Below are 64,495 nucleotides of genomic sequence, written 5' to 3'. Positions count from 1 at the left end.
AGTACATGCTTGTCGTGTAGCAGCGATTTGAAGCGGCGCAGAGCAAGCCATACTGCTTGCAACTTGAGGCAGTTGATATGCCACTGTTGTCGGGGCCCTCCGACCAGAGCCCCGCAGCTGCATTCCCATTGCACATGGCACCCCAGCCCCTGGCAGAGGCATCTGTTGATTCAACAACATGCCTGGATACTTGCCCTAGGGACACCCCTGTCCGAAGAAAGGCAAGATCTGACCACGGGTTGAAGGTCTGATGGCAGGATGGGGTGACTGAGACCCGGTACAGGTCGCGTTGCCATGCCTATCTCGGGACCCGGTCATGAAGCCAACGCTGAAGCGGTCTCATATGAAGCAACCCGAGCGGCGTGACAGCTGCTGCGGATGCCATATGCCCCAGGAGCCTCTGAAACTGTTTCAGTGGAACCGCCCTCTTGCGCTGGAAAGACCCCAGGCAGTTCAGCATCGACTGCGCACGCTCTACTGAGAGACGTGCTGAGAGGTTGACCGAGTCCAGCTCCATGCTGAGAAAAGAGATCCTCTGCACCGGGGAGAGTTTGCTCTTTTCCCAGTTGACCTGAAGCCCCAACCGGCTAAGGTGACTGAGCACCGTGTCCCTGTGTTCATACAACTGCGCTTGAGACTGGGCCAGTATGAGCCAGTCATCGAGGTAGTTGAGAATGCGAATGCCAGCTTCCCTTAATGGAACAAGGGCTGCCTCCACGACCTTGGTGAAGACACGAGGCGACAGAGATAGCCCGAAGGGGAGTACCTTGTACTGATATGCTCCCCCTTCGGACGCAAAGCGGAGAAACTGTCTGTGTCGAGGGAGAATCGCTGAGGGGACTGACCACCGTGTTCCTGTGTTCGCACAGCTGCGCTTGAGATTGGGCCAGTATGAGCCAGTCGTCGAGGTAGTTGAGAACGCGAATGCCAGCTTCCCTCAATGGAACAAGGGCTGCCTCCACGACCTTGGTGAAGACACGAGGCGACAGGGATAGCCCGAAGGGGAGAACCTTGTACTGATATGTTCGCCCTTCGAACGCAAAGTGGAGAAACGGCCTGTGTCGAGGGAGAGTCGAGACATGAAAGTACGCATCCTTGAGGTCAATTGCTGCGAACCAATCGAAAGGACGGACACATTGAAAGATGCGTTTCTGCATCAACATCCGCGCAGGTCCAGGATTGGTCATAACCCACCGCCTTTCTTGGGTACGATGAAGTATGGGCTGTAAAACCCTGACCTCATCTCGGCTGGAGGGACTGGCTGTATCGCGACCTTCGCCAGCAGGACCGCGATCTCTGCACGCAAGACAGGAGCATCTCTGTCCAGCACAGAGGTGAACCGAATGCCCCTGAACTTGGGAGGGCGCCGGGCAAATTTAATCGCATAGCCGAGTCTGATGGTTCTCACGAGCCAGCGAGACGGCCTGGGGAGCGCTAGCCAGGCCCCCAGCGACCGAACAAGCAGGACTAGGGAAACCACCGACGTACTCACAGTGGGGCAGCGAAGTGGAACACAGGGACCCAACCCCAGAGGCAGTGCGTCCCAGAGTTGGGTCTGAGTGCGCGGTGCACCACTTACCTGGCTCCACGGCTGGGCAGTGGGCTCGTGAACAAAGGATTCTCCACTCGGCCCTCCTCCTGGGGAAGGAGTGGTGCGGTCACCACCTCCTGAAGAGCAGGATCCAAGGACTCCGGGTCGCCCGTCTCAGGGACGCCGCCTGCCCTGGCGCTTCACGGGCTTGGCAGAGGCGGAGGCGGAGGCGGGCTGCGCCACTTTCCTGCGGCCAGCTCCACGCTGCAGCCGTTGTGAAGGCTGCTGCTGTGGCCGAGGTGGAGCGGAGGTGGAGGCCGCAGGAGGGCGCCCTTGGCGACGAGCAGACAGAGGGGCTGCAGCCGACGGTGGGGTGGAGACAGCAGCAGACCGCCGGGGCAGGTCTCCGTCTGCTTCTTTGCGGCGGAGAACTGTTGGGCAAAGCCCTCCACCGCTTCGCCGAATAGGCCGGCCTGGGGGATCGGGGAGTCCAGGAAGCGATGCTTGTCGGCCTCCCTCATATCCGCCAAGGTCAGCCATAGGTGGCGCTCCTGGACCACCAGTGTGGACATCGCCTGACCCACGTCGCCCTAAGTGCGAGGTCCTGTAATCCGCCTGTGCTCCGCACGAGATGCTGGGCCCCGCCCTGTCCGAGGATCCAGCAAGCTCGTTCGGGAACACCAGGTGGTGCGATGTGCTGGAGGAATGAGAGGCCCGCGGAGACGCACAGAGAAGTAGCCCTCAGAGAACCGGAGGAGCTAGAACGGGGCATGGCAAGGGGGATACCCCCCCGTTTAATGAGGTGGTATCTGGACCGCAACATCGCGATGGTCATGTTCCCGCACTGAGAACCTGACTCATCCATGAGCGCTGCTTCAGCCTGCTGAAAGCCCAAGCACGAGATACAGCGATCATGACCGTCAGATGAAGCCAGGAAACGACCATATCCAGAAACGCACGAGCGGGAAGCCATCTTTAAAAAGATGCCCGTCGCTCGTGGAGCTCTTTTAGATATTGCTCTTTTAGGGTTTTTTTTTTTTTTTTTGGAAAACACTCTTTTAGAGAGAGTGCAGAAGCGCCCAGGGGAGGTCGCGGCGAGACCGCAGAATGGGAAGCTGCAACACGCCGACGAGAAGCAGCACTGGATGGCAACCCCCGCTGACGCGCCGTGACACCAACGCTAAGGCTGTCTCGTAGACACTCGCGGAGATTAAGTCTTGCTAGAAGGCTCGGCTCCGAAGCGAAAAGCTGATGTGCGTTTGCACGCACGCCAACTGTCATTGGCTTGTTTAGTTAACACTCGAAGGTGATTGGGCTCTCGGGCGAGATCCCAATTCGTCAGTCACGACTGATGTAACGTCGAACGTGACTGACTGAAAGGAACCACTGTTCTACATTAAATATTTAGCTAACAACAGTCTGTTACCTAGCAACAGTGTATGTTAAAGTTAGCTTAGTCAACGTAGGCTAACATCAACAGGTGTAGACAGAAAATATGATTATCCTGACCTGAGCTAATTTACTGAATCAACCAACTCACAAATCCTTTCTTTCTTTCTTTCTTTTCATCCATGATGACATTAAAGTCATCTGTTGCTGCTTCTGGTGTTTCATCGCTGACTGTGCCGCAACCAGAGTGTGCACGCGACTATGTTCCTGGACGCGGACGCGCGTGTCTGTGCCCTGCTCAGTTCTGCTCCTCCGTGGCAATGACGGCATGTGGTTAAAAAAATCATAACAAACGAATTTAAAAAGTGGGGGGGACACAAACGTGATTTTGAAAAGTGGGGGGGACATGTCCCCCCTGTCCCCAGTGGAAATTACGCCCCTGATTTCTAGACCACTAATCAAATTTCTGGCAATCAGCATGTGAGCTCTTTGAGCAAAAGGTCAGATTTCCTCGCTTGCACTGAGAAGCTTATGACTTCTGAAAGATCCTCAAATCATGCTGGAAAATATGATCATGAGATTTTTAAAGGGGTCATATGATGTTATTAAAAAGAACATTATTTTTGTGTTTTTGGTGTAATGAAATGTGTTTATGTGGTTTAAAGTTCAAAAAACACATTATTTTCCACATACTGTACATTATTGTTTCTCCTATATGCCCCGCCTTTCTGAAACGCGTCGATTTTTACAAAGTTCATCGGTCTGAAAAAGCGAGGTGTGCTCTGATTGGCCAGCTATCCAGTGCGTTGTGATTGGCCGAATACCTCAAGCGTGTGACTGAAATGTTACGCCCCTTACCATATTATGATGGAATATCTCTTTGGATTTGAGACTTCAGTCTTTGCAACTTTACAGATCTTCTTTATGCACCAAGAGCTTGTAACACTTCAAAGAGAAAGGAAAAATTGAAATCGCATCATATGACCCCTTAAAGCTTTAATTGGGGGAAAAGAAAATAAAGCCTCAACGTTAACCTTGTACCAGATAACTCGTCTTAGTCACATGACCTCATAGCCCACACATGCTCGTAATCTGTTTATGCAGCGCATGACCCGTCCTCCCCCGCTCTTCTGCCCTCCCATCCCATCTGCCTTTCAGCTGATGATACATGTGGTAGAATAGGCTTGGGGAGCATTGCTATAGCAACCGCAAACAGAAAGGCACTTCAGAGCAATCTCAAAGAGGAAATGTGACCTGGGCCATTACACATCTACAAGCCCTACAAGACAACCGGATCACTTCTAAAGGTAAGGAGATTGAGCAAATGAGGAAAGAATAAAGAGGAGATAGCAAAAGAGAATGGGGGAGGAGTGGGTGGATGGACAACAATATTGAGAAAAACACAAGACTAACAAATTCAGCACGTTTTGAGAAGTCAAACTTTGTATTTTGAGAATCACCGGCAGTGATTTAAACAGGTGGACATTGAGCATATTACTTTTAGTAATGTTTGTCAGTAGTGTTCAAGGCAAAATAGTCTCTTCTTGATGGATAAAATCATACATTTCCTTAATAACAATACTGCTTTGGTCAAATTTTAAGTAGTGAAATGGCTATTGTCTCTAAATGAATGTACCTAAAATATTGGACATATTCAGAAATTTTAAGTGTTGCACTTTAATTCTGATCTGGTCTTCCATTTGAGGCAGGTTTATGTATGGCATGTGTACAGCAAAAGCTTGACTTTCTTTGAATGGACAAACAATGAGACATTTCTCAAAATATCTTTTTTTTGTGTTCAAAAGAAAGTCAATCATACAGGTTTTGAAAAACATTTCATTTTTGGGTAAACTATCTATTTTAACTGCTCTTTATTCTGTATACTCATTATCACAGGACAGTGAACCCAAATGTGACATTCAAATTAGTAATTTAAGAAATTATGCTCTTTTCTTTTTCTTTTTTTTTAGCAAAAGTGGTTCTGGACTGGTGGACCATGACCCAAAAATGGTCTGATACAAAAATTTTTTAAATAAATTAGTAAATAAATAAATCTAATTTGTTAGTAAAACAATGGTTATTAAAGTACATTTTACAAGAAAATACATGTAAAGTCGTTCCACTGTAACAATATGTTACAGTGTTTCTTTGGAATTATTTGTGAAATTTACTAGAGACCGGTTTAGAGTAAAAATAATTGAAAACCTGAACCTGTGTGTGTGTGTAGTGGCATGGTTAAATGCAACTAATAAAATGCAACTAACTTGTCTGCAGGTAGAACAGAAACTAAATAGGCTTTTCAACTTTTAAAAGTGAGAAACACTTTTAGGTTGTCCGTCAGTATTTTGGCGTAAAATCACTTTGTGGAATCTAGCCAAATAGATACTATGGACAGGTTGTGTGACATGCCCTCATCCTTGAAAACCATAAACAAAATACGCAAAGTGAAAAAAATGACTCAGGCTATCTATATTATATTATATTATGCAGGCTCCCAAGAGCATGAAAATAATTAAAATTCAAGAGATACTTGTTCCAGTTTTCTTTATCATACTAACAATTTTGAATAGAGTTAGATCATAGATACATGGTAATATCAATGAATTTCAGTGTTTGAATTTAAGGATGTATGTTTACTTTTGTATGATAAGCAGTTATGGTTACCATGTTTGGTCAAAATATAGGTCAGCGTCCTTCACAAATTCACATCAGAACAGATTCCGTTTTGGAAATGAGCCGAGAGCTCAGTGCTGTGATGTCTGTCAGGTGTTAAAGAGCATCTGTGCTTTGAGGTTTAGGCTTGGTATCATTAATCCCCAACAACAATATGATGTTGCAAATGAGTAGGCTATAACCTTAAAGGGACACTCCCAAAATAGACAAAATTATTTTGTCGTTTACTCACCCCCATGTCATTCTAAACCATGACTTTATCTTTTTCGGAGCGTCTATTTACACTAAGTGCAAACAGCCCGCTTTGTTGGCAGAGGCTACTTACACTAGCTCCACCCACAAACGTGTGATAGGGATGGTCAACACTATAAAAGACGGCCAATAACCATCAGCTTCAATGGTGTAGATAGTAAAGCGCGTACCTTTAGTCTTGACACGATCGACCCGAGTTCACCTTTTACCGATTTTTTTTTCTCCCTTTTCAAATCTCAGATCACATCTGAAAGGCATTTATTTTCAATAAACATGAAGGAAATAATCAAAAAGTTGAAAATAAAGTATTGGGTAGGATTAGGGTAGGTGTAGGGAGGGCTTTATTGTCCCAATAAGGTGGCATCCATTTAATAATTTGAATTAAAATTATAATTTGCACTCAATACGTTATTACTGCATACTGTTTTATAGTAATAATGAGGTGCAGATAATTGCCACTATTTGTTAATAAGTAGTATAAATAGCAGAAAATCCTGCTATTTTAACTGTGTAAATAGAATCCATTGCTATTTGCACTTAATGAAAATAGCATCTATCACTAAGAAAATATGTTATTTTCACTTAGTGTAAATAGCCTCTATCGCTATTTACAATTAGTGCAAATAGCCACTGCCTTGGTTTTTTTTTTCTGTGAAACACAGTCTATAAGATATTTTAAAGAACACTTTTAAAAATAATTGGCATCTATATGGTACCACGAAGAACCTTCAACATCCATGGAACATTTTCATTGTACAGAAGGTTCTTTATAATCTTTAATCTATATAATCTTTAAACCTATAAAGGTTCATTAGATTAGGAAAATGTTCTTTACACTAAGTGGTTCTTTTAGGAAATGTTTGGTTCTTCTATGGCACTGCTGCAAGTGAATATATTCACCAAACCATTTCGGGTTCCATTGGATCCATAGTACTCAAATACCTTGGAAGTCAATAGGACCCAAAACTGTTGGCAGATGATCACAGAATTTTGTGCACAAGCACTTTATGCCAAATTTCAAGGTGAAATTAATAAGAAAAGGCATTCAATCTACAAAAACAAATCCCAAGATCCATCATCCATTGCACACCCAACATTTGTTTAAATTGCTTTTTGTTTTGCGCATCTATGATGGCTTTTACTGCATCTCTAACAGGTCAAATTCAAGGTGAGCAGCAGAGGGCCGGTGACAGCATCGAGCATGTCGTGGTTCAGCTGGAACGAGCCGTACTATCGGAGCCCAAGACGTGAGCCGTCTGAAGTGGTTACGGACACCCTGATGCTGGAGCTGAGCTGGCAGATGAAGGAGGTCGAGAGACAGCAGCGGGAGCGAGACGATGAGTATCGGAGGCTGAAGAGCGGCGTGGACTACAGCTGGCTCATGAGCACACCACACAGCTCATTTGACATCAGCCAAGGAGAGAGACTCGGCCTTGAGGACCTGTGTAGCAAAGTACCACCATCATACTGCGGATCTGTAATACAAAGGTAAGGCAGATGTGGTAAAGGAGACATTCGTTGGGTGCTCCTCATTGCACGTTTTGTTTTCAGCATGAGGATGTTCGTCACCACAGGTTCAGGAGAGGCCGATCTGGGTAATTAGTTTACTAAGCCGTCTTTGTGATGTCACTACTAAGAAACACACAAACACAGCCATGTTTTTTCTGTAGGTGAACTAAGCAGCTCTAACCTGCTGAAGTGATAATTGTAAATCGCACACATGCCTCACGGGATGCGCACCTGACAGATTCAGCCCAAACAGATGCTGTTCATTTTTGTTCAGGTAGCAACTGCAGAGCAACTGATTTGTTCAGCCCCCTCATGATAACCAACACCAGTTCACCCCAAATTTCCTATCATATACTCACCCTCATGTTGTTGCAAAACTATATATTTTTTTCTTCTGTGTAACATAAAACAAGATCATTTGATATTTTTTTCCCTTCCAATGGAATTCATTGGTAATGGTTTGGTTACCAACACACTTATATAAATACATTTGTTTTCTTCAGAAGAAAGATATGTATGTTTGTAATGACATGATGGTGAGTAAATAATCCCATAATTAAAATTTTTTGGGTGAACTATTATTACTTACTCATTATTTACTTATCTTCATGTCATTACAAACTGTATGCTGTTATTTTTTATCCTATGGAGAACACACACACACTCACACAAAATAAAGAAATTTCACACATATTTTTGCCCATTCAATAACAATTCTTAGGAATCATGGGCTGTCAAGCATTAAAAAGGAAAGAAAGATATTATGAAAGCACTGTATTCTGTGTTTTTTATTCCAAGTCTTCCAACAAAATACAGCATGTTTGCGTGAGGAACAGTCTGAAATATCTAGTCATTTCAGTCGGTTCCTCATCGGGTTAATTTAGTTAACTAAAACTAAAAAACGTTCATATATATACTAAAATAACTAAAACTAAAGAAAAAATAATACAACTATAGGCACATAAAACTACTTCTAAAAATGACAAAAACATACCAACATTGCTAAAATTTGAGCTAAAATTAAAATGAAAATATAAAAATAAAACCTGATTGAAAATATAAAACTATAACAGTATCTAAGTGATACGAAAATAGCACTGATTCCTCAGTAAAATTATTGTATGGCTTCAAACAACTTGGAATATACTGCACAAATTACATTAGCTACTTTTATGGTGCTTTTTTTGTACTTTGTGGTGTTTGTCTGCCTGTGGTCACTGAACTGAAGATTTTTGATGTGTGTGTTTCACAGAGAAAAAAAAATTGCACATGGCAGTGAATAAATACTGACAGAATTTTTGAGTGAAATTCTTACATCCTTGTCAGAGAGAATCTTTTTTTTTTGAAAGAAGAGAAGAAGGATGATCTAGTCCTTCCCACGGGGACTAGTTAAAAAAGTGAGAGTTTTAAGAGGATTGTATTGATTAAACAAAGAAGGAGAAGTAAGATTGAGACAACACTGATTTGTTGATTTAATTGGAAAGATAAGAACCTAGCTTGGTAACCTATTTTAAGACTCCCTAAGAACATCTTCGTCTGTGGAGCAAGAGCGCACGGGTCCTGAGAGGCTGCTTTTACTCTGATGAGTCAAGTGCTTATGTTTTGCTCTCATAGGGACCACAGGCCACAGTTCACCTGGGAAAGAGAGGCGGATGTTTTTGTGTTGTGTAAAATCTTTTTAAATGGGTTATTAAAACAGACACACGACCAAAAAAGCTGTCTGAAAATGGCTGTTGAATGCTGGTGTTATTAGTAATCATTAATTTTTCCTTGAGGTCCACTTAGCCTAAACATGACAGTTTTCCACTTTTTACAATAAATGATGCAGTGGTTAATATTTGACACTGTACGTATGTAAATAACCTCAGTTATGATTGGTTATTTTAATTGAGTAATAACATTTACTTAAAGGATTCTAACATTGGGAAGTTAATTGCAACTTTATCTAGTGTGACACTGTTTCTTGTCATTCTGACTTTATGTCTCACAATGTGCCTTAATATATTCCAGTTGTGACTTTATATTTCTCAGTGTGACTTTGTTTCTTGTAATTGCAACTTCATACCTCACACTTGAGAATTTATGATTCAATCTCACTATTTATATCTCTCAGTAACACTAAATATTGCAACTGTGACTCTATTTCTTGGAATTGCGACTTGCAGTTAGTATATCTTGCAGTTGCAACTTGATTTCCCTCAGTGTGACTTCAGCTCTTGCAAGGGTGACTTTATTTCTTGTAACTGTGGCTTAACATCTTACAATTGCAACTCTATTTTTCTCAATGTGACTTTAAATCTCACAGATGTAATTTCTTCTTTATATTTCACAATGTGCCTTTATAGCTTCCAATTGTGACTTTATATCTTTCAGTGCGACTTTAAAATCTCACAATTGTGACTTTGTTTCTTGTAATTGTGACTTTATCTTTCACTGTGACTTGAAATCTGGCAAGGGTGACTGTTTCTCGTAATTCCGTAATTCTATAGCGTACAGTGTGCCTTTATAGCTTCCAATTGTGACTTTATGTCTCTCAATGTGACTTTAAATCTCACAATTGTGATTGTTTCTTGCAATTATGACTTTGTATCTCACAATGTGCCTTTATATCTAACATTTGCGCCTTTATATTGTCAAGGTGTGATTTTTCTATCTCTAAATGTGAATTTAAAGTTTGCAGTTGTGACTTTGCGTCTTGTAAGTTTTAAATTCCAGTTGCGCAGATGGGGAACGTTGTAACAATGCGTTGTAAATAGTAAATAGTGTAAAGGACATCACTAATGTCATAGCACAGTTTAATAATAGCGGGCTATAAGATCATAGTGGTCATAAGATCATGTTACAACATGCCCCTCAGATTCTACAATGTACCCCACCTTTGTTTCCCATAACTGTGACTTTTTCATTTGTAATGGGAATTTATTTCTTGTTTTAAATACAATCACCCGAGTAGAAACAGTCTTCCATGTGATGCTTGTAGAGATGCAGGGCACATCATTTGGCACGTTTCTTCGTCATTTTGACCTATTACACTCACAAGAAAGCAGCTCATAAACAATAATATTATTTCAGCAGGTTACATTTTTAGAATGAGTCATTGTTGCAGCTTTGTTACAATAAATGCCTTGAATGGACGGGACGTTTTGCTTTCTGAAAGTTAGTAATAGGCCTAGTACAAGTAATGAATTAAACTTTGATTTAATCCGATACTCCTTTGACAAAAGTGTTATGCAAAACTCTCCACTCTCTCTCCTCTCTTCAAAGGTTTCGGCAGGTGCTGATGGAGAATGAGCCTGAGGTGCAGGAGGTTTCCGGACTCTTCCGCTCTGTGCTTGTGGAAACACTCGAGCGTGTTCATGAGGAGCAGGAGGCGCAGCGTCTGACCCACCAGTGGAACAACAGACGCTCCGTAAGCCTGTCGCTGATGGGCTTCAAGTCTCGCGTACGGATCAACCCTTTCGGCAGCACCTTGGGACTGAAATCAAACAGTTACGGCTCGGAGGAAGATGGAGTAGATGTCAAGACTGTGTGTGGGGATGTTGAGAAGGGTCTTGGTCAGACAACGGAGAAAGCGCAGCGTGTGTGGAGCATGCCGGAGTTTCGGCACAAGGGAATCAATGGGAATGCTTGAGTGTCTGGGAGTGGGATTCAGCAGGATCTGGTCCAGTCAATGACTGCCTGATATTCCCAGCATCACCTTCACTGTCAGTGTATTTATATTTCCAGAAATATGGAGGTAAGAGGTATGTTGATGTTGGGAAATAAAACTTAAGTCTTTGCAAAGCAAATAAATAAATTTGCTACAAGGACTAGGTCTACACTCCCAACTCGTCACATATTGACGCTTGGTCAGGACCCTTTGGCATCACTTTTTGACGCACAGGGTCCTCCATTGCTTTAAATAAGAAAACCTTGGCGTCAGTATGCCGACGCGAAAGGCACTGGGAATTTTATCATTGTGATTAAATTATATATTGGATAATAATATTGCCATTATTGCATATACAGTGGGCAAAATATTTATTTGATCCCCTGCTGATTTTGTAAGTTTGCCCACTTGCAAAGAAATGAAGGGTCTGTAATTTTTATGGTAGGTTTATTTTAACGTATAGAGACAGAATACCAACCAAAAAATCCAGAAAAAAAACATATTATATAAAGGTTAGAAATTGATTTGCATTTCAGTGAGTGGAATAAGTATTTGATCCCCAAGCAGAACATGACGTCGTACTTGGTGCAGAAACCCTTGTTGGCAAGCACAGAGGCAAGACGTTTTTTGTAGTTGGTCACCAGGTTTGCACACATCTCAGGAGGGATTTTGATCCACTCCTCTTTACAGATCCTCTCTAAATCCTTAAGGTTTCTTGGCTGTCATTTGACAACTCGAAGTTTCAGCTCCCTTCACAGATTTTCTACAGGATTGAGGTCTGGAGGCTGACTAGGCCACTCCATAACCTTAAATGTGACATATCATGAAAATCTGACTTTTCCAGGTTTTAAGTGCTATACTCAGGTCCCCGGTGCATCTACCAACCAAGGAAACGTGAAAAAGATTAACCCAGTAACTTTGTTTTGGTAAGCCTTTTTCTGCAAGCGTCTGAGAAAACGAGCGCGTCTGATTTCGCTCCATTGGTGACGTGGCAAAGGGATCTCATTACAATATTACCACCCCTTTATCTGTAAGAGTTTCCACCCACGGTGCCATCATTTTGATTTCGCAAGCAACAACGGTGTACTAGTTCTAATGCCATGGAGAAAGTTTGAGCAAAACATGCTAACTGTTCTGTCTTTGGCTGCACAGACGAGCACAGAACACTATTTAGAGTCCCAGCCTCAGAGGAGACAAGAGAGCAGTGGATTTATTGATTTATGTAGGCTACTGTATATTGCTGCTGCCACACAGATCTAAAATAAACATGCAATTTATTTCCCAGCTGTTTACCTTCACAGACATATATAACCGACTGTTTTTGTAACTCGTGTGTTTTAAACTTAGTACTCGCATGCTGTGACAGCAGCTTTCTGTCCATGTGCTTCGGATGTGTGCACTCAGAAAACCTTACATCTGAAGTTTAAACTCATATGGTTTAAAACGCATGATTTCAGCGTGATAAACATGATAATCAGAACCAAAACAGATGTTATGATACAAGCTGTAATGGCACAGCTCTATTCTGGAAAAGGTGGCGGGGAGCAGCAGCTCATTTGCATTTAAAGACACAGGCCCGTAGAACAGCGCGTTTCTGCTTCCACTTAAAATAGGCATTTTCAAAATGATATAATAAATGATCCGTGGAGTATTTTGAGCTGAAACTTCACAGACACATTCTGTGGACACCAGAGACTTATATTACATATTGTAAAAAGGGGCATAATAGGTCAATTTAATGTGCTTCTTCTTGAGCCACTCCTTTGTTGCCTTGGTGGTATGTTTTGGGTCATTGTCATGCTGGAAGACCCATCCATGACCCATCTTCAGTGTTCTGGCTGAGGGAAGGAGGTTCTCGTCCAAGATTTTACAGCACATGGCCCCGTCCATTTGCCCCTCAATGCGGTGAAGTCGTCCTGTACCCTTAGCAGAAAAACAGTGCCAAAGCATGTTTCCACTAGGGCTGGGTTTTGACACAAATTTCACGATTCGATTCGATTCTCATTCATAAGCTTGCGATTCGATATCGATTATTTTAGATAAATATCAGGTACAGTGCATACCAAATTTTCTCAAGGAAAAAAATCTCTCAATTAATGCTGTAAAATATACACGAGAGTTAGTTGGTACTACATTACAATAATATTGAAGGTTAAAATTGACTGATTTGTTAAAATTACACTAATTATAAAGTTACAATGACATAATAATATTTCTACTTCAATTCGTTGTTTATTTAAAATATAAACATAATGGTGGCTTTTTATATGGTCCTGACCAAGCATCAATATGTGACGAGTCGGGAGTGAGAACATGTTGGATCCACGCCTTTCATTTTTGACAATGTGCATATATGCAGAAAATTCCTAAAACAGGAAACCAGATATTTGCCTGATCACTCATCATCAGATTCAATTTGTATGACAAACTGTATTTGTCAAATATATGACAAATACAGTTGCCTAATTTAACCTGTGGACTTTGGGAAAATAGGGCTTTTAATGGCCCTTCTGTTTTACAATTGATATAAAATGTAATAATAATAATAAAATATTCCAGTGCAGGTCAACTTTTGTAATATTGCCCCATTTTTTTGCTTGTTGTCAATGTATGTGCAAGTGTGTAAGTGATGAGCTGTTTGCAAAACATTTAAAGTAACTTTATTGATTTCCTTTGTCAGTTGAGTTACAATCAAATGTATAAAATCAATAAACGTTTTAATTTCATTGAGCTAAAAAATAAAAAAATGATGAACGTTTGCTTCTAGAGTTTGTGATTCTGAGACAGTGACATGGTATCCTGCATTTTATAACAAATGCCTCATCTCTGTCCGATACCCATTTCTGATTATTGTAAAAGTCATTTTAGCTCTCATGTTCTTTCTAAAGAATAAAAGACCAACCTTTCCTTGCTCATAGGAATGTTCCTTATAAAACTGCATCTGCAGTTTTGTAGCTTTCGGTTAAGGTTTATTAGTTATGAGGCCATTCTAGTGTACTCCAAAAAGTTTTCACCATTTTTTCTCTTTCCACAAAAATATTGAATACACATAGGCATTTCCAAATTTTTGGATGTCATAGGGTTTTAAATTGCATTGTTACAGGAGCTGTCAAAGTATAGCCAAAGCGTTCACAAATATTTTCAAGAATTTATCCTCAGAACACGAATGTAGTTAAAAGATATAGCAAAAACTGTATGCTATTTTGCAGAGGTACTGAAATTGTATAGGGCTAGGCTGCAGATTAATATTTATTATTCATGAAGTAATAAACCCTGTGGAAAATAAGTATAGGCCTACCTTAAAAAAAAACTTCCCCAACTCTATAAAGGATTTTGTGTTTTCTGTTAGAAACCATGCCACTCTAACCAATTTCTAACAAATGTTTATGATGTATGTGGTATCAAAGCCTTTTTGAGCTACCCAGGCTCATTGGAAATGCGTGTCTCTATATAAATTTCTGCAAAACTGAAAAACAATGTACCTGTAGGCTATATGTACGAATCACTGCAGTTTCCAGTTGAAATGAACACTAGAGGCAGTAAGGCCCTGTCCACACAAACACGGTTATTTTTTAAACCACAGCTTTTTCTACGCGGTTAGGCCGTTCGTCCACACGCAAACGCAGCACCGGTTCACTGAAACCGAACATTTTTGAAAACGCCTGCCAGGGTGAAGATTTTCAAAAACTCCGGTTGCAGTGTTACGTGTAGACAGCGAAACCAGAGTTTTTGGCTTGTGACGTCGGAGCCTGCGCTGTTATCTCCGCCTACTGGAAACTTTTTCAGGCTTCTGATTGGCCAACATGGCTTTACGGTTGAGATTATATCACCACCTGTTGGTTTGGCATGCTCTTGACAGTGCTTCACAGCATGCGTTTTCATGTGGATGGAGATTTTTTTTTAAAACCGGAAGGAAAAACCTAAAATTCTGACCTCTTTTATTCCTTTTCACACAAAGTACGATTTACAGGTCCACAGTTTCAATCAATAAAGCCTAATTTTCACACAAGAATATTATGTTATGACTTCAAAACTATTTTAACATGCTGCGAGATTTGAAAACTGATACTTTTGACCATTAGCATCACATATCCAGCTTCATACATGGGTTTACATATTCGGTAGGTTTGTTCGGTATAGCTCACGCAGTATGGCGTCGCACTTGAGAGGTAAAGAGCTCAGGTACGAATCTCAATTCTCAAAGAAAAAAAAAAAAGGTTCAAACCTGCATAAAAAGAAGTTCAGATGGCACGATTGCATCAACAAATGCGTTTTTATATCAGTTTTGCATTTGTTAATACTATCGGGTATGTTTAGGGTTGGGTTTGGTGTACTGTAGAGGATAACACAACAGAGCATTAACATTTAGCGACACTCCCCGGATATTTTAATAATTGCACTACGCACCTGAAGCAACATGATAAAAACACAGCAACACATGCCTATATCAATGTAATAAAAACGTGCCAGGGTCACGTGTTGAACCCGTGTTTTAGCCCCACTTACTGGACACTTCACTTTCAAACGTTCAGTAAGGTACGTAAAAACGATGTTGCAGAAATGTATCTAGAGGCATGCATTTCCATGAGCCTGGGTTGTTTTTAAAACACTAAAAAAAATAAAGGACACAAACTGGAAATTTATTTAAAAGTATTGTTATCAGTACGGTCAGATGGACGTGTCTCACAAAGGCAGATCATAAGCTTTCAACTACAAGCTAGTGGTGCTTCTGCATTTGGCTCAACACAATAAATACACGGATTATCATGGGATAACAAGAAACACACCACTGGAACCAACATGACTACAATGTTGTTTCAAATTTGAATTGTTTTTTTTAGATATACAACCTTCATGTCCCCGGTGACAAACTGTACAAACTGTTTAACTGTTAATATGAACTTGAGGTTTGCATTAAAAAAAAAAAAATTCTGACAATTTCAGTAACATGTAACAATGTTACATCCAAGCTACAATTCTCATAGGATCAGACATAAAATAAGTATTTCAGGACACAGTCTGGAATAAAAAAAAAAAAAGAGGGCAACCATCCACATAGTTTATGGTAAGGAACTGTCAATGTATAACATCAGGCAAACCCATTATTAGTTGAAGATGGTCTTTCCCTGAGTGGCGGCCAGGTGAATGATGAACTGAATCAGAAAGTGGAGTTTAAGAACTCCAGCAGTTCTGCTCTGTTTTTGTCCCTCTGTAAAAAAAAAAAAAAAAAAAAAAAAGGTAAGTCAATAAAAGATCTGTGCAAAACCTGACTATAGTTAATCTGATTTAACACTATTTTCACCAGCAGCCATCATAAAAAAATAAATAAAAGCAGCAGAGGGAAATTCCATGCTTTTATTATAAAATCAAATGGTTAATTTGTTGTTTTTCTCCAGTGTATTTATGTGCAATCTGCACAATGAAAAACTCACCTGCTTGTCCTTCTTTGATTTTTTCACTTTCATTTTAATCTTTTTCCCTGAAATCATACTGTACTTGCCAGTTTTCTTCTTTTCCTTAAGATACTGGGGAAGACAGACATTCTGTTATATCACTAAACTTCGCAATAATAATGCATTTAATCGAAATAAAAATAAAAGCGACTACTATGAAGCCAGCTATGAAGTTTCGAGTTGAGTTGAAAAAAGTACCTTTGAAATTTGAACAGGTCCAGAGCTGTCTTCCTGCCCTTTGTGTCCCTTTTCCTTCTTCCGCTTACGCGTCTTCTCTTTTTTTCCTTTCTATAATAACAATAGTTAAAACAGATAAGTGCAAATGTATTCCAAACCAACAGTTAATGAATTTACATGTAACAGTTTTTTTTTGTTTTTTTTTAAAGGCACAATAAACAAGCTTCTTATTGGAATAGTTCAGTCAAAAATGAATATTTGTATTTTTGAGTTTGACGCCCTTGGTCACCTCAGTGTCAAGAGCTGCGTAAAAATGATTTAAAACTTCTTGATTTTGTGTTCTACATAAACAATGTCAACTGGAATTTTAAAAAGAGCCAGGTACCTTTTTGCCATGTGTATCTTTCCTTTTCTTCGAAGACTTTCTTTGTTTTTTGCAAGAATCTAGCAGTGAAAGCACAAAGCACATTGATCTGCTGCATCACTAATCTTTTTTATTTCAATTTCTTCTTTCCTGTTAATAAGGCACGTGATGTTTTACACCTGCAAAAATGGTCCTTTCAGACGATATACGTCATTTTTTTATTTGAAAATAAATGTAATAAATCATTTTTATTGAACTTACCTGAGCTACTGGAGCTGGAGTTACTATGTGATGAAGAACTGCTGGATGAAGACTGTGAAGAAGAGGATGATGAGGAGGAAGATGATGATGATCGGCTTCGGCTTCTTGCTCGTTTCCGGTTTTCTCTTCCTGTCAATACATACAGCATATGTGTGAGCAAAATCATCTCCGCATGTTTGGCCGATCAGGGTTAGTGATTCTGTTCTCCACATTTCCTTTCCTAACACAGAACCTCACCTCTGCTGTGAGAACTACTTCTGCTTTTTGTACTCGACTCACTTCTCTCCACGGTGTCCACTTTGGCAGACTGAAAAATAACAACTAAAACCTCAGCATCCAGAAATGTTCAAAACATGGACTGTGTTCTTTATGAGAATCGAAGGCAAGAAGAGCAGCTTCAGTGCAGTCAAGGTAAGTCATGACCTGTATGTGTAGTCATTCTATAGCCAACGACTCATTTACTTCACAAATACGTTACACTTTATCCCTATACAATTTTTTTGGAAACTAAAGTTTGTGAAGATTTACAGCTTGATCTGAAGGTTTGACGAGAGCGCTGATTTTAATGTAACGTTAAGCAGTTTACCATGTTTATATTAAATTGTCTTCGAAATGTGGTCCTTCCGACCACAACAGAAATCGGAAGAATCAGAGGAATAGCCCGATATGAATATAATCCGTGGTGGAAATAAACTGCGTGGAATATAAATGACTCTTTTTCATTTCTGTGATCAGTGCGTCTGAATCAATAAAGATAAACACCACTGCGCAGCCATCTTGTTTACGTCATACAACCTACATTATCCGGGTACTGTTTAACAGCGCAGGCGCGTGACCGACGCAACCAAAAAATAAATCAATAAAATCTCCTGATTCATGTGTGTACTGAATATTAAAGTTTCTCAGTATCATTATTCAGGTATACATTTGTTAAGTAGACAGCGTCACATGATAGCTGTTGCTTTTCTAAGCGCTGGTGAGACTGGGCCAATACAGCTATTGATCGGTACATTATTGATTTAACAAAAATAATTTGTATGCATTAATCTAGCGAATTGCCAATTTTATATGAGAAAAAAAATCCTTGACATCATAGTGATTAAGTTATTTAACTTGCATAACTTTTTAAATAATGAAAAATAAATGTGGTTTTGGCTTCATTTACATCTGAATTGACATCTTATTTACTGAAATACATTTGAATATGTATTTTCTTCAGGTGAAATACGTGCTGCGCATGTTGTTATGTATCTTTTTCTTTTGCCACAGGAGAGTGAGAAAATAAACTGTAATCTGTCTCGTCGCAGACAGCTTTTGTCTGTGCTTATCTAAAGTAACTATACCCATAGATTATATATAAAAATAAAAATAAACGTTTCATTGGTTGTAATGTAGCAAGCACAACATAATAAAAAAAGAGGGAATAATTCCTCTGTAATACATAATTTTTCCTACAGAGGGCGGCCACGACTAAATGTTACTAAATGTTGGACAGCTTCCCCAGCACGGTCACTGAAAGCATTGTTATTATTGCATTTTTTACATCTCTTTTGCCTGAAAATAAGTCGACGATATATTTGTTAGTTTTTCAGGACACAATAGTTTTACCTAATTTATCATTGGTTGTTACTGATCACAATGATAACTACTGTTGCAAGAAAGTTGAAGGATCTTTGGATGTGGACAATTTATGTGAATGGATTTTCCCGTATTGCATGGCGGGAAAGTGCTTTATCCTACAGAAAAGCCTTAAAAACTGCTAGATCTGATTACTTGTCATCTCTTTTTAGAAGAAAACAAACACAACCCAAGTATTTATTCAATACAGTTAAATTCGTTAATTAATTAATCATTATATGAACTACTTTACTTTCAAGATCAATACTATTAGAGATAAAATTGTAACCATGCAGCCATCAGCCACAGTATTGCATCAGATAGTGCACTATAGATCCCCTGAGGAACAATTCCACTCATTCTCTTCTATAGGAAAAGAAGAATTGTATAAACTTGTTAAATCATTCTAAACCAACAACATGTATATTAGACCCTATTCCATCTAAGCTACTAAAAGAGGTGCTCGGTTTAAAAGTCATAGATCCTCTTCTGAATATTATTAATTTGTCATATGTCCCCAAAACCTTCAAACTGGCTGTTATTAAGCCTCTCATTTAAAAACCACAACTTGATCCCAAAGAATTTATTAATTACAGACCAATCTCGAATCTCCCTTTTCTGTCAAAGATACTAGAAAAGGTAATATCATCACAACTATGTTCCTTCCTACTGAAAAATGGTATCTGTGAGGATTTCCAGTCAGGATTTAGACCGTATCATAGTACTGAGACTGCTCTCATCAGAGTTACAAATGACCTGCTCTTATCATCTGATCGTAGTTTTATCTCTCTATTAGTGTGACTGGATCTTAGCGCTGCACTTGACACTATCGACCACAGCATTCTTTTGAATAGACTAGAAAATTATGTTGACATTAGAGGAAGTGCATTGGCATGATTCAAATCATACTTATCTGACCGACATCGCAGTAAATGAAGAGGTATCATACAATCACAAGTGCAGTATGGAGTACCTCAAGGCTTAGTACTAGGACCGTTACTTTTCACGCTCTACATGTTACCCTTGGGAGATATCATCAGGAAACATGGTGTTAACTTTCACTGTGATTTATACTTGATACTGTGATACTGATGATACTTAACTCTATTTCTTCGTGGCCCGACGAAACATACTAATTTGCAAAACTAACGGAATGCATAGTTGATATAAAAAAACGGATGACTAGTAATTTCTTACTGTTAAATTCAGAAAAAAAACAGAGGTGTTAATTATAGGACCAAAAACCTCTGCATGTAGTAACCTACAGTACTGTCTAACACTTGATGGCTGCTCTGTCAATTCTTCATTATCAGTTAGGAACCTATGTGTGCTATTTGATAGCAATCGTTTAAGCCACGTTTCAAAACCAAATTTTTCCATCTCAAAAATATGTCTAAATTTACGACCTATGCTCTCAATGGCAAATGCAGAAATGTTAATTAATGCGTTCATGACCTCAATGTTAGATTATTGTAATGCTTTATCGGGTGGCTGCTCTGCACGATTAATAAACAAACTCCAGCTGGTTCAAAATGCAGAATCTAGAGTTCTTACTAGAACCAAGAAGTATGACCATATTAGCCCGGTTCTGTCAACACTGCATTGGCTCCCTGTTAAACATCGTATACATTTTAAAATCTTGCTTTAAGGTCTTTTGAATGGTGAACAGTTACTTTTACCATTTTATCATTTTTTGTTACCATCATTTTGTCTGTTTTTTGTCTCATGTAACAAAATAATTTTTAAAAGTACAAATAGGAAAGGGAAAAAAAAGGAGGAAAGGGCATGCTTAGTATGGTGTCCCATACTGAGAATTTGTGAATTTAACCCATCAGTGGGTTAAAGTGGCCATTTTTGCTGCGGCGCCCAGGGAGCAGTTGGGGGTTCTCACCTCAGTCGTGGTATTGAAGGTTTAAAAGAGCGCTGGTCATTCGCTCCACCCACCTATCATCCCTGCCGGTACCAAGACTCAAACCCGCACCCGCACCCGCACCCAAACCCGCACAAGTCTGACTCTCTAACCATTAGGCCATGACTACCCCCAAATAGTCCAGTTAATCTTTAAAATGTGCTTGCAAATGCTGCATAGCCTAAATACTATTTGTTATAGTTAGATACCATACCACAAGATGTCAACTAAAATGCCGTTGCACAAAAATGTAAAAACAAAAATGATTTAAAACCTGATTATACTCGCATCACAAATTAACATAACATCCTTCAGTACATTCTAACAAAAAATAATCCATATAGCTGGTTTTAAGAAATAAAAGTAAAAGTTTAATACATTCACAGACTTTTCAAATACAATTAATTGATGAGGTGAGGCATATGGGAACACATACATTTACAAAAGTTGAATCAGTAAGTCAAATTGCAGTAAGACTGTCTGCAAGGATTATATCCTTTTTATCATTAAAAACATGGCATTTAGTAGTCTTACAAAGTACAAGCTGAGACAATCTGATCACGTCTGGTTATTTTTACTATGAGCTGAACGTTCAAGCAATGTGGTAAATGAGCTTTTATTGTAAGGCTAATTGTATGAGATCAGTTTTACAATAATCCTGACAAAAAGATGAAGTTTCAAAGATGTAAATGTACAGTGGCCCCAAAATGCCACTATACTGACAAACAAATGATGAAAGAGTGTTTCCTCAGAATTAATTTCATTTCTTAGTCATTTATGTCATTACTTTTAATCAGTTGGTCCCTGGGCCCGTTAGTGGAAGTATGAAGTTCTTCAGTGCTTCTCAAGTTCACAAGTTCACTCAGGTGTCCTACAACAGCTGAAAATAATCACATAAACTATGACATGTTCCACTAATGTTATCCTAACAAACTGGAAAAGTGTGCTTAGTTATGATCTTTCTTTTAAATACATACCAATATTGCTTTTTTTAAATATTTTATATAACATTTTAAATGTGACTTTTTAGATACTTTTTGGGGCCACTGTATTTGCCTGAGTTCATAATAAAGTATTAGAAAATGTGTGAAAATATAAAAGTAAACAATACATTTGTTAGTTCTTTAGGATACAATAGCTTAAAATACTGCATATATCATTGCATAAAGGGCTGTTACTGATCACAATAATAAGCAACTTGTTGCAAGAAAGTTGAAGGATCTCTCTTTGGATGTCGACTAACAGGTATGACCGTAAAAAAAAAAAAAAAATTGGTCAAAATCTCTAGTGATAATAAAAGTTGGGTCAGTACAAAATAAAAAAAGCTTATTCAAGGTAAAATGAACTACTTTGATAACAGACACTTAAGCAACACGTCTTGCATTGGCTCAGATTTTTGGTACATTACAGTGAGCAACTATTCAGTTCTGTGCAGTTCAGCAGACGGCAACAAAAACTGACCTACAAGAGTTAGCTTAGTAACTTTTTGGTAATCATTTTTAACCTTCTTACATTGCATTTTACAATGGCAAATTTGAGAAGGTTTGAGATGCCACTTCTCAGTGTCATAATATAAGTTGCAGGTGTTTTTTTTTTTTTAATTTAGCTACATGTATTTAGAAAAAAAGCATCCATTACAAAAAGAAAAAAATAAATTGACATCTCTTAGTACTTATGGTGAGTTCACTGTTGAGGATTTTAGAGAACGGAGTTGATGCTGATGTTGTAAAGCCCCTGAGTTGCTCACTCTTAAAAATAAAGGTGCTTCAAAAGGTTCTTCAAGCGATGCCATAGAAGAACCATTTTGGTTCCATAAAGAACCATTCAGTCAAAGGTTCTTTAAAGAACCATCTCTTTCTTACCTTTTTATAATCTGAAGAACCTTCGTTTGCCACAAAGAACCTTTTGTGAAACAGAAAGGTTCTTCAGATGTTAAAGGTTCTTTATGGAACCATTTAGATAAAAAGGTTCTTCTATGGCATCGTGAAGCACATTTATTTTTAAGAGTGTTGGACTGGCTCTCTTGATTTGTGAAGTGAGCTGGTTTTGAGCAGAGCTTCAAGCCTCTGCTTTGTTCTTGGAAGATTCGCCGTGAGTCAAACGCTCTTCGTTTTCCTCTTCTTCCTCAGGTACCTGCATTTCAGAAGCATCCACAATTGTCAAACTTATCAGCTGTAAGACATTTTCCTAAGAATTAAAAACAGTTGTGACCATGTCCTTGCATTACAAAATAGCATTAACATATCAATCTTTTTGACGTACCTCCCAGAAGATTGAGTCATCGAAGCAGTTTTGATCAGGTGGCTGCCCCCAGAATGGAATCTTCATAATCAGGCCTGGAAAAGGTAACACTTTTTTACTTTGTGTTTTGTACAATTTTTTTTGTAATACAACAGAGTAATTCTAATTGGGTGAATGACAAATAAGTGTGTCCAAAAATTGTTTAAAATCCATGTGGCAAGTTCTTACATAGGTACTTTTTGAATTCATGTTGGTTTCACATGGTTGTGAAAAATCTTTATACAGTTTTCAATTTACTTTTAATATATTTACATTTTTCAGTTTACATTCATACATAATATCATGTGGTGTGTGTGTACAGTATATATAATGTATGTCAAAGATTTAATTTAGAAATTGGATTAATGTTCTTCAAAGAATACTGTAGATATATTCATTGTATGCATGAATGGCATTTTCCTTTAAATTGATTAATTAAACCCTTTTATATTTGACAATATCTTGCAGATATTATGGTCCTTGTATTAATACCTACCTGTGATCAACCCACCCACCAAAGCAAATCCCAGAGATGATGCCAAACCACATGCTTGATAAGTTGCTGTAACACTAGGATAAACAAGCACAGATATATTAATCCCATTTGTTGCCATACTGATAATAGGGAAGATCTAAAGACACAATGTAAAGAACTGCCAGATACTTGTCTTTCTTTCCTAGTGCTGCCGCCACAATACCGGCAAGGCCCCCTAGGATGCCTGGCATGCCGTGGAGGTTATGCACGCCACAGGTGTCTTGGATTCCAAGTTTAGAGGCGAGTATGGGCTGAGGAGAAAAGAAAAAGATGATTAATATGTGACTGAGTTCTAATATTAGAATCACTGGGATATGAAGGATACTCATACAGTGAGGAACTTAAATCCAACGGTGGAGATAATGCCTGCAGTGATTCCGATCACCATTGCTCCAAATGGCTGGATGTCCATGTCAGCGCAGGTACCAACAGCGACACCTCCAGCCAGAGTGGCATTCTGAATGTGAACCTGTGCCACAAAAAACAATAGGCTAAGTCATAAGGATCATAGACTGCTAAAATATGAGACCTGGTAAAATTAACAAAAGACTGGTATGACCCACCATGTCAAGTTTCCCCTTCTTCTCCACCAGACTGGAGGTAGCGTAGGCAGCAAGAGCACAAGCAGCCAGAGAGAAATAGGTGTTGATAACAGCTCTTAGCTGAGGATCACCAGGTTCAGCAATAGCAGAATTAAAGCTGGGCCAGAACATCCACAGGTAGACTGTGCCTAAAGACACAGGAAGAGTGGAATGGTGAATGTTCACAAGTACCTACAGACACAATACCAAGGTACACAATAGTCAAACATTCTAAACAGACTGTGTATCAATCCCTCACAGCCTCATTTTCATTCATGTTCAGTTAAACATGGCATCTACCAAATGCAAGTTGGCTTGGATGTCAATTACTGTAAATCCTGCGTACATATGCAAACATTATATATTGAAGCTCTAGGATAAATTTTTGGGCAAGTAAGTCCCGTGTAAGCAGATCTCGTTAGTCACTCTGATTACAGAGTGTTTCTGTTTTATAGCTGACTGAAAGGTCTACACATACCGATCATTGCAAACAAGTCTGAGTGATAGACTGAGCCATCATTCTCATGGCCGTTCCGAAGACCAGGGCGATAAAGAACACGAGCGACAGCTAATCCAAAGTAAGCCCCAAAAGCATGGATAGTCATAGAGGCACCAACATCAGAAACCTGTTAGGAGACAAGAATGTTTATGAATACCAGCTGAAAAAGAGGTAAATGACCATTATGTTTGACTGCTGCTTTAAGGTATGATTCATTTCCTTATATAGAGATGCCACCACTGTTCAGTTTCAGACCTGTTTATGCTGTTGTGAGTCAATCGAGATAATTTTATTTCCTTTATCCCCAGTTAATCCAGGCACTATATCTTCAAGACGAAGAAGGTGCTTTGTACACTTTCAGTTGTTACTGGAAAAATGGGTGTGTTCATTAAGTTTATCCCGCCAACTTTAGTAAGGAGATAGAGAATTGCCTAAACTGCTTTTCCTTCATCTTTGACCCAGCTTCCTTTTGTAAAAGGAAGGAAGGAAGGTCCCTTGCAGGAACTCAGATAGCATGAAATTTCATGAGGCTCTGGTACCAATATTTAGAAACCTCAACCTAATTATAAGTAGTATTACAATTATGCGTAGTGTTTAAATCTGGTGCAAATCAACTTAATGATCAACTGAGGATAGAAGAGGCTTCACAATAATTCCCCCAGAATACCAAAACAAATGATCTATGCACTGATTTAATATATGAACCTGTACATACCCCAAGGATTCCCACAACCAAATGCTCATTGATGCAGAAGGTAGTGATCTCCAGCAGGGTCATGATGAGAAGCTGGACAGGGCTAGTTTTTCCCAGAACCGCTCCAAATGAGATCAGAACAGTTGCTGTACTGAAGTCAGCATTAATCATTCTGCAGAGAATGAAATATGAAAATATATTTTTTTATTGGCATATTTAATCAAATACAACTGAACATCTAGCATTTAACTATTTTGATAGATGATGAAGTAATGATCCGTTTTATTACGTCAGTCACCCATCCCCCCCCCCATAACCAAAAAGTTAAGTTTACTTTTCAATGTTGATTGTTATTTTTCCGTTATGCATATGCCAGATGTTCTGGAGGAGAAGACCCCACTGCAAGCCAAAGGCAGCCAGCAACAGGTTGATGCCCACACTGCTGAAGCCATATCTCTTTAGGAAGGTCATCAAGAAACCAAAGCCAATGAAGATCATCACGTGTACATCCTGAAACACTGGACACATGGATAAAGAGTTTATGAGAAAGAGCTGTTTCTCCACACCTGAAGTCTGAAATTAGTCACAGCAAGCTAGAACCACATTTAGTTCAACTTTAATTCGAACAGGTCAACAATGCACTGTTGTATTATATCAGTGAATAATTAACAACATAAATTTATGTCTGTTCATCACGCTATTGTATGACATATAATTAACCAAAAAAATGAATATTCTGTAATCTTTGACTTCGAACACAAATTACATTTTTATTGAAATCTGAAAGATTTCAGTCCCTCCGTTGACAGTCTACACAACTATCACTTTGATGCTTCAAAAAGATCTGGGCCCTCATTTATTAACAGTGCGTATGCACAGATGTGTGCGTTATGAGTGCGTAAGAACAGTTTCACACAAAGTGTGGGATTTACCAACTTGTGTGTAAATAAAAGCACAACTCTGAGCATGCTTACACAGAGAATCTAGTGGCAGAATGGTGATACTACAAAAATAAATTGCCGTCACATGTTTCCTGTGTCCTTTAATTGCAAATACTCAAATAGTAATTTCATAGTTCAAGCTAGACATTTGCATAATTGGTGTGAAAAGCTATAAAAGACAGCTGAGAAGTCATTTGAAATGTATCTATAGTGTCATGGCTGATCTCGCTTTGCTGGAAGATTCAGCAAACCATGCGCTGCTCAGAGAATGCGTTTTCAAAGACTATTGATCTGTTTAGTGAAAGCACAGAATGGCTTCTCAGTGGATACCACCTTTTTGTTTGTTTTCTTTGACAAAGTTTAAAACGTAATACAAAAGTCCAAAAATACTAATTCTTTGCCATGATTTCGGTGAGGATGTATACATTCACGTGATTTATAAAGGGAGGTGTTGTCACCATATATGGCTCATTGGAGACGTTTCTGAAAGCAAATGACCATGAACGTGAATGAGCATGGTGCTTAAGAACATAGGATTTATCAACAAAGATCATTTACTGGTGTGCGTAAGAACCATGTGCGCACATTTGATAAATACAGATTTATTTGTATTTTGTTTGTTTTCTTTGACAAAGTTTAAAACGTAATACAAAAGTCCAAAAATACTAATTCTTTGCCATGATTTCGGTGAGGATGTATACATTCACGTGATTTATAAAGGGAGGTGTTGTCACCATATATGGCTCATTGGAGACGTTTCTGAAAGCAAATGACCATGAACGTGAATGAGCATGGTGCTTAAGAACATGGGATTTATCAACAAAGATCATTTACTGGTGTGCGTAAGAACCATGTGCACACATTTGATAAATACAGATTTATTTGTACTTACACACATTCTAAATTTCATTAGTTGGCCAGAATATAGAACCTTTTCTACACAATGTTGATAAATGAGGGCCCTGGTGCGGACTGGGCCCCGCGCCAGCTTGAGATGGCCATGGTGAGAACCAATGAGGTTCATTCTTGTGTGTTACGCAGCACATTTGGGCTTCTGTAAGAACCAATAAGGTTTCTTCTTGCACGTCAAGCAAGTACAATTTAAACTTCTGTTTGTGTTCACTGATCAGTGTAAATATGTGTGTAAGGCTCAAAATGGTAGTTGCATAGACTGTCAATGGATCTTAGACTGTCAGTTATCTTCATTTGTGTTCCAAAGGTGAATGAAAGTCTTACGGGTTTGGAACGACATGAGGGTGAGTAAATGATGACAGAATTTGAGTTTTTGATTTGAACTATCCCTAAGAATACTAGAAACATAGCGCAGAGGTGGACTATGATATGTTTGCTCTTTTGATATTTTCATTCTTTGTCAGATATTTTATGTGTTCCACAGGAAACAATAACATAATGCTCAACATAAGGGTGAGGAAATTACAGAATTTTCTTTTTAGGGTGAACTGTTCATTTGTGTGCAGATCACAGAAAATGCATAATATTTTTAGTAGTAAAATAATTCTTGATGAACAACTGTACAACCAGAATAGTTACAAAGCAACATATTTACACATTTCTGTTTTAAGTCTATTTAATTCCTACAAAATTACCAGAACTAATCAATAACTATGTTCTTTCCATTGCTGTACAAAGGTCTTGTGTGCTCTTCTATTAGTCTATGAATGACAGGTTAAGAAGTTGCCTCTAGTGACCCTGTTGGCGTGTGTAATTTTATTCACTTCACATGACACTAATGAGTGTTAAAATATACTTATTCCAGGATAAGTCACATTCAGAGCAATCCAGCCTCTTCATTGCTCTAACTGGCTGCAACTTGACAAATCAAAAAAACATTTTGTCGCTTTCTCAGTTTCTGAACGTGGCGACTAGTCATTGCAAATGCTCTGAAATTTTGTTCAGAATAGATGTAATGCTCATATAAACAAATATGTGAATCAGACTGCAAAGTTTAGGGTACATATGAAGATAATTTTCAGAAAATCAGACTGGATTCATTTGGATTGATAAAGCATTGCATGTAAAACATACCCAGCAATTTGCAGTGACCTGAAGTCATTAGATTTCATGAATGATGCTCACCATTGGGGATGGAAACCATGTGAGAAACTGAGTGACTTTGATTCATGGATTAATAATCCAATTACTATGATGTGTATTACACTGCTGCATTTTGAATGAATGCATCCAGAGTGTTTCTCTGCCGAGACATGGGTGGATGAATGGAAATGCAAAGAGTAAAAGGATACAGAAAGGTATAACAATTTCTATAAATTCACAATAACTAAATGTGCACACTGATTGTCTTCACAACACATAGTACCAGTACTGCTGGCCTTTTCCCATCTTTCCTGCAAAGAGGAAATGAGTTCTAGACTGTCCAACTCAGGAAGCTATACAGTCCCTGGACACAGAGATAGGATACCGTCCAAAACACCTTATTCATCAGCAAAGTCCGTTTTCGGACTACACAATACAAACCATATCATTGTGCCTGCTGATAATAATCAGACACATTAACGATTGTCAGTAAGTTTAAAAAGGGTCTCACTGTCAGTCCCAAGAGAGACAAGTGGAACTATGACGCGTGAACCTCCAAAAGGTGTGGCACCAAGCTTTGAATAGGCAAACATTCAGACTTCCTCGGAATGCCTCCGAAGCCCTCCACCCATTCAGTAATCCACACAAAATCTAAACTTGCCAGTAACAAACCCAAATAGTCATTAATCACAGTGCTCATGTTCTGACATCTGCTACGCTCATCAAGATAACCGATGACCCCTGTAAGTACTACCAACTAAGCTTAGTGGTGAGGAACTTTGATCAGGACTCAAACTAAACTAAAATTTCTTTGATAGCTGCATATTTTTATAGCTGGCTATATATATTTTTATAGCTTGCTGTCTTTATAAATGATCATGTACTTTTTTATAACATAGTCCATGCTCCCAGCAGACTGTACTTAAAGAACAACTGTACAATGATACAGTAAGAGACTAAACAGGAAATCTTCAGATAAATATGTGATGATTAAAAATCAGCAAATTTCAGTCTTATCTTGCTTCGCAATCCATCTTAAAACAAACTACTGAATGTGATCTATTACGGCATATACTCAATTCTCAATGGTAATTTTTGATGTTTCATGGAAAAAAATCTCAACACAGGATACCAAAAATGTGATAAAACTAGATTCTGTTATATCATCGCAGCCCTTCCCATCCTAAAAACTTCCCGTGGTACCACAGTAGTGTTTTTACTCTGTCTTCAACCAGCCTTTTATGTTATTGTCAGTAGTCTTTGATGGTTGTTGAGTAATAAAATGTGATCCTGCTGAAAAGCCCTCAAAAACATTTAGGTGGGTCTCTGACACAGCTGAAACAGTGGTAAACAACCCTTGTCAGCTGTTGCATGACCCAAGTCTTTTCCTCTGATCTTTCTGTTGATCTTAAGCAATACATATTTACAATGATAGGGTCGGCTAAAGGACTTTTCACTGGCTATTTCATATATGCAAACTTTGGAAGAACATCATAGTGGAATATAGATAATTTTGCTGGCTGAGTGGTGCACAATCCATTTTTCCCAACTGTTGGATGCTACAGCAAACAGAATAATTTTCCCAGTGAAGGTTTTCGCATTTCCCACATGCAACATATTTGCTGATAATATCTCAAAGGTCCCATTTTACTTATGGGTGGAAGGTTTCCTCTCTTTGCGAATGTTCAATGACTTAATTATATTCTGTCAGCATTCATTTAGAGCGCAGTGACATAACTTAGCTATATGTGTTTTTTTGTTGCCCAGATTAAAGCAACCTTTATTTTCTATTCTTTGAAGCTTTTCTCACTCATTTCTGGAATGCTTTGCATGTTTGTACCAAAGTGACAGATGGCCTCAATTTTCCCATTCTACAAACACGTATGCTTTTTATTTTTCTTTCATTTTCACATATGCTTTTAATTGTCGAAAGGTCATCGGGTTCACTGGGTGGCAAAGAATTTGTATGCTATCTCTGTCCCAGCACTTTGACATGTTTAAAGTTAAGTTATGAAGAATGTTGAATGATGAAACATGCATTAAAGTGGCTAAATTGACAGTCTCTGAAAACAACTTTTGCAACTCAAAGGCAGAAGAGTTATTATTCAGGATGAGCATATATTGTGCTGAATTTGGAGCTTGCTTTGAACTGCACAAATGAACTCTTGTTTGTTGGAGAAAATTATTGTTTAGGTAAAGGGGGCTGGAACAGTCCAGTGTCTCTGTGAGGTAGTGTGGCAACCACAAAGAAAGTTACAATTGCAATTAAAAAAACAGATGACAGTTCTTATCAAGCCCTAGACAAATGCATCCAATGAGATTAACAGTAAAGTTCAATGTACTTGTCAGTGTAATGAAATTTTGAAGGGTTGAATGGAAACTTTGAGGACACGTGACACTGAGACTAATCTTGCATGTTCATACTCTCCACACCCCAGAGTTGGATTCAGTCCAAACCGTGTCTAAGCAAGCTACCACAAGTGCAATTTGAAGATAAAAGTAAATAAGGGTATTTACAACCAATGCATGTCATCTCTGCAAATAAGCAAAGCATGTAGAGAAAATTAATGGAATGCAATTGAAGTTGAAATGGTCTCAAAGGAAACATACACTGTTTCTATTTGCTTGAATGAATAATTCCTTTTATAATAGATTCTGTAGATCAGTGGTTGTCAACTGGTGGGTCACGACACAAAATGAAATCAGGCTTATCAACTTTTTAAGGGAAAGAGAGAATGTTTCACATTTGTTTAGTTGCTGACATCAAATTATGTTCATCCAATCAGTATTTTGGTTCAAATTCATAGTGCTCTACAGAAATGCCAACACGTACATATCCTTAACACAGAAAACCATGAACAAAACTATGCAAGATAAACATATGACCCAGATTATATAACATAAAGTTTCACTTAAAATGGAAATTTACACAGTTTGTGCAACCATAATGCGTTTTGTGCACCTCTTGGCAGCTGATTCAATTTAATTCAATCCAAATTGGCCAATTTACCTATTCAGTCTACAGTATCATGTCTTGTTAATAATTTTATGTGCAAATGAAATGAAAATGTTTATTGTAATATGAATAAATATCAGTGTTTGATCACACAAATTTTTTTTTCCCATTTGTAGCTTACATTAACCAGTTTTGTACTTTACTGAGTCACCAGTAGACGTCCAGTGTAAGATCTGGCTCCTGAATGAGAACTAGTTGAAAACCACTGATCTATATGACATGGATAAATAACCAAAGCTGACCTTCATCACCCTCTCCTCTTTGTCTTTCTCCTGAGAGTGCAAGAGCCTGAGCCCTCTTTGGAGGGAGTATTTTTAGGGACTTGCGTGCTGAATGAACATTAGTGAAATATTGCCGCCAAAGCCTTCGCAGAAATAAACCTCTCAGTGAACACTGACAAGTGAGTAGCACCATGAAACTAAATGCAAAGTTGACTAGAGTAAATATCAGTCTTAAAAAGGATGAATTCATTTGCAAATCATCCAGAAAATATTTTATTCAGACCATGACCAAAAGCATGTAGGCAATGACAAGTTAACAACAATTTCCAACTAAGTCCACATGATCTAACCCTTAAAGTTCCTAATAACATAATGTGTTCAAGTTGAGCCAATAAAACAAGATTTAAATACAATTTTAGACTTAATTGAAACCAATCAATTTGGATGTCAAAACAAGACCTGATGTATACACACATCCACAACACATACACCAATCTGACAGGGGGGTACTTACTGGGATATAGGGTCATTGGGCCGCTTGAATGAGTTGTATTCGATTCTTCATGACTCCCATCTCCGTGAGCATCACCGGTGTCATATACCACAAGGAGAGCGTACAGGACAATGGTCACGACTTCCAGCATTAAGGCCAGAATGGGGAACTTGAGCCTCATGTTGGTGGCATATGCTGGCATGCTTAAAACCTTCTCTGTTCTGCTGTTTTTCCTCTCTGGGTGATTCTCCCTCTTGTCTCGACCGCTCTCACTCTTCACGCTGTCTGTGGCTTGTGGGGGGAGTGCAGAAAGTGGCATGTGGTTTTGAATTGGCTGCAGGTTTTGGAAGACCAATGACAAGAGAGATCATTAAGGTGGGGACAGCCACACCCCCTGTTGCACTGTACTTGTAGGAATGGGTTTCCTTTCTCCTCCTCACAAAATAAATAAATAGAAGCATATAGGGCTTATATGTCTCCCTAGAGAACCATAAATGGGAAAACACTCAAAGATTAACAACACTTTAATTATTGTTTGTATTATATGGGAATTCAATGTTTTACCACATGACTGGTTACACATTGTAATATTAAAAATGTTTCATGGGTTTACACTCTTTTTTCATTATTGCCTTTTAATTTGCTTTCATATTGCTTTGGATCTGTGTATTTTGGTTCCTCTTTTAGACTGAACACACCCTGAAGCTTGAGAACAGAGTAGTAGAGCATGGAGCAAGCAAGTATTGTTGATAATGTTATTTGGTTCTCACTTCCTAAATAAAGAAATGTATATTTTTTGTAATGCTACCAGTAAACTGTGGAGTGACAAACAGGGACATATCAAAACAGATGAAAAGAAACAATATTAAAACACTCTTAAATGCCTATAACATTTTAATTAGAATAAAGTAAACACTCAGTCTTAAAATGTAATCGTATTTCTTATCAAATAATTATATTGTAAACAATAAACCCAACTACATCTGAATTCAAAATGATGAAAAATATTTATTTACAGTGGGTACGGAAAGTATTCAGACCCTCTTAAATTTTTCACTCTTTGTTATATTGCAGCCATTTGCTAAAATCATTTAAGTTAATTTTTTTCCTCATTAATGTACACACAGCACACCATATTGACAGAAAAACACAGAATTGTTGACATTTTTGCAGATTTATTAAAAAAGAAAAACTGAAATATCACATGGTCCTAAGTATTCAGACCCTTTGCTGTGACACTCATATATTTAACTCAGGTCCTGTCCATTTCTTCTGATCATCCTTGAGAGGGTTCTACGCCTGCATTTGAGTCCAGCTGTGTTTGATTATACTGATTGGACTTGATTAGCAAAGCCACACACCTGTCTATATAAGACCTTACAGCTCACAGTCCATGTCAGAGCAAATGAGAATCATGAAGTCAAAGGAACTGCCTGAAGAGCTCAGAAACAGAATTGTGGCAAGGCACAGATCTCGCCAAGGTTACAAAAAAATTTCTGCTGCACTTAAGGTTCCTAAGAGCACAGTGGCCTCCATAATCCTTAAATGGAAGACGTTTGGGACGACCAGAACCCTTCCTAGAGCCGGCCGTCCGGCCAAACTGAGCTATCGGGGGAGAAGAGCCTTGGTGAGAGAGGTAAAGAAGAACCCAAAGATCACTGTGGCTGAGCTCCAGAGATGCAGTCGGGAGATGGGAGAAAGTTGTAGAAAGTCAACCATCACTGCAGCCCTCCACCAGTCGGGGCTTTATGGCAGAGTGGCCCGACGGAAGCCTCTCCTCAGTGCAAGACACATGAAAGCCCGCATGGAGGACTCCAAGATGGTGAGAAATAAGATTCTCTGGTCGGATGAGGCCAAGATAGAACTTTTTGGCCTTAATTCTAAGCGGTATGTGTGAAGAAAACCAGGAACTGCTCATCCCCTGTCCAATACAGTCCCAACAGTGAAGCATGGTGGTGGCAGCATCATGCTGTGGGGGTGTTTTTCAGCTGCAGGGACAGGACGACTGGTTGCAATCGAGGGAAAGATGAATGCGGCCAAGCACAGGGATATCCTGGACGAAAACCTTCTCCAGACTGCTCAGGACCTCAGACTGGGCCGAAGGTTTACCTTCCAACAAGACAATGACCATAAGCACACAGCTAAAATAACAAAGGAGTGGCTTCACAACAACTCTGTGACTGTTCTTGAATGGCCCAGCCAGAGCCCTGACTTAAACCCAATTGAGCATCTCTGGAGAGACCTAAAAATGGCTGTCCACCAACGTTTACCATCCAACCTGACAGAACTGGAGAGGATCTGCAAGGAAGAATGGCAGAGGATCCCCTGAAAAACTTGTTGCATCTTTCCCAAAAAGACTCATGACTGTATTAGATCAAAAGGGTGCTTCTACTAAATACTAGCAAAGGGTCTGAATATTTAGGACCATGTGATATTTCAGTTTTTCTTTTTTAATAAATCTGCAAAAATGTCAACAATTCTGTGTTTTTCTGTCAATATGGGGTGCTGTGTGTACATTAATGAGGAAAAAAAATTAACTTAAATGATTTTAGCAAATGGCTGCAATATAACAAAGAGTGAAAAATTTAAGGGGGTCTGAATACTTTCCGTACCCACTGTATATCACTAGATAGATCATAGAGAGAGAGAGAGAGAGAGAGAGAGAGAGAGAGAGCAAACATCGTAACTCAGCAACTCGCGTATCATCTAGAAGTTTCCCATGCAACTTCGCTTGGACATTCATGTGCTTGGAACTGGTAATAATATTTCTGGCTCCACTTGAAGGGCCAATCGGAACCTGAGATGTTTCGATGGAACAGAATATCTTAGAATATTGGAGGTGGGCTCTGTTAATTTGGGATTGTAAGCAAGTGCTTAGCATGCATTTACTATGTCCCAGCAACCACTTTATCAACACCTTGAATAGTCTTCACCCCTACATTAAAGCAACATATTCTGCACTTTTTTCAGAAAATATAAATATGCAAAACATGCATATTGGCCATTAATTTTCATTAAAACGACAATTTGGGGGCCTGAAAGCACAGAGCTTTGAAAAAGGGTTTTACAGTGCAGGTTTTTGAAAAAGATATCGTTATCATCTCAGTGTAAACTACAAAAACATGACTTTCGCTATCTTGATTATTTGTATTCACCACTCTAAACGCATATGTGGTGTTTCTTTACAAATTGCCAACTGCTGGCCTGGCATAAAAAATAAATCATTTTAGTCATTTTCACAGATCTGTGTATACGGAGATCATTTTGACAACATTGTCATTTTTACGCAATACTTAAAAAAAAACACGAAGGAAAACTTTTCTGTTTTTAGTTTAGCGTTGTCATGCAATGCACCCTAAGACTGTGGGCATTGAACATACATGTAACACTGAAGCATCACTGGAGGAAAGATGGAAGAACAATGAGAACAAGCAGAGACTGCTTTAGATGAAATCAACAGAAAAAATAACATGTTAAATCTCTCAAGATCTCACCAGAGGATGATTAAACATCTTAAAAAACAGCTTCATCTTCACTCATTACAAACCAGTTTGCCTTCATGTACAAAAGTTGTAATTGAGAATCAGTGGTGTTATTTTTAACACTCTGTAGTGTGGATTAAATAAACACAGAGCAGTGTTAATTTAACACTGCATGACCCATAATGATCTGAAGAAAAACTTGAAGTTATTACACAACTAATTTCGAGCAATTTCACTGAAAACTAGAACCTGAAATAATCATCAGGATGACTCACCAGAGGATGATTAAACATCTTAAAAAACAGCTTCATCTTCACTCATTACAAACCAGTTTGCCTTCATGTACAAAAGTTGTAATTGAGAATCAGTGGTGTTATTTTTAACACTCTGTAGTGTGGATTAAATAAACACAGAGCAGTATTAATTTAACACTGCATGACCCATAATGACAGGTACACAGTTGTTAAAAAGCACCTTATATAAAGTGGGACCTTAAAAACATGACATATGCATGATACAAGTTTAAAAAGAATTGACATTAAACATATTGTCAGTACACTTCAAAGACAATAGATGTATTTATGAAGTCAAAAAGGGTACTCCTAAGTTCAACTAATTTCAGAGGTAAATAAAACATGCAGTTAAGTGCCTGAAAACATTATATTCAGTCTGTGCTTAAATATTCTTGTAAAATATAATATTTCTGTAGGACCTTATATAAAGTGGGACCTTAAAAACATGACATATGCATGATACAAGTTTAAAAAGAATTGACATTAAACATATTGTCAGTACACTTCAAAGACAATAGATGTATTTATGAAGTCAAAAAGGGTACTCCTAAGTTCAACTAATTTCAGAGGTAAATAGTTGTAAATAACATGCAGTTAAGTGCCTGAAAACATTATATTCAGTCTGTGCTTAAATATTCTTGTAAAATATAATATTTCTGTAGGTCCTTTTTTCAAGTATGGCAAAAAACAAAACAAAACAAAAATCCACATAAGCAATGAATAACATTCAATAATATTAATTTAATTCATAATAATGATGTTGCTAGTAATGGAGTAAATTGAATACACTTGGAGGGTCAGTGTAGATTTACAAACGTATAGAGGCTTCTTATGGATTGTTTTTATGACTTTTTAAGATAAACACAAGCTCTTAGAAGACTTTTAAAGACTTCTGCCACCACAAATACATTCATCAGATCATAATGTTAGCCATTTCTGAAAGAAAGCTGTGCATATTTCTGCACCTGATGGAATGATGGCAGCTTTGAGCCAAGCTTTGAGGGTCTGTGCAGACACTGTGGGTCACTGAATCATTAACCAGTAGCCTCTTTCAAAGGATTCTCCTGTTTCATACCCAGCACTCCCCTCATGTAAAGGTCTATAAGTAATATAAGTAAAGTATACTTATAAGATTTACCTATAAGTAAATCAGAGCTCATTCCTCTAGCGTTGACTGTCATATACCACTGCACCACAGGCATCTCACAATCTTAAATTAATTAACACACATTCTGATAATGTTGCACTCAAGAGGATGTAAAAAGATTACAATATGAAGATTAGATACTCAGGATCATATGCTTTCCTATAACAAGAAGTTTAGGGGTTTTGTTTTTTAAAAAAATGAAGCCTTGTCATCATCATTGACGTTTACTCTTTCAATGGTAAACATTTGACTGGTATAAAATGTAGACTCTAGCTGAGGAAAGTCAGAGCTGTAACAGCAGATTAGTTGGGTGAATGTGACATAACCCAGCACTGTGTGGATCACTGTTCACTGTGTGGGAATGGTATGTCTATATGAGCGGCTCTCCTATATCACACATCATGCAGTAGACTGGATTGCCTCTGATTTATTGTATCCTTCCTGGAGGAATGTATGCAGAAAAGAGAGAGATGCAATTTAAACGTTTCTGTGTGTTTGTCACAGAGACATATATCTCAGAAATAATGCTTAGAAGTAGGCCTAAACGTCAGGTGGAGGTCCCAGACTTCCTAAAGACAACTCAAAAATGTGGCTTTATGCCAAGGAACTGAGAAATGGGAGTGATGGAGAGTTACCGAGGTCACGATTCTGCCCGCAATGAAGACACAAACAAAAACACTGTCAAAAATCAGTTTTGTTTTCGTTTTTCTTGGAAAAACACATTTTAGTTTATTGTAGTGTAGGTGGTCTGCATTTGTTTCTGATTGATTATTATTACAGAACAAACAGACAAGACATGTTTTTACAGTGTCCCTTTAAAGGTATATTTCACCCAGATTTGTCATTGGGGAATTTCTGTCATCATTTTCCTACTCTTGTTCCTTGTTCTTTCTTCAGTGAAACACAAAATACGATATTTAGCAGAATGTCCAAATTGCTTTTTTTTTTAAACAATAGCAATGATTTCATCCAAAGCTGTGAATTTAACTAATGCACAAAATTGGAATATCCAGTGAGCCAAAGAGAACAAAATTTTAACATCCCGATAAATTGGCGCCAAATATCACTACGAAAAAGGTAATTTGCTGCAGTAGGAGAAGCAGCTGTGGGTCTTTTTTTTTGGTTCAAATAAATTTCTTGTGCCTCAGAGTGCACAGACGGAATGCAATAAACACGGTCACGTTATCTTGGATGCTTGGAGATGGATGCCTGCTGTTTAGGAACGTTGTGTAAAACAGTTCTGGAAGGTAATCACACCGAACCACTTTGATGAAATGTTGTGCAATGAGATCCGCTGGTTAGTCTAGTTATGCCGTCCAATCATGCAAAGTCACATGAGATTTTGATGTGCATTTTTAGAATTTATGCACATCTTGGTGTTTCCATCCAGTGTTTTTTTTTATCTCACAATTTTTTGAGCAGTGTTTAGAAAGAATAACAAAACAGCAATGAAGTATTTAACTTGAACGACTACTTATTAACTGTTTGTTTGTTTGTTTATTTATTTTATTATTTTAAAACTTTTTTTTTTGTTTCCCAGACAAATCAACATGAAGATCAATAAGAATGATTGAACATATGAACAGATTTTTTTTTTGAGTGAACTATTCCTTTAAATCCCATTTGATTAAGGGGTTAAAGGAATCTAGCCATTCAACTGAAACTGCCTTGCTGTTAGTCACTGAAGCGCTACGGAGTGCAAAAGCTGAGTCCAAATCTTCAGTTCTCATTCTGATAGATCTATCTGCTGCATTCGACACTGTTAATCATCAAATCCTCCTGTCTACCCTCTCATCGCTGGCCATCACCGGAACTGCACTACACTGGTTTGAGTCTTACCTCACAGGTAGTTCTTTCAGGGTGTCTTGGGGAGGAGAGGTATCCAAATAACATCAATTGGTCACTGGGGTTCCTCAGGGTTCAGTTCTTGGGCCCCTCCTTTTCTCTATATACACTACATCACTGGCACCCATCATTCAGGCACATGGTTTTTCCTACCATTGCTATGCTGATGACATGCAGCTCTACCTTTCATTTCAACCAGTTGATCCAACGGTACCTGCTCGGATCTCAGACTGCCTGACAGACATCTCAGCATAGATGAAAATACATCACCTGCAACTCAACTTGGCAAAGACAGAGCTTGTCTTATCTTCCCAGCCACCCCATCAGTACAGCATCAGTTTACCATCCAACTGGGCTCATCAACGATAATCCCATCGGCTTCAGCCAGAAATCTTGGGGTGATCCTTGATGATCAGTGGACGTTTAAAGATCATATTACAAAACCAGCACGATCATGCAGGTTCGCACTACACAAGATCAGGAAGATCAGACCTTTCCTAACAGAACATGCAAAATAGCTTCTCGTCCAGGCCCTTGTCATTTTTAGGCAGGACCAATGCAATGCTCTTCTGGCTGGACTTCCAACATGTGCAATCAGACCTCTGCAAATGATTCAAAATGCAGCAGCACGTCTTGTTTTCAATGAGCCCTAGAGAGTCCATGTCACTCCTCTAACTCCCTGCACTGGGAAAGTTCAAAACATTGGTGCTTGCCTACAGAACAGCCATGGGCTCCGCACCCTTCTACATCTGCTCTCTACTATGCATCTACATGCCCTCCCAAAGTCAGCAAACGAGCGGGCGGCTCGTGGTCCCATTGCAGAGAGGCACAAAATCACTCTGTCCCCTGTTGATGAAATGACTTACCTAACTCCATCTGGACAGCCAAATCCCTCACAATCTTCAAGAAACAACTGAAAACTCATGTCTTCTATGAGCATCTAACTACCTTTTCATTAATAATAAAAAAAAATCTATGCCTGCAAAATGAATAAATGTAAATGCAAATGTAAATGTAAGGGGTTTATGGAGACAGCAGATATCAATCACTGGGAAGTGATCTGTTAGGAATGAAAGATCTATCATAGATCAATCTTTTCCATTCAGCACTCTTAGAATATACTCCCGCTGGTACTTCAGAATGTGTATCGCATATTTATCATTATATGGAAAAAAACAAGCTCATCCCAAAGCTCACATGTGCGTTTGAGGCTGGTGAAAGCGAATCTGTGCTGACCTGCAGCTGTCCACCAATTCATCACCCCAAGGATCCCACAGCTGCTCTACTGCATCAATACATACACCGGCCCAGGTCTGTCAGCAGGAGCCCTGGGCCTCTGTATACTCAAAGATATGCTAGGTGTGTTCAGATATAGTTACAACGTTTCACAATTTATTCGTCGAAGGCCTTCCAACTAGAACTTCCATCTGCTTCTAGAATGCTGAAAATCCCTGTAGAAAGTATTGACCGTAAATGCCCCATTCAACTCTGATGGTTTCCCACATAGGGGTCATTTACACGACAACATTTTCAGCCAAAAATGGGAAACTTTTTATGTGTTTTGCCTGTTCATTTACACGGCAACATCGTTTTGGGGCCTGAAAACGCATATATTTGGAAACGGGTTTCAAAGTGCAAGTTTTTGAAAACACCACCGTTGTCGTTTCCGTGTAAACCCCAATACGGGAATCTTTGAAAACGCTGACGTCATGCGTGTGCGTAGTACGTGTTAGGTATGTAGACATGCGCAGTACGTGTCGATTTTAAAGGCAAACGCAAACAAACATACACAACAATGGTGGAGTACATGGTACAGTTGTTGCTGCTCAAGAGTTTGCTAACGCTTCTTCGGCAAAGTGTGGATTTACTTCACCAATATTACAACCAACAGCGGAGATGCATCATATACACACGGCAACAGGTACTGTTTACTAACAAGGTGACAGCACCAACTACTGGCCTGGCATGCACTGTAAAAAAATTCCGTTAAATTTACGGTAAAAAAACGGCAGCTGTGGTTGCCGGAATTTTACCGTAAAAACTACGGTAGCAACGTTTTAGGTTTTACGGTTTTACTTAAATTTACAGTTAAATACCGTAATTTCATTAACTAATGTAATGTTAATATACCAACCTATTGAAGTACTGAAATCTGTTTTGTACCTTTGTAATACACTGATAACCACCAAAAGCAGGAGGTGATGAGAAAATCACATGATGAACCAAAGCCCATCACAAACAGCTTTTAAATAATAACATATACAGAAGATGCACAGCGTCATTCACATAAACACTAAACACCATCACTGTAACACACATGAAACTGAAATAATGCAATAAACATTCATTTAACAACATTAGGTGTAACACACAACCCTAATATACAAAACTGATAAGAAAAAACTAAGAAGAAACATAGTTATTTCAACAAAAAAACATATAATTTGAAATGTAACGCAGGGAATTCTGGGAATGTCAATTTACGGTTATTCACTGTAAATTATATGGTCTTTTTCACTTCCAAAAACGGTATACTACTGTAAAATTACATGTAATGTCTAATACAGTTTTTCACCGTATATAGTAGGGGAATTTACCGTTAACCATTTAACAGGTTTTTACTGTAGCATTTTTACAGTTTTTTACCGTTAAATTCACAGTCATTTTTTACAGTGTACGTAATACAGCTTTTTTTATTACGGATATGTGTAAATGCGAATTGTTTTGAAAACGTTGTCGTGTATATGTGAAACTTTTTAAAAACGAAAGGGAAAAACCTTTCCGTTTTTTACTGCATCGTTGTCGTGAAAACGTAGCCTTAGGCAGTGTTAGAAGATTGATGTGATTTGATGGAATTCCAGTTTTTGTAAATTGTAACAGTATGATTATGCTTTGAACAAAAGTAATTATGATTTTTGTACGTGGTCCTACATAAACAGTGCGCTTCATCATTGTTTGAATGAAAAGACATGGAATGCAGATCTAGTTTTTGCTAAATTTGGACATATTTCACAGTTTTACATATCCTCTGCTAACTGTGTGTTCTTTATTAAATTTATTAAATTAACTTATTTATCGTAATTGCAATTTTATATCTCCCAATGTGACCTTAAATCTTACAATTTCTCATTGGATCTCATGCTTGCAAGTTTTGTTTTTCTCAAAATTTCCAATTATTTCTCACAATTGTGCCTTTTTAATCTCGAAACTGACACTTTTTCCTCATAACTGGGATTTTATATCTTCCACTAGGACTTTATATTTCGTAATTGCGACTTTAGGTAACACTTTATAATAACTTTCATTAATAAATTATTAACAAACATTGTGTAATGCCTAACGGTTCATTAGCTCATATATATTCACATATCTAGAAACGTGAAATAATGTTGTTAATGTTTACTAATAAATGTATTAAATATTACCTAATAATTAACATAAATTAAAATGTAAACTTCTAATTCATATGATCATGCACATCTTGAAAATCTACAAATGATTTTAACAGATGTTATACAATGATTAAAAGCTTTTGTTAATGCACAACACCTTTGCTGCTGTTGAGTTGGAATATGGGTAGGGTTAGGGTCAGGTTTGGTGGTATGGGTAGCTTTAAGGTTGGGTAAGGGGTCAACAAGTGTACAGGGGTTAATTCGATCTGTTTATATTGCATTATGTTAATAAATGCTAAAATAAGTATTTTCTTGAAAATTTTATTTTTTACCCCCTCCTGTTGATGTATGACTCAAGGAATATTCTGTTTAATGATTCACAATAGTAGTGTTGATGTGATAAAACATGTTTTGCACCCAAATTACAATGTGTGGTATGTCTTTACCAAGCATTTAGCTAAACTTAACTAACCACCCTTTACACAAATGTTGTTAAAGTAGATAAAAGTCCAGTCCCAATAAAGATACTGAAAAATTAGTAAATGTTGATAAACATTTACAAATGATGAATAGTCTCCACTTTATATTGGGTACTGCAAAAACATGAACAAATGATTAATAAATGATCTGTAAAGATTTTAAAATAGGGCAAATTCCGGTCATTTGGGACACTTTGTTGCCATCAAAATGAATGCTCATAAAGGTACTAGCAATTAGTAAATGTTTATAAATATTTACAATTGATGAATAGTTTCCTCTTTAGATTGGGTACTGCAAAAACATTAACAAATAATAAAAAAAAATGATTTAAGATGTGCAAATAATCTTTGTGCAAATAATGTGCAAAAGTCACAACAAACACAACAAACAAAGACCAAATATATGACCTTTATACAGACTGTGATTATGAGTTAATGAATAACTAACATGAATAGTTTGTGAAGTGCCTGTAAGCTATATATTTTCACAACATATATAAATGTAAAAATGAGCATTAGCTAATGTGAACTGAAGTTTAATGACATTTGTAAGCATTCAAAATTACACTAACTGCCACAAATTCAGCCTCTGTGGCTCCCTCCGATCACCACCAGAGGGAACCATCACTGGATTACTGAGTGATCCCTTCGGACTCCAATTACCATAACGCCTCATGCCAGAGACTAATCACCTGCACAGGTGTTTCCTATTGCCCGGTCTATTTAAACTGTGCCTTCCCTGCTCTCATTGCGAAGTCTTGTTTTGCCTTGCAGACATTTCTGAGCATTTTCCCTGTGTTGTATACCTGTTGATTACCTGGACTGTTTACCCGTTTACGATTGCTTGCTGCCTACCTATTCTGACCCTGCCTGCCTTGTTGATTCATGCCATTGATTGTCTGCCACCTGCCTCGACCCTTATTACGAACACTGTTTATGATTCTGCCCAGCCTTCGTTGTTTCTAACGCCAGTTAACGATGCAGAGGACTGAGCATGGAACTGCAGTCTGAATTAGTCTGTCGAGACGAGGGGAGATCCTTAAATCAATTTATCGAACTGGCCATTCGGATTGACAACCTCCTTCACTCTCATCGTCAGACTCGACTCTCTCCGGCTCCGGTCGGCGCGTCATTGCCAATTCATGACACAGAACCCATGCAGATCGGCTTTACTCATCTGAAAGGAGAGGAGAGAGAGAGACGCATTCGCCAGAATCTGTGCCTATACTGTGGACTATCTGGCCACATGAGAGCTTCCTGTCCCACTCGGCCACCTCGCAATCTTTCTCCGGTGAGTCTGAATTTCAGTACTTCCACTGCTTTAGAGATTCCAGTCATCTTAAAATTTAATGGGCAGATCACTGAGGCTATGGCTTTAATTGACTCAGGGGCTGCAGGAAATTTCATTGATGCTAGTTTTGCCAAAACTCATAATATTCCTCTTGTTCCCCATACGTCTCATTTGGCAGTGGCAGCGCTAGATGGCCGGCCGCTGGGCACTGGCCAAATCCAATTCACTACCACGGACCTTCAATTATGCACTGGAGCTCTTCACACCGAACTTATCCGCCTCTTCGTATTTCAATCTCCACGAACACCTATCATTCTGGGACTGCCTTGGCTAGAGCAGCACAACCCCTCTATCTCATGGTCCGAAGGACAGATTACACAGTGGTCAGAGTCCTGTCGTCAGAATTGTCTCAACGCTACCCCGATCAGGAGAGGGATTGCACACCTGTCTCTCAGCTTCCTGCAGAGTACCACGATCTCATGGAGGCCTTCAGAAAGATAAAGGCTTCTTAATTACCTCCTCATAGACTGAGTGACTGTGCCATCGAGCTCCAGCCTGGTTCACATCCTCCCAAGGGGAGGGTCTTCCTCTTATCTCAACCTGAAGCTGAGGCTATGAAGTCCTATATCGAGGAGGAACTTGCTAAGGGTTTTATCAGACCATCCACATCACCTGCCTCTGCGGGGGTTTTCTTTGTTAAGAAAAAGGATGGAGGCCTCCGTCCTTGCATTGATTACCGAGGGCTCAACGACATCACTATAAAGTTTCGCTACCCCTTGCCCCTAGTCCCTTCAGCTCTGGAGCAGCTCCGAAAGGCAAGATATTTCACCAAGCTGGATCTGCGCAGTGCTTACAACCTCATTCGCATCCGTGAGGGTGATGAATGGAAGACTGCGTTCTCTACCACAACTGGGCACTACGAGTATTTTGTTATGCCGTTCGGCCTTGCCAACAGTCCTTCAGTGTTCCAGGCCTTCATCAATGATGTGTTCAGAGGGATGTTAAATCGCTGGGTCATTGTTTACATTGATGACATCCTAATTTACTCAGAGTCGTACGAGGATCATGTCAAGCAGGTCCGGGCGGTCTTGCAACGTCTCATCAGCCACCAGCTATATGCCAAAGCCGAGAAATGTGAGTGTCATCAGGAGACAGTATCATTCCTCGGATACGTGATCAGCTCAGGAGGGGTGGCCTTCCTCGGATACGTGATCAGCTCAGGAGGGGGGGCCATGGACGACAAGAAGGTACGAGCCGTTGTCGACTGGCCTCTACCTGCCACCTTAAAAGAACTACAATGCTTTCTAGGATTTGCCAACTTCTATCGGAGATTCATTCGTAACCTAAGCACAGTGGCAGCTCCCATGACTTCTATGACTAGGAAGGGTAGTCAGCGCCTCAAACCGTCCAGGCTCTCAAAACACAAAGGCGGATGCCCTATCTCGACTCTATGAATCAGCCACAATGTCTCCCAGTCGGGAATCCATCATTCCATCATTCTCGCACCCGTTCAATGGGACATAATGACTGAGATCACAGATGCCCCGGGCACCGAACCACCTCCAGCCGAAACCCCACCTAATCTCACATACGTACCGCAAACTCTACGACAAAGAGTCATCCAGCTAGTTCACTCAACTCCCGGCTCCGGACACCCAGGTATAGCAGCTACTCTTCAGTTACTAAATAATCACTTCTGGTGGCCCATGCTGCAAGCAGAGACAATCGCCTTCATCCGAGACTGTGCAACCTGCAACATAACCAAATCCTCTCATCAACTGCCTGCTGGCCTCTTACAACCATTACCTATCCCACAACGCCCCTGGTCCCACATAGCCATCGACTTCATAACAGATCTGCCTGCCTCACAGGGTCACACTACCATTCTCACTGTTATCGATCGCTTTTCCAAGGCCTGCCGCCTGATTCCTCTACTAAAACTACCCACTGCTCTTGAGACAGCCGAGGTCCTATGCAATTACGTGTTCAGGTTTTACGGCCTTCCTGAGGACGTGGTTTCTGATCGGGGTCCTCAGTTCACCTCCCGAGTCTGGTCAGCCTTCTGCCGGCAGCTTAATATCAATGTCAGTCTCACCTCCGGGTCGAACGGTCAGGTGGAACGTCTCAATCAAGAACTCATTAGTTTCCTCCGATCATACTGCCATCGCAATCAGACTGACTGGAGCCGCTACTTACTATGGGCCGAGTATGCACAGAATTCTCTCCGCAAACCTGCGACAGGTATCACTCCATTCCAATGTGTCCTGGGTTTCCAACCCCCATGCCGTGTTCCGACCCTGCCTGCCTTGTTGATTCATGCCATTGATTGTCTGCCGCCTGCCTCGACCCTATTACGAACACGGTTTACGATTCTGCCCAGCCTTCGTTGTTTCTAATGCCAGTTAACGATTCATGCCTGTATGACCTGCTTTGTGATTTAACAAAGCTGCACATGGATCCTAACGCCACTGCCTCTCTGTTACACTAACAAATAAGCTTGTAAATATTGTATAATTTGTTAGAATCATTTGTAGATTTTTTTTAAAACTCATTTAAAGTTTAATGACATTTGTAAACATTAACTAATGATCCGTTAAGCAATTATATAATGTTTGTTAACGCTTTATTAATGAAGCTTTTAATCATTGTAAACCATCTGTCAAAAACATTTGAAGATTTAAAAAAACAATGCATGATCATATGAATTGACAGCCTGGTCTCATGTTTATATGTATTTAGGTATTAATACGTAACATTTACAAGCACAAAACGTACACTTTTGTACGTTTTTATTAATGCTAAAACGTACAATTTAGACGTATTTCAACATTTAAAAAGTACAAATCACTACGTATTTTTAGCTAAAAAACGTAAAAATATTTACGTATCTTTTATATCATCCAGATATTCGTATCAATGCATTTTTTATCATTTTATCAATAAGCGATTTAGATTTTTAGACCCCTTAACCCATTTTATAGCGAATATGCATTTTTATAATTTTATTAATACGCAATTTAGATTTTTAGACCCCTTAACCTACCCCCAAACCTTAACCTACCCATTTTATAGCGAATATAAAACGCAAGTGAGTGAAATACGCAGGAAAATAACAATTTTAGTAACAATATAGCATTAAAATATTTTTATTGTCGCTAATTCCACTATTACCTATAAACCTAAACCTTTCTGTACAGTATAAGAAAAACATGACAGACAGAAAAATGCAATTACAATCATTTATTTATTGGAAAAATGTCAAAAGCAGCAAACATTACATGACAAGTAAAGGTTAAACGATTGCAGAAATGGTATTTATTTTAAGGTTTAAAGTGAAGTCGTGTTTAACATTATGTAGGCATGTTCTTGGAAACGAGTTGGCAGCAGAAATCACAACAAAACAAATGTTATCATTTCATAAGTAAATGAGTAAACAACTTAATAATGCAATTGAAAACAAGGTAATTCATATGACAACTAAAAACTAATAAAATGAATGCCGCGATTTAAATATTCATAAGGATTCATTTTTAGGTGTCAATACGTCAGTTTTGTATGTTAAAATGCTGAAAATACGTCAGTATTGTACGTTTTATAGAACCACATTTTACGTAAAATACATACGAATTATCATGAGATCACGTTGGAATTGAAAGTTTAATGACATTTGTAAGCATTTTAATTTACATTAAATAATGATCTGTTAATCATTTGGTAATGTTGAATAAGATCATTAGTTAACATTAACAAGCACATTATCTCATATTTCTAGATATGTGAATATACTGTATATTAAGCAATGATTAGTTAAACATTATATAATGTTTGTTAATGATTTATTAATGGAAGTTATTATAAAGTGTTACCGACTTTTTTTTATGTCAAGATGCATTTTTTTGTCTCAACTTTATACCTGCATTTTTTCTTAAAATTAGCAATTATACAATTGTATCTTTTTTATCTCAAAATTGTGACTTTAGATCTCACAATTGTGATGTTTTATATCAAAATGACTTTATATTTCACAATTGAGACTTTTTTCATAACTGATTTCATATCACACAATGTGACTGCTACAAGTATTCTATGTTAAAATTTTCTTTTGCAATTGCAAAATTATATTATATTATATTTTTTATATCATATTAGCATAATGTCTTTATATCCTCACAATGTGACTTTATTTGTGTTATTTTAAACTTTCTTTCTTTTAATTTTTTTATTCATAGCTATTTTACATTTTGGCAAATTATACGAATTCTTACATGAATTCATAATCTCGTAGATCTGCCTTTATGTGTACTTTTCTTCTTTTTTTTTTCTTTCAAAAAATCTTTAAATAATTACCGTTTGTAATGGGTATGGTCAGGTTTGTTTAAACACATTATGCAAAATTTTATACAAATCTCCCCTAAAAATTTGTAGCAAAAATGCTGAAAAAAAAAAAAAAAAAAGAATTCACCTTGGTCTGCTCATAATATCTGCCACTTTTCTCACAGAATACAACTCATTTTTGCTCACTCCTTATATAAAAGCCTAATGGTCCAACAAAATTCCTGATTTGCCATAGTTACAAACTCTTGCCCAATTACACATGATTGGACAGTGAGCGCTGGGGTCTGTACAGAAACTGTAGAGTTGACAACAGATCCTGTTGTAGTACTTCTGTCAGTTCTGGATGATTCTAGATGCCAATAGCACCCCTTCCCAAATCCACCACACCCTCATTTCCTGTGGTAAGGGGCTGTGGGAAATCTTGTGCCGTCTGATAAGGGGGCCAGGATGGAAATCCAGACAGGCAAGTAATCAGTAGGTTGGATGTTGGTAATCAAGAACAATCACAAGTCAGCATCTTGTTTGTTTAGCATCAGGCTCCCATATACTGTCCCTAACCATGACGTAATGCTTAGAGAAAATTACAATAGATACTTTGACCAAAATTGGAGTCGTATTTGTACCATCTGAGTCTATGGTGATTTGAGTATCATAAATGTTTCTGGTTGACCATCTCCTTGTTTCAATCTTACATTCTTCATGTCATATAAACTGCATGCATATATGATAATGCATCTCTGCATATGTTGTTGCCAGTTGGACTGTATATGAATACATTCATCAGAATCCGTTTTAAAATAGCTCAGAGCACCTGAGATCATTTGTGAGTGTCTGACAGCAGGAGGGTCTGGATTTAGTGCTGGGTTTGTAAGAGTGCTGTGGTATGTGCAACAGGCGCGTTATTGATGGCGGAGAGAGGGATGGACTGTTCGATTATCCTGCCGTAAAACCTGTCGTTTGAAGCGGCAACATTTGAATTTGTAAGTCAGTGCAGGCTTTGCTGCTCACGGTCACTGGACTCGCTGCTCGGGATGGAGAAGCAAGCAGATCGCCAAAAAAAGGCTTGGATTTGGGTCTGTTTCTCGCAGTGGTATGGATTCGGAAGATTTGGATTACAGCGCACTTATAAATTGTTTCATTTCGTAATTATGTTGCGTTTTTGGTGTATTTTATAGTTCTATTGTTAGTCACAGCATGTCGGAGAAAATGCCTTTTGTGGCCCATGACAATCAAAGTAAACATTACATGACAAGTAAAGGTTAAACGATTGCAGAAATGGTATTTATTTTAAGGTTTAAAGTGAAGTCGTGTTTAACATTATGTAGGCATGTTCTTGGAAACGAGTTGGCAGCAGAAATCACAACAAAACAAATGTTATCATTTCATAAGTAAATGAGTAAACAACTTAATAATGCAATTGAAAACAAGGTAATTCATATGACAACTAAAAACTAATAAAATGAATGCCGCGATTTAAATATTCATAAGGATTCATTTTTAGGTGTCAATACGTCAGTTTTGTATGTTAAAATGCTGAAAATACGTCAGTATTGTACGTTTTATAGAACCACATTTTACGTAAAATACATACGAATTATCATGAGATCACGTTGGAATTGAAAGTTTAATGACATTTGTAAGCATTTTAATTTACATTAAATAATGATCTGTTAATCATTTGGTAATGTTGAATAAGATCATTAGTTAACATTAACAAGCACATTATCTCATATTTCTAGATATGTGAATATACTGTATATTAAGCAATGATTAGTTAAACATTATATAATGTTTGTTAATGATTTATTAATGGAAGTTATTATAAAGTGTTACCGACTTTTTTTTATGTCAAGATGCATTTTTTTTGTCTCAAAACTTTATACCTGCATTTTTTCTTAAAATTAGCAATTATACAATTGTATCTTTTTTATCTCAAAATTGTGACTTTAGATCTCACAATTGTGATGTTTTATATCAAAATGACTTTATATTTCACAATTGAGACTTTTTTCATAACTGATTTCATATCACACAATGTGACTGCTACAAGTATTCTATGTTAAAATTTTCTTTTGCAATTGCAAAATTATATTATATTATATTTTTTATATCATATTAGCATAATGTCTTTATATCCTCACAATGTGACTTTATTTGTGTTATTTTAAACTTTCTTTCTTTTAATTTTTTTATTCATAGCTATTTTACATTTTGGCAAATTATACGAATTCTTACATGAATTCATAATCTCGTAGATCTGCCTTTATGTGTACTTTTCTTCTTTTTTTTTTCTTTCAAAAAATCTTTAAATAATTACCGTTTGTAATGGGTATGGTCAGGTTTGTTTAAACACATTATGCAAAATTTTATACAAATCTCCCCTAAAAATTTGTAGCAAAAATGCTGAAAAAAAAAAAAAAAAAAGAATTCACCTTGGTCTGCTCATAATATCTGCCACTTTTCTCACAGAATACAACTCATTTTTGCTCACTCCTTATATAAAAGCCTAATGGTCCAACAAAATTCCTGATTTGCCATAGTTACAAACTCTTGCCCAATTACACATGATTGGACAGTGAGCGCTGGGGTCTGTACAGAAACTGTAGAGTTGACAACAGATCCTGTTGTAGTACTTCTGTCAGTTCTGGATGATTCTAGATGCCAATAGCACCCCTTCCCAAATCCACCACACCCTCATTTCCTGTGGTAAGGGGCTGTGGGAAATCTTGTGCCGTCTGATAAGGGGGCCAGGATGGAAATCCAGACAGGCAAGTAATCAGTAGGTTGGATGTTGGTAATCAAGAACAATCACAAGTCAGCATCTTGTTTGTTTAGCATCAGGCTCCCATATACTGTCCCTAACCATGACGTAATGCTTAGAGAAAATTACAATAGATACTTTGACCAAAATTGGAGTCGTATTTGTACCATCTGAGTCTATGGTGATTTGAGTATCATAAATGTTTCTGGTTGACCATCTCCTTGTTTCAATCTTACATTCTTCATGTCATATAAACTGCATGCATATATGATAATGCATCTCTGCATATGTTGTTGCCAGTTGGACTGTATATGAATACATTCATCAGAATCCGTTTTAAAATAGCTCAGAGCACCTGAGATCATTTGTGAGTGTCTGACAGCAGGAGGGTCTGGATTTAGTGCTGGGTTTGTAAGAGTGCTGTGGTATGTGCAACAGGCGCGTTATTGATGGCGGAGAGAGGGATGGACTGTGAGCGCAACTGCTTGACTCACACGCAATGCTTCAGCCGAAGAAATGAGGTCAAGCGTGTGTTGCAATGGGGATTTTTCTTCTTCTTCTTCAGATAAGCAAGGAGCATAACTTTGCACAGCGAATTTTGAAATAGAATATGAAATGAATAGAAATATGCCAATGCAAGGCCCAAAATCAATATAATTTTGATTTACAGTAATTTTTTAACCACGCACAATCACAATATTGAAAGTGGTTTTCATAATGCATTCTATTCAAAGTGAGAGAGACGAGAAGAACAGAAAAACTCATACTAATTACGTTTTCATAACTATTTCCTGGTTTATCTGCTGGGCTTCCTCCCTTCTGCAAAGATTGCAGGACTTTTGTTTGTGTGGAACAAACGGTACTAACATTTACACACTGGCTATTAATACATTAATTTTGTGATTATATACATTTATTTTTTTAAGCTGAAAGAACTTGGCACCAGATCAAACTCAAAGTACCAGCCATATTCAACTCTTTAAATCTGTGTTCTTCTGATAGTAAAGCATTAGATAGCATCTTTAAATTATTTTCTCTCAATTATGCAGATAACAAAAACAGAAGTTTGTCTCAGTCTACTGCCAACTTGAAATGCATGATAATCTTGAAGCTTTTAACAACTCTTTCAAAATATTCCATTTCTTTGTTTAAAACAATTGTACTGTATATAAATATTTTTCAGCAGAACATTCGCTACACTAAGTTTTGCAAGACAATTGCATTGAAACAGCGATTTGTAATGCCTCTTGAAAGAACGATCGGTTAACTTTAATGCACAATAGAGCTGAGTAGGGCTTCAGAGTAGTTCTAGAGTCTACAATGTTAGTTTCCTTAAACTGGACTTAATTGAAGTGGCCTCATCCACCCTTTCCTCCAGAGCTTTAATCAATCAGGATGCCTTTAAAAAACCAAAAGGATTGGCTCCAACCTGCCAGACAGAAAAAAAACAAAAGGAAAACAGGATGTGTGTACAGGAGGTCAACGATTAGTGATGCATTGTTGTAAATAAATGATAGAGAAGAATAGAAATAGGTTTAAATAATTTATATTTATTTAATTTGTTTTGGAATTTGCATTGCTTAAACTGTGAAAATGAAGTCAAATAAAGGAGAAAACAGCCAGTAATCAATTAAATAAAAGGAAATTACAAAATAATAATACATTAAAACGCACAGAGTAGAATTACACATTAAAAATCAAATATAAAAAGCAAATATAACCAAAAATATGAATGTTACAGTATCTACACAAGATAAATCATAACACTAAAAATTTAAATGAATCATATATGAATAAATGTAGAACAATGTAAATCTTCCAAATTAAAAAAAATCACATCTCAGCTATAAAATAGAAAAATTGAGGTTTAAAGTGTACTGTCACTGAAAGCGATTTTTAAAATTATTCTTATTACTGAATTTGTCAGCGTTGTCTTATACTTATACTGGTCAGAAACAGCAGGCAGTAATTGTTAGTACTGAGGCGTATCAGTGTAGACATGAACACTGCAAACTACATGTGTGTGACCAGCATGTGACCTTTCTCTGTGAAGTTTATGGATGGCTCCTTGTGCAACTCCATAATGGCAAACAGATCCTGGGGGATGGAGAAAAGGAATGCCGATGCACATTATTAACTTGTGAAACCTGGAAAATGTCTGTGTCAAATTACAGTTAGATTCAGAGAGGCAGATGTAAAGACCCTGGAGCATCATAATTTCTGAGGCACATATCAAGCGCATATCAGAGAAGCCTAGAAAGTCATTTAATAGTGGATGTGAGCGTAGAAAAAAAAAGACTCAAGAGTCTGTATACCATAAAGAAGCTCAGAAGGTCCTGGGTCAATACACTTTTTATCCACAATATTTATCAAGTTCTTTGATTCATGTAAGAAGATGCACTAAACAAAGGTTTGGAATAATTAAGGTTTTTAATGTTTTTGAAAATAAAAAAAAGCCTCTTCTGATCATGCTGTTGATCCGATGATGCTTTAATTTGATATATATATATATATATATATATATATATATATATATATATATATATAACAGTAAAGACAATAATATTGTGAAATATTAGTACAATTTAAAATGATACGTATCTATTCAGCATCATTACTCCAGTCTTCAGTGTCACATGATCCTTCAGAAATCATTCTAATATGCTGATTTGGTGCTCAGGTATTATCAGTTATTATTGCTGCTCTACTATTAATTATGGTTTGTTATTAATTCTGAAATGTGCTGCTTAAAACCATGTATATGTTTTTAAGTATATAGTATATGTGTGCATCTTTTAAAGTCCTTCTAATGTGAGACAGCTGTGAACTGATGATGAGATCAAATGAGTGACAGGTAATGCAATAGATGATGAGTCCGGCAAAGGATTATGGGGAATGTAGTCCAGGGTGAATGACAAAAGTCAGGGATGGAGTGCCCACTGGTGGAGCTCATGGGCACTCCAGTTGGTGATCGTGACAGATGTATACATCTCAATTTCATAAAATTGACCCTTATGACTGGTTTTGTGGTCTAGGGTCACATATGAAAGCTGATTGATTAATATATATATTTTCTAAATCTGTAAGCCAGCTGATTATGACTGATTAACTATATTCATCTTTTGACTACATGAAATCTTTTGAATTCATCAAGAGACTTCACTGCAGGCATGTCGTGCCCCCAAAAGTTCTCATCTGAAGAATAACTGCCAGAATGTTTTTGTTTGTGATAAGAAGCCCTGAATGGCAGAGCAAGTGTTATCAAACAGAGGCCAAGCACTTGTGCACATCTCTTCACCCTCCCTCTCGCCGTTTCAGCCGCTATCTTTCCGACTGTGCAGAAACACTCCAGGCTTCTGTGGGTGATTCAGTAATGAGTCTCAACACATTTTATCCAGTTCAACCTCTTGAGTTATTATCTATACCGCCTGTTGCATGATAATGGATCTTGTTTCCACTGTGTACAAATGTTTACTGTACTCTCTTTGTTTTCAATTAAAATATGAATACACCTTAAATAAATTAACTAAATGATATGCTGATTAATTAATCAAATACATTTTTTGTGACTAAAAAGCAAATCATTAAAAAGCATGAGCAAGATATGCATTATATTTTATATGTACTCATATGTGTAAATGCGTATATATACATTATATTGTATTACATCATTATACAGATTTGAGACCTTTAGCAGATATTTGCCTCATTAGGGCTGGAGATCAGAGTGTTCTTTAAACATTAAGATAATCTATATCTTCAGCCTGATAAGTAGCATATGTTTGATGTCAAGGGTCTTAAAGGAGGTTAGTTTTCCTGACTGCTGAGGAAACATAATGAGAGTGTTTGGAGCTGAAAACTCAACCAGAGCACTCCATGTAAATAACAGGAATACAATATGAATAGCAAGACAAGTGGCAGCAGATATATGAGAAGTTATAAAGCATTTTAGTTGTGTCTGTAGTGTATACATGCAGTCTTTCTAAAAAAACATTTTATTGCTTTATAAATTAATAAATACAAATTTTATTTTTTAATATATCTACTTCTTCACAAAAACATTTGTACGTTTGAATTAGTAAATTATGCTGTAATTTGTCTTGAATAGTGTGTTTATGTGGTTTATGAGAACACAAATTTGTATAATGACATGGGTATGACAGAGGTATTACAATGTGAAGGTGGTTTTTGAGGTCACTTTATGTGTCCCTGTAATTCAAAATGCTTATAAATCATACAGAATTAGTTTTTTTTAATTTAAAAATGCAGACAGTGATAGGTTTAGGTGTACGTTTGGTGTAAGGCAATATAATATATAATGTTTGTACAGTATAAAAACCATTACACCTATGGAAAGTCCCCGTAGACCATAAAAAAACAATGTGTGTGTGACATTAAAAACTACCTGCCTAATATAGTGTAGGCAAGTTGCTTGGTGAGGCCTTCATGGATGGGATTTGTTGGTCCAGCATATCCCATAGATACTCAATCAGATGGAGATCTGGGGGAGTTGGAGGCCAGGGCAATACTTTAAACTCTTTGTATTCCTGAACAATCTACAACAAGTCTGCAAAAATCTTTAGGTAGGTGGTTTTCATCCACATGAATACCTGGACCCAAGGTTTCACAGAAGAATGCCGACCAGACCTCCGTTGGCCTGTCTTCTTCTCACAGTGCATCTGCTGCCATCTCTTTCTAAGGTAAACAACACAAGCATCTACCATCCACCTGATCTAAAAGAAAACATGATTCATCAGAGCAGGCAACCTTCTTCCATCGCTTCATGGTTTAAATCTGACGCTCACGTCTCCATTGCACTCCCAGTGGTGGACAGGGTTCAAGTCATCTTTATTTACATGCATTTTACAGTGTTAAACAGGGAAAATGTGTGCTGATACTGCAAGAATACAATAGAAAATAGTCAGAAGTCAGTTCATTGTTGATTCAGTGATGTCATCCTAATCATTTAGTGCTCTTTCAATAGTGTCTGTGCAATAAAGTCAACAACATTCCACATAATATTTCAATATTTCAACAGAAATTAAGTGTCATCAACTAAGCAAGCCAAAGGCAACAATGGCAAGGAACCAAATGTCCATCGGTGACAAAAATTGAGAAAAAAAACCTTGGGAGAAACCGGGCTCAGTTGACGGGGCAGTTCTCCTCTGGCTAGACGAAACCAGCATGGTGTGGTTTAATTCCAGGCTGCAGCGCAAGTCAGATTGTGCAGAGGACTCCTCTGGTTCTCATGGTCTTGTGCCGATGGCCGACGAGGTCTTTGCAGGGGATCTGTCTCTAGGGTTCATCTAGCTGACATGGTCTCTGCTGACATTTAGGGCTGTAGAGGTCATCTCTAGGTGCTGATCCACCATGTGGTCTGGATACGGACTGGATCTAGGTGGCTACGTTGACCTTGGAATTAGAATAAAACAGACCAATGTTAGTCTGGGCAATCTGACAATCTGCAGCTACGCATCTCCATATGCAGAAAAATGTGATGCACTGTATGTTCTGATACATTACTATCATTGCCAGAATTAAGTTCTTCAGCCGTTTGAGCTACAGCTCTTCTGTGTGATTGCACCAAATGGACTAGCCTTCGCTCCCCACATGCATCAGTGAGCCTTGGGAGCTCATGATCCTGATGACAGTTCAAAGGTTGTCCTTCCTAGCAGCACTTTTCTAGATACTAACAACTGCATACCGGGAACAGCATACAAGACTTGCTGTTTGCTCTGACCCAGTCATGTAGACATCATTATTTGGCCCTGGTCAAAGTCACTTAGATGTTTTCTCTTGCACATTTTTCCTGCTTCCAACAAATGAAACTGAATAACTCTTGATTTCTGCTGTCAAATATGCCCCACTCCTTGACAGGCACCATTGTAATGATATAATCAATGTTGATCTCTTCACCTGTCAGTGGTTTTAATACACTTTCCCTCCAGTGAGCTGTTAACCACTGTGACCGGATCATTTAATCAATGAACTGAAGAAGTGGATCAGATTCATAAACGAAACAATAGTTTTGTGAACCGGCTCAATCAATTAAGTGGAAAGATCTGACTGACAAGAATCATTTGTTCAGATGTAAACAATGACAGTTGGCGTGAACTAATCATTTATAAACATACTGTCAAACTGTCAAACACTGGGAAACAAAAATCCTTGTGTACCCTCCTACCTATATCACAGAAAACTAAATAAAGCATACTTGACTTAACTGAGGCTGGCTGAATCTTACATATTGCAAATATATAAGCCTATGTTGTATATCTGTTTCCTGGCAGCAGTGTGTTATGTTGTTCTTGGACAGATAGCGCTCACGCACAGTTCATTCTTCTCTTCCAAACTTGGACACAGAGCTGCGCACATTATATAATGCCATCTAGTGGAGACTGGCCATTGTTGAAACATCTCGAGATATGTGAACATAAGTTAACCAGTGTGATCACTTTTGGTGCTGTGAACTCTCTTGAACCATTCTGAACAATCACACTAGTTCAATTTGTTCATGTCCCACATGGTATATAAACATTTCCACCACATTTCAAATGATGTATTGTGTTTAATCGGATTCTGTAAAAAAAAAAAAAAAACCTGTGAGGGTACAATTCATCAAACATTAAGGTCCTCAGACTCTTCAGCATCAGGGTGGAGCTAACCAATGAAAGGTCTGATTTTGACAGCAGCTTCTAAGTGTTTAAAAAAAAAATATATATATATATATTTTTTTTAAATGTAAACATGAGTTTAAACACCAGCTATAGTCTGACTGGTGTGAATGTGATATATGCAATTTTTTCAGAATGGAAATTGAAATTCTGAGGAAATAATGCATGTCTACAATCTCTGCCAAGAACGTCAAGGTCTGGCTGGTTTGCATGTTCCAGTTTGACCCTGCTTGTCGATGCCATAACTACACCATTATAGGGACAAAATGAGGGTTTCCTATTGAATGCCATTCAAAAGTAGCCAAACATTCTGACAAAATATTTTTGCAAGAAATATTAATTTAATTAGATACTATATTTATATCACATATAGAAAACTTATTTTTAAATGACATTTTACTGCAACTACTGATTTCTACCATCCTAGTCTAGTGCATAAACTCTACTTTTGCTTTTCAGAAAGCACATTATCACGTTTTGTTCAGTTGGTACTTTGCTAACAAGCTACACTTTATAAACAAATCTTTATTTATTTAAAAGAAAACTAAATATTCAATACAGGATTAATTTATTTTGGTGGCAGACACATTCTGTAAGGAACCAGTTTGGCCACAGTCTTACACTGTATTTTCCAGGTTTCACATTCAATAATGTCAACATTCTTTCCATTGAGTAGAATATGTTTGCTATTATAACATTTCATAAAGAATCATCTATCATCTTCATGCAGAAAGGTCATGCGCTGGCCTCACATACTGTATGTAAAGTTTGCACTGTTCATATCTACACAGTTCAGGTCACTGTTCTACAGTAACTATTTGTGATGGCAGAGGGGAAAAAATCCACAGGAGTGGTACACTGTATTTCAAATAATTCTTATTGATTGCACTTTTTAGAGATTGACAGTCCGTCACTATAAACAGTCATTATATGGAAGAAGCTGTATCACATTTGTTTTAAAAAAAAAAAGAAAGAAAGAAAGGAATGTGCACTTTCATTTTGTGCAGAATCAATTTGAAAGTGATGAAAGTTGAATTACAAATGAATCAATGCATTGTTTTCTATTATTACAGTAAAAAGGAAATAGAATAAAAGGTCCTAATATTTCTTGTGCAGCACAACTGCCAACTATAATTATTCTAAATAGTATTCAGTTAGCATACCGGGGGGCCTGCATAAAAAAAACAACATGCTGAGATGATTGTTTAAACATTGCTCAACCTGTAACAGACCTCCAACTTGCCTGTTCACAATAGAGTTTCTCTGAAGAGTTTCACTCATTTCAGATTTTTTATTTATCAGAATGATCTGAAATTCATCCAAAAACATGGGGAGTCAAATCAATGATTTTCACCGTTTATTTTACATCATCTGTTTTGATATAAATGGTCCAGAAAAACTATACGCATACATTAAACTGCTTTTAACAGTCACATATATAATTCCCATAACTGCATTCTTATTTTGTTATGTGGTATGTGTTCTGAAATAGATTATAAACTTCCACTCAGTCGATTGGGCTAAAACGCTTTATTGCACTTGAGACGCCATTTTTTGGACAATCCCAGCATCTACATTAAGTAATTGCAATGGGAGAGATGTCGGTTACATACATCTATTTGTGGAAAATCTACAAGGCAGGTGTTATTCAACACAGAATGTCCACAGGTTCACATCATCATCATCTGCATCAGATATACACTCTTAAAAATAAAGGTGCTTCAAAAGGTTCTTCACAGCGATGCCATAGAAGAACCATTTTTGGTTCCACAAAGAACCATTCAGTCAAAGGTTCTTTAAAGAACCATCTCTTTCTTACCTTTTTATAATCTGAAGAACCTTCTTTCACCACAAAGAACCTTTTGTGAAACAGAAAGGTTCTTCAGATGTTAAAGGTTCTTTATGGAACCATTTAGACAAAAAGGTTCTTCTATGGCATCGTGAAGCACCTTTAGTTTTAAGAGTGTATGACATAATTCGAGTTCCATGTTGCACCAAGTGGTGTACAAAACCAGAAGTCTCCTTGTGTTGATGCCTTCAGAATTACTCAAGTACATTTCCTGAGATAATTTGGAAATCTTAAACGTACAGGTTCATATCAACAGAATGGGGCCTATAGACACATGCTGCAGGGCTTCCTCTGAAAAGCCTGAACTTCTGCAAACTGTGGAATAGTAAGACCGGTCACAGATGAGAAACTGTACTTTCACCCGACTGAATTTAAATAGTTACCTCTATTCGAACTGCTCCCATCCGGATTCTGAGCTTCTGGACACTCTTTGTAGCAACGTCCATCAGCAGTGTCCTTGACATGACATCAAATACATGAAAATACAGTACACAATACAGTTTTATAAAGAATTTGTATTCTGGAAACCTTTCAACTTACCCTTCTGGCCAAGGTGGCATCATTACTTTCAGAACTCTCATCATCCTCTTTGAAAGCAAATGTTTTAACTTCAAATCTTTTGAAGTGATCTGGGATGTCCACTCTGTCATCTGCGATTACAGGATGGAAGATGGTCTGTTCAGGGTCTTTAGGATTGGCACATCTGGTTAGAGATGAAGAATTAGAACATGCATCAAGTAGAAATGGTCCACACATGCATACAATGTTTCAAACATACCCATCAACAATCAAATCCCATCTAGGTTTGTATTCTATGTCCTTGGATAGTGTTGCCCAACAGTTTTCCAGGACTACTGCTACCCTGGAGTGATCCATACCTACCTCAAAATATAGAGGCTGTTTCAGAGACTTTAAAACAGGGTAGTCGCCATCATAACAGAAGAGCTGGTAAACCATATCTGCAATGCATGGTATAAAATCTCAAATTATACCATGCATTGCTCAGACTAACAGGCATTTGTCTTAAGTGAGTATCTAGTTACTTTTCACAAAAAGTTGCTGCAACCCTGGCTTATCAATGTAATTTAAAGTCATCATGAAATTATAATGGATCCAATTTACTTTATTGGGCATTCCCGGACTTGCAAATGATTAATGATTGCATGTTATTCCCAAAACCAAAACATTAGCCATTAGCAAAGTAGTTTGCATACCCTTGCATACCCTTAGAAAGCCTCAGGCTAACAGTGAGTTCACCCTTCCCAACATCTGCACAACATCTCTTTAAAGTGCGAAACAGCATGAAAGATCATGCTTTGGGTGGCGTTTGCGATATAAACGCAGGATACCGTGAACCTGTTTGAGATGAGCAGACTTAATTTGCATTTGAGTCATTGTTGTACTTCACCATACAACTGCTTAATGTTTACAACTTGAATTATTGTGGTAACAATATAAAAGGTATTACTATAAAAGTCATTACTAAGCTTACACTGATACATCAATAAAGGAAACTGAAGTGAATTTAACTCTTTAAATGGACAAACATTTGCCAAACACCTGTTATGCTCATTAAATGTTAAGTGAATTTTCGAATTCTTCGTTAATAATGAAATACTTTCATTAATAATGAAATTACTTTCTGTGAATTACTGTTAATGCAGACCTAAGAGGCCATTTTTACAAGGACTGGGCATCAGACCTTTTGTTGTGCACATTTATTAAATTAAACAATTTTTCATTTTTTAGTAGTTGATTTATTCGGTTTAGCAAAGGGTTAAAAACGGAGAGTTAAAGGGTTAGTTCACCCAAAAATGAAAATTAGCCCAAAATTACTCACACTCACGTCATCCTAGGTGTATATGACTTTCTCCTTTCAGACGAATCCAGCCGGAGTTATATAAAAAAATTGTCTTTGATCTTTCAAGCTGTTTAATGCCACTCAGCGGGTGTTGCATGCATCAGTCCAAAATAAATTAAATAAAAAGTGGCCATCCATAAAAAATTTTTTTTAAAAAAGTATCTCACACAGAACCGGGGAGTGAACGAAGTCCTCCTGTAGCGATTCGATGCGTTTTAGTAAGAAAAATATCCATATTCAAAATGTAATAATCACTTTAATGTAGCTTGCGCCAACAGTTGTACACAGAAACCAGTTCCGGGCGGATGACGTATGAGTTCAGTGTTGCGCATGCACTGCTCAGAAGTGACGAACGCGGAAGCGCAGGGGAGAGATCAAAACAAAACAACGGTCACTTATTAGAAGTACAAAATGAGGATTTGTAAAGAAGAATGTCGGAGGATTTCGATATAAGCCAAGAGGAGACTGGTTTTCCTTTGCTAAAGTAAGGAAACTTTGCTTCCTTTGCTCCCGTTAACAAACGTTGGTTTTCACAAGATTGCATGTGCAACACTGAACTCATAAGTCATCAGCCATATTCAGCTGCTTCCGTGAACAACTGTTGGCGCAGCTACATTAAAGTGATTATTACGTTTTGAATATGGATACTTCTCTTACAAAAATGCATCGATTCGCTACAGGAGGCCTTTGTTCACCACCCGCAGCCGTGCGAGACATTTTATTTTTTGGATGGGCGCTTTTTATTTAGCTTCTTTTGGACTGATGCATGCAACACCTGCTGAGTGGCATTAAACAGCTTGAAAGATCAAAGACAATTTTTTATATAACTCCGACTGGATTCATCTGAAAGAAGAAAGTCATATACACCTAGAATGACTTGAGGGTGAGTAATTTATGCGCTAATTTTCATTTTTGGGTGAATTAACCCTTTAAAGGTTTAAACACTACATGCTTGTTTCAATGGACAAAGCTTTGTGAGGCATGCATTGTTTAAAGAAGAAACAAACAAAACAAAACCCTAACCTGGCTAACCTGTATTCCTGATCAGGGAGTACTGTCTCTGGCAAAGGTACATCGCTCTTCCAGGTGACTTCATTCTCGTATATCATGGTGTCCTCAACAAACTGAACAAGCTAAAGAGTTAATGAATGACCTTAATACATAAAAGTTGTGTGAATATTTGATGCAAGCACCTTTGTACCTTTCGCGTGGTTCCACAAGTGGTGACACCAAAGTGAAAATAAGCGTAGTAGTCTTGACTGTAGGAGGGTTTGCAGGACGGGCCTCTTAGAGAGAGTTCACCGGGAAGAAGATGTGGGACCGATTCCAGTTTGGGAAGCACCACAGTTATTGTTCCATTAGAAAAACACTCTGGCACAACAACATAGAAACTCACAATCGTAAAATAGCAACAAGACATCATCACGACGTAAAATACAAACCAACCTGACAATATTACAAAAAAGGGGCAGGCAAGGGAGAACTCTCTGAAGCTCCAGTTATTCAAAGAATCGTACATTTCCACATCAATTCTTCCCATGATTCCAACCAACTGAACAGACTTGAAAAAATAAAAGGTATAAAAACAGTCAGGGGAATTAAGAAGGTGGTAGCCAATGGTCCATAGAGATTATAAGAAAACTTCTACTTTTGTGTTTCACAGAAAAAAAGCAGCATGTGTCTTTGAAACAACTCAAATTATTCAACTACGTTTTTGGGTCAACTATCCCTTTGTATATGTGTGGCATCACTTATGACTGGTAAACTGTGCTGTCGTAAGCATTACTAATCACTAGTGTAACCCAGGAAATCTGAAGAATACCTCAAAAGCCACAACTGGTGCTAGGAATGGCACAATGATTTCGAAATGGGTTTCATTTGAATGATGCTCATACTGCTGTAAAATCTTATTATTCAGCTCCAAATGTCCCAGATGGATCTTTATTTGGAAACTCCCATATTTGACAAATGTTGAAGCTGTCCTCATTGCAACGTCCCTCTACATGTGGAAGGACTGCAGAAAAAGGACACAGAAGGTAAATATCAGCACATCCCAGTTATGCACAATTCTGCTCCTATAGAGATCTGTCTTGATCTGCATAGTTTACTGTAGTCCCCCAATGACAATGGTTAACAAAAAAATTACCATCAGACAATGCTGATTGGCTGATGAAACCATAATAAGGCACTATTACCACAATGTTGTTTTTATATACTACCTGGATCACATAAGCTAGTCAAAACTTGACCCCTTGGCACAAAGGGAGATCTGCAGGAGCAGGACCTTGCTCCACTCTTTTTCTTAAAAGGTCTTTTTCAGTCTAAAGGTCTTACCAATGTCAGCTAGGATTTTCCAGAGTTGCAAGTTAGGTATAACTGTGGGCTGTTAAAAAGGAACAACAGAAGATTCTGTGTCAAAGAAAATCATGAAATTATTTATGGAGAATGTGAAAATGTAGAAGACCCACTTACTATTCCTGAACCCCCCACCCCCCCAAAAAAATGTAAGTGGCACTTGCACATGCAATGCTAGGGTAGTTGCCAGGATAATGCTATATGGTTGGCAAAGTGTTGGGAGTCTTTTTAGTGCATTGTTATATACTTGCTAGGGAGGTTTTTAGTGGTTGCTAGGCCAAAATAGGATCTCATCCCCATTCCCTATTGTGGGAACTTCCCTTCAGTCTATAGCTGCTTTTGTAATTGCATAGCATCTGAGTAGATACTTTACAAGGAACTTACTTTGTTACCATTCAAAAATACTATATTACATATATATTATTAGTATATTATACATATACTACTATATTACATCTACCGTGTGACCTAGTTGCTATGCTTCACTGCCATTCAAGACTTCACTCCCATGGCCTCATGGGATAGTAAATCAATGGATGCACACTCAAAAATATTGGCAGTTGTAGTAAACCAGCCGGGTATTTCTGACATACCATTTCATGAATACCAATGAAAAATAGATATACTACCTG

The 64,495-nt window shown here is 38.0% G+C and overlaps 4 protein-coding genes and 1 long non-coding RNA gene across 5 annotated transcripts; 1 reads left to right on the top strand and 4 right to left on the bottom strand.

The window, feature by feature from the left end:
- Positions 1-4,917: 4,917 nt before the first annotated feature.
- On the top strand, positions 4,918-18,084 carry LOC107562313 (protein RD3-like). Its single transcript, XM_016246943.1, has 4 exons — positions 4,918-4,930; positions 7,002-7,333; positions 10,619-10,682; positions 17,919-18,084. The coding sequence occupies exons 1-4, from the start codon at positions 4,928-4,930 to the stop codon at positions 17,964-17,966; spliced, it is 447 nt and encodes a 148-aa protein (XP_016102429.1). The 5' UTR covers positions 4,918-4,927; the 3' UTR covers positions 17,967-18,084.
- LOC107562312 (ADP-ribosylation factor-like protein 6-interacting protein 4) lies at positions 15,936-17,925 on the bottom strand. The gene is made up of 7 exons (XM_016246942.1): positions 17,845-17,925; positions 17,496-17,565; positions 17,259-17,387; positions 17,019-17,077; positions 16,655-16,744; positions 16,436-16,528; positions 15,936-16,212 (listed from the first exon to the last, which is right to left on the bottom strand). Exons 1-7 carry the CDS (start codon positions 17,845-17,847, stop codon positions 16,162-16,164), a joined length of 495 nt encoding a protein of 164 aa, XP_016102428.1. The 5' UTR covers positions 17,848-17,925; the 3' UTR covers positions 15,936-16,161.
- A 4,665-nt stretch (positions 18,085-22,749) lies between the features above and the next one.
- On the bottom strand, positions 22,750-32,388 carry LOC107562311 (ammonium transporter Rh type A-like). The gene is made up of 10 exons (XM_016246941.1): positions 32,121-32,388; positions 25,708-25,891; positions 25,395-25,545; positions 24,659-24,806; positions 24,163-24,329; positions 23,931-24,068; positions 23,729-23,850; positions 23,561-23,634; positions 23,047-23,120; positions 22,750-22,917 (listed from the first exon to the last, which is right to left on the bottom strand). The coding sequence occupies exons 1-10, from the start codon at positions 32,299-32,301 to the stop codon at positions 22,843-22,845; spliced, it is 1,314 nt and encodes a 437-aa protein (XP_016102427.1). The 5' UTR covers positions 32,302-32,388; the 3' UTR covers positions 22,750-22,842.
- Positions 32,389-59,770: 27,382 nt separating this feature from the next.
- LOC107562309 (uncharacterized) lies at positions 59,771-60,502 on the bottom strand. The gene is made up of 4 exons (XR_001605971.1): positions 60,426-60,502; positions 60,188-60,350; positions 60,031-60,103; positions 59,771-59,962 (listed from the first exon to the last, which is right to left on the bottom strand). It is a non-coding gene; the product is annotated as an uncharacterized lncRNA (long non-coding RNA).
- Positions 60,503-60,544: 42 nt separating this feature from the next.
- Positions 60,545-63,488, bottom strand: LOC107562306 (zona pellucida sperm-binding protein 4-like). Its single transcript, XM_016246939.1, has 4 exons — positions 63,331-63,488; positions 62,710-63,069; positions 62,541-62,632; positions 60,545-60,606 (listed from the first exon to the last, which is right to left on the bottom strand). The coding sequence occupies exons 2-4, from the start codon at positions 63,046-63,048 to the stop codon at positions 60,579-60,581; spliced, it is 459 nt and encodes a 152-aa protein (XP_016102425.1). The 5' UTR covers positions 63,049-63,069; positions 63,331-63,488; the 3' UTR covers positions 60,545-60,578.
- Between the last annotated feature and the right edge of the window lie 1,007 nt (positions 63,489-64,495).

Source organism: Sinocyclocheilus grahami, unplaced genomic scaffold (genome assembly GCF_001515645.1).
Source record: "Sinocyclocheilus grahami isolate Dianchi unplaced genomic scaffold, SAMN03320097.WGS_v1.1 scaffold817.1, whole genome shotgun sequence".
Taxonomy (NCBI): domain Eukaryota; kingdom Metazoa; phylum Chordata; class Actinopteri; order Cypriniformes; family Cyprinidae; genus Sinocyclocheilus; species Sinocyclocheilus grahami.
The sequence above is the reverse complement of the archived record's forward strand: the minus strand, read 5'-3'. Positions and strand labels throughout refer to the sequence as shown.

What these genes read in the sequence shown, in the direction of transcription:
- LOC107562313 (XM_016246943.1), top strand. An exon ending in TGCGGATCTGTAATACAAAG is followed by an intron (nt 7,334 to 10,618) that starts GTAAGGCAGATG and finishes CTCTCTTCAAAG; the next exon opens with GTTTCGGCAGGTGCTGATGG. An exon ending in TTTCCGGACTCTTCCGCTCT is followed by an intron (nt 10,683 to 17,918) that starts GTGCTTGTGGAA and finishes TCAGAGGAATAG; the next exon opens with CCCGATATGAATATAATCCG.
- LOC107562312 (XM_016246942.1), bottom strand. An exon ending in CTCCAGCTCCAGTAGCTCAG is followed by an intron (nt 17,078 to 17,258) that starts GTAAGTTCAATA and finishes TTTCACTGCTAG; the next exon opens with ATTCTTGCAAAAAACAAAGA. An exon ending in GACCTGTTCAAATTTCAAAG is followed by an intron (nt 16,529 to 16,654) that starts GTACTTTTTTCA and finishes TGTCTTCCCCAG; the next exon opens with TATCTTAAGGAAAAGAAGAA.
- LOC107562311 (XM_016246941.1), bottom strand. Translation starts at nt 32,301, where the DNA reads ATGCCAGCATATGCCACCAACATGAGGCTCAAGTTCCCCATTCTGGCC. An exon ending in TGGTTGTGGGAATCCTTGGG is followed by an intron (nt 24,807 to 25,394) that starts GTATGTACAGGT and finishes GTCTCCTAACAG; the next exon opens with GTTTCTGATGTTGGTGCCTC. An exon ending in TTGGATTTAAGTTCCTCACT is followed by an intron (nt 23,851 to 23,930) that starts GTATGAGTATCC and finishes TTTTCTCCTCAG; the next exon opens with CCCATACTCGCCTCTAAACT.
- LOC107562306 (XM_016246939.1), bottom strand. Translation starts at nt 63,048, where the DNA reads ATGGGAAGAATTGATGTGGAAATGTACGATTCTTTGAATAACTGGAGC. An exon ending in CTTGTGGAACCACGCGAAAG is followed by an intron (nt 62,633 to 62,709) that starts GTACAAAGGTGC and finishes TAGCTTGTTCAG; the next exon opens with TTTGTTGAGGACACCATGAT. An exon ending in CTCCCTGATCAGGAATACAG is followed by an intron (nt 60,607 to 62,540) that starts GTTAGCCAGGTT and finishes CATGCATTGCAG; the next exon opens with ATATGGTTTACCAGCTCTTC.